Source organism: Alosa sapidissima, chromosome 16 (genome assembly GCF_018492685.1).
Source record: "Alosa sapidissima isolate fAloSap1 chromosome 16, fAloSap1.pri, whole genome shotgun sequence".
In the NCBI taxonomy this organism is placed as follows: domain Eukaryota; kingdom Metazoa; phylum Chordata; class Actinopteri; order Clupeiformes; family Clupeidae; genus Alosa; species Alosa sapidissima.
The window spans coordinates 13687171-13757728 of NC_055972.1; the positions used below are offsets into that span (position 1 = coordinate 13687171).

The following is a 70558-nucleotide window of genomic DNA, read 5'->3' on the forward strand; positions in this document are numbered from 1 at the left end:
CAGAAATGTAAGGAGCGGTGGAAATAGTGGCATATATGCAATCACTAGTCACCTTCACTAAATCAAATGCAAATGTCATCCAGCTGTTAGCCATAATGTTCCCAAAAGCAAAACTTACCTCGCCAGGTGATCTTTCAGAAATTGTACATGTCTAGTGGAACATTATTGAAATCATGAGAGATGCAGTCAGAGATGGTCATCGGTCCAGTCACAGTACAGTGCAGTGATTTGCCTCTAAAAACACTAGCACGGCGTGTGTGTGTTGTCTGTGCAGCCATAGGTGCATAGGATAGAGATCACAAGTGCGCCACAGTTTCTCATCAACCCTTTCTCATAGCATGCCAAAATGGTGAAGCCCAGAACTAAGCAATGATTGGGAGTTATTTCAGTTGTCAGTCGCCAGGTTATTTCAGCTTTCTGTTGTGGTTTTGAAAAGCACTAAACATGTCTGGTTTCTGGCCAGTGGCATGACAGGGACAGGCGTTGTGAGAGGACAGCCTATCCATCAGGACCCAGTGCAAATGTATGCCAGTTTTGTTCATGTACTGCCGTTCGGTTTGTCCCCCTCCACTCCAGCCACTATTAATCTTTATGGCTGCGTTGCCAATATGCACTGGGTAGCTAGTGTGGCATGCTAAGAGCCGATCACTTTCATCTCATGGGAACCACTGAGCACAATGGGAATGGTTATGGTAGCTTTAGGGACAGTTGTATAGATGACTGCTCAAGAGGGCAGTCCCTGATCAAGCAAACATTTCAAGGGACCAGTCCCCAGTCTATCAACTCAACTCGAATTATGGTGCAGCATATGATTTCAAAATGTGTTACTTTACAGTTGACAAAAACATTGTTTGTAATGTACTTAATGGACTTATTTCATGGTTTTTAATTCTGTCATCTCTTTCAGATTCCATACATGTAGCTTGGCTAACCCCTAAACAATAATATCTTTGCAGCAATTTCAGTTGAGACAACTGCTTTTTATGTTCAAACATATGCAATTTATTTTATTTTTTTATTAAAAGCCTCACGCGCAAAACTCAGAAACCTTCGTAGGTGGACCTGCTACAAAACACGCATTAATAATCAGTGTGTTACAAGCACAGGGAAAGACTCGAGTTACTGAGGAGTACACCTGGACCCTCTGCAGCGTATACACACACAGTGGGGAACGCATCACGGGGGTCAGTCACAGGGGCCTCAACAGAAACCACCTGTGGGCGATATGCAGAGTCAAGCCCAAGTGAATGGTGAGTTTCCAAGAGGATTTTTTATTTTTCATGAAAATAGGAGAGTGAAAGGGAGAGAGAGAGTTGACTGAAAGCCGAGTGGACAATACAATGGACACGTCCGAAACTAGGATTAATAATGAGTTTTTTTTTTTGTTTTTCTTTTTGTGAAGTTTGGATTTGGAGTGATTGTTTCTTATCATTTTAAGTTATTTATTCTTCCTTTTCCTGTGTAAATATATTTATTTTTGTTGATGTGAAGCTAACATCTGGATTGTAATGTGTACAGAATGTATGTACGGAATGTACTGTGCTTATAGGAATGTATCATGTATTAAATTGGGGTGGAAGCCATTATTTTATTTTGTTTTATTTTTGTTTTCTTGTTGTTTTGGTTTGTTTTGGAAAAAACAGCATCATCATTATTGTTTCATTTATTTCTGTATAGGTTTGTGCTCTGGGCATCTTGAGTCGCTCCTATTTAATTATGAGTATTTAAAAATGTTCTCAGTTTTATTCTTACTGAGTGGAAGGGAATGGTTTGTGCAGCAATACTTTACTCTCAAATTTCAGAGGCCCAGACTCCAAAACTGAACTACAGAAAAACATGTATATTGTCAAGTCACAATGCCAAAATGTGTTTGTAAAGAGGGTGAAGATCTGACTGCTTTCAATCACCAGTCTGTTCATTACAAAATGATGTCACACTTTCTCCAGACCATGGTTAAAGCCCTTACATTTGGTTTAATGAAGATGGTGGAGTGGTTTGGGAGAGTGACCACTGGAAAAGTGTTTGTTGTTTGTGTGTGTGTGTGTGTATGTGTGTGTGTGTGTCAGAGCAGTTGGGGTGGAAGAAAACTCCTGTTCTGTTAAAAAATGAGAGGCTGTATTTTTCACAGACCTTGGAGCTGTGCCTTTTTCTATGCAATATTACCAACATATTTGTCTGAGAAAGAAATAAAAAAACATCAAGTGATGATCACTGTATTTGCATCAAGGTGTGGACTGTAGAATATATATTAAATTTGACAGGTGTCTATGAATTTGAAACAGTCTTACTTTTGTAGTTTTATATTATACAATAAACTGTAAAATGAAACTCTTGCCTGCTTGTTCGTTTCATTGAGCTAAAGATCTTTGTTAGTCACACCAGTCAAAATGCCTTTCCTGCTGTCACAAATTGTTCCATTGACCTTTTGATTAAGGTCAAGTCACTACCAAGTCAGTGACCCTCTCTGTTCAGACACTCACACAAACTCTTCATATCTGCCATTCTATTTATTTCAATCTTTTCAGTCCTCCCTCCATCCACTGATCTTTCCCTTTTTTTCAGGTCTTATTCTCTCTCTCTCTCTCTCTCTCTCTCTCTCTTTCTCTCCTGCATCCACACAGACATTTGCCACACATGACTCATGGCTTGCCGGCTGGCGTCTATTTCCAGCATGGGGGCAGCCGCAGCTGTGCAGGCCAGGGCTGCATTTAGCCCCCCTGTGCCTGCATGCTGTCAGTCGGTAGTGCTCTGCGGATGGACGGATGGATGGGTGGTGGAGCAGGCTGGGGACAGTGGGCTGGGGCTGGGGTGGGGGGGGGGTGGGGGGGTTGGGTAAAATGAGGTAGGGGGCAGAGAAGGGGGCATAGTGCCCAGAGAGAGACTGCTCTTGGATCCAACTCAGAGGGGGAATGGCTTTCCGCTTACGTGAGGTGCCGAGTTTGTTTGCAAGGGGATGAGTCACACCTCCGGCGATGACTGCAACATGAACGTGTAGAGTGCAATCGCTCGCACTCGTTCTGTCAGTTTCTCTTTCTCCCTTTCTCTCTCTAGTACTCCCTTGCCCTGTCCTTTGCTAGCCCACTGCCTCACTATGTCTAAAGTGTGTTGGCAGTTGTGTTGTCTCATTATTTAAAAAGTGTTTCTAGTAATCTGTCATAGATATTTTACAACTCTGAACCCATTAAGAAGTCTTAAGTTTTAAGGGCTCATGAAGTTAACACCAGAATACTCCCCATTGCTCTATGAGGTCGTTTTCCAAAGCTGTCCTGGTGTGGCCTTAATGTCTTATCAAATAAGCAGTGCCTGGAAATAGCCATTGACATGAGCTGATGATGTCATTTGGTGTATTTGTCGTAAGGGTGTAATGCTAGTCCCTGTCCTTGTATTCTTCAGTTGTGCTCTAAACTGTAGAAAACAGAATAACATCCTTTGCAATGGATCATAGTTTTTTCCCCTTTAACTCTCTCGTTCCCCATTGTTTTCTTCTGTGTTCAGATGACTGTTTGCATCAGCTGGAAGTCAATGGGAAACCCCAATTCTGACCTTCTCTTTGAACTTACTACACAAGAACTGTTGCGGGGAAAAACACATTCATTTCTGTGCTTTCATTGGTGGACTACAGACACACCTGCCCTTTAGGGTAAAGAGGGTCATGTACTCTCCACTGTGTGTGTGTGTGTGCTTGCGTGCGTGCGTGTGTGTGTAAAGAAATAGTGCTGCTTAGTTGTCTTTATCTCTTAGTGTGAAAAAAGATGTTTCACCTAACACAAATCTAGGCAAGGCAGCGATCCAAAACCTTGCTCAGAAAGCGAAACAAGGCTGAGCAAGAAAGAGGGGAAGTGTTTCTCATGTACAGGATACCCTCCTACCTTAAACTGTGAACCCACCAGACTCTACAGCACTTCTGAGGGAGAGTAGCACAGAACTGCTGAGCAGCTGCATTCTTAATTGGATTCTATTCAGTCCACAGAAGGCATAAAAAAGGCAGTCTTCATCGTGTGCTCGTACAGGGCAAGAGGAGAGAGGCAGAGACCGAGAGAGGGAGAGAGAGAGAGAGAGGGAGAGAGACAGAGAGAGAGAGGGAGAGCGAGATTGCAGCAGGCTTGCACTCAGCCAATTCTCCCTCCCTCCCTCCCTCCCTCCCTCTCCTGTCATGATGGCTTTGTGCGGATATCTGAATGATCCCCCCCCCCCCATCCCATCCGCTAAGGGTGGAAAGCCACACCTACCCTCTGCCAATCAGAAGCCCAACACAGCAGACACACAGACACCCGCACTCACACACACACACACACACACACACACACATGCAGGAGAACATGTTTATGTAACACTCGTTTTGAAACACTTCTGCCCCCAGTGGCGGGAATGTGAACTGCATTAAGTGGAACTGGACAAACCTATCCACTTTCCTTCTCTATGCCACTTTTACTCCTCAGTACATTTTAAAGCACGTGCCCTTGCACATTCACATTCATGCTGGCCAAAGTCAGTAGAAATGTCTTGCAGAAATGTGTATCATGCACAAATCAATAAAAGTAAAGACTTGTATTGAGTTGTACTGTTGTGACTACACTGATGTCTACTGGAAATACTGCTTTTCAGCAACCCTAAGATTCTCTATCCATTAGTACGGTGTGTTTATGTAGGGAGATTGAGACACGGGTAATTACATGATTGTAATGAAGACAAGTATGATAGGACCAGTGTGTGTTTATGTTAAACTGCTGACACGTGTATCTTTAATTTCACAGTATGCATGTACTTGTAATACATTCAGAATCAGTTTCTCAATATTTGCATGCGTGCAAGTCTGTCTACTAGTTAAATAACTGAATGCATGTATGCATTTACTCATCTATTGTATACATAGTGCACTATACAGGTATATGTCCATGCGCTGTCTGTGTGTGCAGAAAAACGTGTGTGTTGTTTATGTGATGTGTGCATGGATACATAAATGTATGGACACATAAAGAACATTCCAGTGTTTGAGTCTGTATGAATGCCTGTGTGTTGTCTGCTGTTTGTATAGTCTGCTCTTTCTCTCTGTGTGTGTGTGTGTGTGTGTGTGCTAGTTAATGTTGAGGGGAAAGGCCCTGAGTGTGAGGCCAGAGCAGGAAGTCGGAGACAGACCACACACACACACACAGACACACACACACACACACACACAGCTGTGGCATGGAAGGAGTGGGTGTGAGGAAGTGTGTGGGAGCACAACATTCTCAGTTGAAAAACACATGCGCACAAACATACACACATACACACACACACACACACTCAAATTACTGACTACAGAGAGTGCAGGAGGAGAGGTAAACTGTTAAGAGAATGAGCTGTGCAAAGCACCACTGAGCTAAGAGTGGCTGGCCTCTCAGACTAAATGTGTCACTGAGGGAAGCGTGGCCTAATTTTTGGAGTTTGAGTCCATTCAAGTCCTGCTTACAGAGGAAATGACAAATGGATGGGAACCAGCAGATATGAAGTTGATGTAGCTGACTAAGAACCATCTCATTTCTCCAAAAGAAGTGTACACAGACGGGAGATCAAGCTTAAAGGAGAGATGGTGTTAGTTGGTGACAAGACACTATCACGTATCTATTCTCCCCATCAACCAATTTTTTACTTTATAAAAAAAGAGACCCCAAATCCACAGAAACAACAACATGATTCTTACTCACCCCACTCCCCTTCCACACATGGTCAACCTCATTGGCACTTTCTCTCGGAGAAACACAAGGGACCATATTGCCAGCTGACCGTTGGTGTCGGTTGGAGGGATTCGGACGTTGGCACCACACAGGCTGGCCCGAAGCGGGGCTGGGCGACAGGGACGGCTGGGTCTGTGGCGAGGGGAGTCCAGAAGACCCGGCGAGCGGAGCCCAGAGAGTGGCCGGTGGCGGCAGTTCCGTCTGTGCAGCTTTCCGCCTGAACAGGTGAGGAGAATAGAGCAGTAGGAGAGCCGCGCACTTCAGCTGCAGCATTAACCTAATTACACAAGACCTGCTAAATAAACACTTATTAAATTTGCATGCTCAAATACACTTATGACCAGAGCAGGTCACTCACACACACACACACACACACATACATACACACACACACATAAACACACACATACACACATACATACATATATACACATACACACACACACATACACATTCACATACACACACAGATCTGCACCAGAGACGGAAACTCAAATGGAGGGGAAATGATGGGGCGTTACAAACATCATAACTGGTCCTAAAAATGTTCCTGGTGTGAATGATTTATTGTCCAAACAAAAAAATATGTTGGAATTCTTAAAGAATATGATCTTAATTTTAAAGAAAATACCTATTTGGTGTGATGTTACATGTGAGATGTACTCTGTTGCTCGGACCTTATGTCAGCAGATGATGAGAGAGAGTACATGGTCTTATCAAATACAAATATATGGATCTAAGCGTTCTATTTTTGGGACAGTCTAAGCAAATTCTAAAAGCAAACCTAAATTATATTGTGACAAAGCAGTGTTGTGGAGACGTTCTGAAAACGAGATGATTTCATAACACGTTGCCAGAGTCTGTGTTTCAACCCTGACATACATTTTCCCCAGAGTTTTCCTGAACAAGACTGCCCCCTAGAGTAGTGCCGCTTTTACTGCCATACTACCACTCAACGTGAGGCCCATGAAGCAGCAATATACCTCTTATTCAGAAGTCTAGTTGTTGTTTTGTTTATTTCATTTTAATTTTAAAACAGTTAGGCTCATGCATTAATAAATAAAACACACTAAAAGAAAGAGGTGGAAAGAAACAGTGAGACCATGTAAGAGAGAGAGAGATGTTTAGTTGTTAAAGCTGCTTGGCTATGGTGGAGCCACAGGTTAGCTTTTAAAAACGGCCTGCTCTGTGTTCATGAATATTTGAGGAGGACAGGCAGGTGTTTTTACCTCTAGTTCTGCAGAGTCAGTCACATCTTAGACTGAGCAGAGACCTCCCTCTGCCTCACAGACCGCTTATAATTAAGACCTAATTGTATTTAAAGGTCCACTTACTAACTCGTTTAAAAGTCTTGCTTATTTGTTACAGATCCTTTTCGTTCAGTGAGATATTAACACATGTTTACAACAATGGTTGTACTACAATTGTTATAAACAATTTCTTAGTAGCCTATGCTATAGTTATGATAAACGATCCTAAGTTTTTTTTTAATCCAACAAAAAGTATAAGGGCATAGCATAGGCTACTAGCTACAACACAATGTTGGTGGTTCAACTGTGATAGAATTCTTCAGGCGGATCCATTTACAGTAGTGGTTGAACTCCAAATTGACACATGGGGGCGGTCTGGGGCAAGCATGGAGTTTGGACTGTGCCTAGAACGCTACAAAATTGTTGGGTACTGAATGTGCGGGCAGTTTCCGGGCTGTTTTACAATATTGTTAGTAAAGAGGAAAAATTCATGACGTAGCCTACTTTGTAAAAAAAAAAGAGGGGGGGGGGGGGGGGGGGTGCAAAACAGTTAGGCTAGTTAAGACTTATGAGTCTTGGGTAGGCTACACTATATTTCGCTCTTAAACAGTCATCATTATTATCTTCTTGTATATCCTAAGGGAAAATGTTTGCTCTTTAGCTGAGCCAAAGTAGGCCTTTCCTATGCCATTATTTGTGGACCTCCACAAAGACCATGCCATAGCACCATACCCTTAGATGACAAGTATTTCATACTATGTGAGTTTATAAAAATACACATTCTCACATTTACTTCTAGATTCGTTATAGATTCGTACTATTCCACTGAGAAACTATCGGCTTTGAACAAAATAACTCCTCCTCTAACAGCAGTAGCCTAATTAGGTGAAGGGGCGAAGAAAACCCTGCAGATTAGGTTTTTCAGTAGAGACTGGATGGATTAACCCCGTCTGTATGTAGCTGTAAACCACGTCAGCAGATTTATACCCACCCCAAAAGGAGCGGCTCTTGTGTAGAATGCCACTTGCTGCCATACTGTAGTTCTCTGTTGAACGTGGACACCTTGCGATAGCCTGACCGCGCGACGCCGACAGATTCCTAGGCTGGACTGCCTTTCTGTTGATAAGCATCCGATGGTATTCAGTACAAGATGGCGGTGTCTGGCATGGAAAAGGACGGAATAGTGAGTATCAAATAGTACCGTTACTGCAGTAATTCACGATATGATGTGTACTTTTGATGTTCAACTTATTGTGTTGTCTAGATTGCCTCTGCGGTCTGTTTTAAGGTTGAAGATGTTTGTCTTGCAATATATCCCAATTACAGGAAACCATCATCCATGTATTACGTGGGAATGGCTGTGACTCTTACTGCCTTTAGAATTATGAAGGGGGATTTGGGTTTGATTTTTGATTTGCGTCAAGCATGTAGCCCAGCGAGCGCAGATCAATAATGTGCTATTTGCATCCGATCACTATTTCAGGTTGTGTTTCACGCGATGCCCGGCTGTGGGTAGTAGACTCGTGCACTCTTAAGTCCCTTCTGAACACGGCAGATGTTATGACAGACTTGAGGTGTGCACATTTTAATGTCACACAAAGCCATGGTGGTCCTTTTTCGAAAATAGAATCCACATATCACAATATTAGCTAGAGTAGCCTACTGACCTATAGCAACTATTCCCCCTCAATCATTCATTAACAGCGTTTAAATCCGCACCCTCTTTTTTATATTTTGAAAATGAAGAATGCCGAAGATGATCATCTTGATGATTCGTTCGGAAACCCCGGGTTGATTTCTCCAGACAAGGAGGATATCTCACGCCTTCTGGTAGAGCAGATTTATTTTTTTAAATCATCTTTATTTCCCACAGCAGCTTGGTTTAAGATAAGGCCCTATCATGTTCTCTAACATGCTGTCTGTGTCCTAGACGGTTCCTTTCAATGGCCGTATCAAAGGTGGGATGAGACCGGGCAAGAAGATCATAGTGATGGGCATCGTAGATCCCGAACCTGACAGGTGAGTTCTGATTTATTCCACGAACCGGTTTGTGTCACCATTTGTGATGACAGTAAGTAGTCTAGTAGTCCACGCCCAATCGTACTTAACGGTTCTCTTGTTTGTTTCAGTATTGTAAATCTACTCGTGGATATACGGTTTACAGCACAGCTGATAATGACAAGAGCTTCTTAGGTACATTGGTAGATTGCTCACACCTTCTTGCCAAGAAGTATTATTAGCATCGCAGCATGGGCTGGTCGTTAGACCATGAGCTAAGATGAGCAGGGAGCGTGGGTGTTTAAAAAATGGCTTTTCCGTGCACTGGGCGTATGCGGACCATTTTAGAGCCTACCTAATCTGATGGTAATCACTGCAGCCTACTCCACTAGTGTATCATTGCCATATGGTTATGCGCCCACATGAACCATGGGATTATTTTATCCTAAGTAATCTTTATGTAATCTTAATGTTTGCATCCTATTATAAATATTTGGCTCTGAGTATAATTTATCCTCATCATCCGGTTGACTGTAGCCTAAACATTGGCCGTTTCAAACTGAATTCTCAACAGACCGGACTAGGGGACTTTCATCTTTGCATACATAAAATTCCATAGCGCTTACAGCACATCCTCACACTTATTTGTCCAGTGTCCACATTTGTACGGACGTGTTTGTGTAAATACAATCTGTCATCAAATATTAATTTGTCTGGCAAAATCCTAGTCCATACAAACCACTCCCTAACTGCAACTCCCTTTTGTGCTTCACCCTCCCTGGGCTTGTAACCTGTGATTTCTCCCAGTCACAGTTATGCTGTTACTTTGTTTGAGTGGTGAGCATATTGATTGGACAGTGTTGTGTTTGTCTGTCTGTCTCCTGTCCTAGCTTTGACGTGAGCCTGACCTGTGGCCCTGTGGGTGATAAGGGTGACCAGGACCCAAAGACGGACGTGGCCCTCAAGCTGAGTGCCCGATTTACTGACCGCCAGTTCCTCCGTAACGCTCGCGTTTCTGGGAAGTGGAGTGAGGAAGAGGTGTCCATCCCCTACTTTCCCTTCATCCAAGACCAGCCCTTCAGGGTAGGCCCCCAGCCTTCATGTCTCCCATACAATGGGCTTCACAAACATGCACACACATTCATGGATATTTGCACTGTTTTGCTTGCACACACACACACACACACACATACTCACACACTCACACACTCACACACTCATACACACACAACCACCCTCTCTTTATTCTGATCAACCACAACACCCTTTAAAAGCATATGTAGAGGTTGCCTCAGGATGTCATTTACAGTTCCCTATACATTCAATTGGAATGATCCAAAACTCACTGTTAAAATAGTTACTAGCACTTGTTAATGAGAGAATGCATTGATTGCATGCTGCAGGACATGGGTGTCCTTTCTTTTTTTATGTGGGGGGAAGGGACGTGCATCCTCACAATACTGCATTGCACTGAATGGAAACCCCTGCTGTTACACCTTACCACTAGAAAGGTACCAAATGAACCCGGTCCTAGCAGCAGTCCCCCGGGTCCAGCTTACTCATTTACATCACAAGTCAATCTTAAAAATGGATCCAGGCAGGTCTTTTCAGTCTGCAAGTCTTTTCAGTCGACTGCATCAGTTGAAGGTTTGTCCCCATTGCATGCTGTTTGGCTTTATGGGTTGTGACTTATTTTAGAAGCCACTGGCTGCTGCTAGCTGCTCACTGATAAAAGAAGCTCAAAGATAACGAGGGGACCATTGTTAGCGAGGGAGGCACACAGGATTGAGGAAAACAGGTCACTCCAGTTCTAGATGAGTCAGTGGCTGTTCCCGAATGAGCACTGAAGATAAGCAGCCGTACTAATTTACTAAATTAAAGAGAGACCTCCATCAGTTTTTGAAAGGAAGCTCATAAGTTGCTCAGTGATACTCTCAGACGTTATTATTAGGCTAGTTTACTGTATTTATTTTTCTCTGTGTGTTTGTTTCTCCATGGTCTTTATATTCCTCCTTTTCTTCTTCCCTCTGTAATTACTCTCTCTCTCTCTGTCGTCTCCAGATTGAGATCCACTGCGAGCACCAGCGGTTCCGGATATTTGTGGACGGCCACCAGCTCTTTGACTTTTATCACAAAGTGAAGTCCTTGCTATCCATCGACATGATCAGGATAGACGGCAGTCTACAGATCACCAAGCTGGGCTGAGGCCAGCCCTGCGGGTATGCACGCAGGCTGTGTCGGATAACCTCTGTCAGGTGACTGTGCCTCACCTGTTCCCCCACCTGATCTACACCCTGCACTGCTACAGGAGTTCGGGGTTCTTCCCTGCTCGATCTTGAGCTCACCAAGGCATCACCCTCCTCCACCCATGGCTTGTCTCATCTCTTGCTCTCCAGTTCTCTCTCTTTCTCTCTAGGGGCCCTTGGAGGGGCCCCATATGTCGGTGAATGGTTGCAATGCTCAGCTTAGTGTGTTGTTCCTGGAGCAACGCTTTACAGTTCTGCTCTCCATTTCTTCTGTTCTGATTTTTTGTTTGTTTGTTTGTTTGTTTTTGTCAGGGATGTCACAATAATACAGTATGCACTCTAGTTCAGCAGAGAAAAGCTATAGGATGGTCTGCTGCGTACTTGCTGCTTCAAGACTTAAGTGCAAAATTTTGAGTATTAGTGTCAGTCTCACAATGGGAAAGAAGTTCTAGTTAAAGCACTCAGGAAATAACTTTAGGTGTATTTATTCATTATAAAAGGCATATTTTGTAATCAGTTGAAGATTTATCGTACATAGCTATAAATTCAGTATCGTCAGCATTCTTGTTTATCAGCTTAGCACACAATATTAACATATATCTTCCAGTCAAATTGGGTACAGTGCTTTTCAACAGTATTTGTATTTCAAACCCAGTGAACAAAATACAAGGATATATTGCGGTCTCTCTCAATGTAGCAGCATTTTGACAGATGATCTTGATGTTACTGATGTTTCTTTCACACAGCTCTACTCCCAGGTTTCTGTTCATTGCAACCATTCATTAATGAGATTCAAATCATGCACTGACATACTGTAGAATGTAATAGACACAGGCGTGTTGAAGCCCTTAAAAGAAGTGATGATTAGAGAGGCTCAGAGCTGAATCCACTTCTGTTTTGCCAAATTTCCAAGCATATCGCAAGGTTTGATTTCAACACTCAAAATTATACAAAATTCTCAATTACATGGCTGTACTACCCTCTTCAAATGGATTGGGATTTGATTCAGGCTTTAACTAGATTTATGTAGTAGTTGTACAGTGATTAAAAAAAAAAGAGAAAATAAATATACACACAGCCATTGACCTATTTTACAGAAACTGTAGGGACCTCCTCTCAAAGTTTACAGTAGTGTTAGATTTCTGTGATTGTTGTGATGATGAAAAACAGGGCTGATTTAGTTTTTTCTTGAATGTACAGCACAGTACTTATGGTTCTCTTCATAGTATGAATATAAGGTGAGCATAAAACCGTTTATGAAATAGGCCTGTCGTCTCTTTGTTTCTTCGCTAAATGTAAAGATTTAACAGCTTATTTTATTTCATGTTGCAAGGCTTTGCTGCCATTTTTGGGCAATTCTTATCAAGTTTGCCATGGTTGTGCTTCCTTTGCACTGCATTTTTTCCCCACATGCTAGACATGACATTACTCTTTTTTGGTTTCTCTCCTTCTTCAGTCATCAAGGAAGTCCCCTCCGGGAGCTCTCCCGCTTTGAGGCTGTCGGCGTGCATGTCGGCTACCTTATCTTAACAACTTTCCTTACATAGTCTGATCTTGATTGTTTAATTTGCTGATTACCATTGCATTGTAGCTCGGGGTAGCACCGCTAGTTATCTCATAAAGATTGTTACTGCTTGTGTTATGCATCTCTACAGACGTCCGAGAGAGAGACAGTGTTCATAAGACCCATGGTACCTGAGTAATCGTCTCCATTTGTGTGGGGCTGAAACATGACACGCAGCCCTCATGCTAGCTCTGCACTCAACAGTATTTTCTGCTCCCTGCACTGCCACAGCACGTCTGTATCAAGTTTAAAATACCTCCTGAGAGCAGTATAAGGCTCGTGATAAAGCCATGTTACTGAGTTTGTATTGTTGTTCGTGTGGTGTGTACCCCTGTGTGGCTTGGCTGAGAGGTCCGCTGTTCTTCATGGAACTTCATGGAACTTCTCCTGAGCTTGTCTCTGACCTGGCGGCGTGCAGCTTGGGTGGAAGCACTGAGTTCATTGTGAGTCAGTCTCTCCGTCTGTCATGGGCCATAGCCGGACCCAGAGTCCGTATGCCTGCTCTGAGGCTTGGCTTCCCTCTGCAGTGGTCGCTGGATGAGAGAGGGATGTCCTGGAGAGAGAATATGGTACAGAGATGCTATTGTGCTCTGCTGAAGTTGTCCATTGTCCAGCTCACTGCTCCCATTGTCAGACGCTGCTTTGGTCCTGCTTCGCTCCTCCCACAGGCCGACTCTGCAGTTGAATTTGTTTACTATTGAAGTGTTTTGAGTCATAGATGAGCCATCAGAATTTTTTCCAGATGGGGGCTTTTGCTGGTTTCCATGGTTTCGTAGCAGATGTTTGATCACAAAGAGCACCACCCAGCAGTCTGCATGTGCAGACTCTCTTTACAGTGTGCTTAAAGTGTTATGAAGTCAGTTTGATTCCTAAACCTATGCTCTGAATTTCTTTTTACATTCACTAGAGTAATAAAAGCAATAAAAATGCACATCTCTCGGTAATACTCTTATTTACTGGAATAGATTATCTGACAGTCTTCCCAAGTTGGAGCAACTGGCACGGTCCATTTGCATAGGGAGTCATTGTTCCTTTTGGACAGCGACCCAGAAGCGAGTAGTGAAAATACAGTGCAAGAGGAAATCACATGCCCAGACTTGGCAGTGTGGTTCTGAAATACTATTTTCCCTGCTTGTTCTAGATATAATCTTGGCTATGTTACATTGGTGCTTTCATTGTTCTGTGAATAAGCTGAGCAGAGACGCCACTTCGGACCCATTTTGAACATGAATCGGTGCGCTCTCTACTTCACCCCACCCTTCCCCACTTCACCCACCCACCCAGTACAGTGCTGCTCACAGAAGAGTACAATGCACACTTGGGAGATGTTTGGCAGATCAAAGGAAAGGAAGGGAAGGCCAGGATTAAAGTCTTTTTCACAACTGGGTCAGACATGTTACTGTCAAGTTAAATGGATATAATTGGAGTTTTGAATCTTTTTGTTTTAATGTCATTTGAGCGTAAAGAAATCCAGAAGCTCATGTTGGGTGAATGAAGGATGTAATGCTGCCATTATCAGAGTTATCTGTTATGATTCCAATCTTTATTTTTTTTTTTCTATCTGATGCTCATAGTTGTTACCAGTGTATGCTCAATACAATTTGATCAGTGCAATGTTATTTACTTAATTATGAAATGAAGGAAGTATTGCTTCACATGGATGTCTTGGATGTTGTCCTTGGATTCTAACCAGCTTTGCTCACTGGGAGAAAGCTAAAAATAAAGCTTGTATTTACCCTCAAAACAAATTTCCCGTAGCTTCTCCATTTTCAAAATGTTGTCATAGACCAGTTTGAGCTGAATGTCTTTGCTCATGATTGTAACTAATTGTTACTATGCCTTTTGGACTTTGGATGTAAATATTTTGAATAGGGTGAACTAAGGTCTGTTTTTAATATTTTGAAACAACAGCATAAGTGAAGTGCTATAAGGGGTTGATTGATTGTGTAAGCGGTGTATCCAAGTACCGGTCTGTCCTCATGTACCTGCCATGCTGAAGTAGTTAGCTTATTTTCAGTAGTATCTCTTAGCATGTCTTTTTTACTTTCCATTGCTCTGTAGTACAGAAGTAAACAGCTGAAGTCTGGCCCTTATTTTGTACATCAGCATATTAAAAGCAATGTATTAATGCGGTAGCCTAATGCCTAGAGCTAGTTTGTGCTGTTGTGTAAATGTAATGTGTGGTTGTCCGATTATGTTTCATTTGAAAGCATTAAAGTAGAAAGGGCTGCAAAGTAAAAATGGATTCCCCAGCATTTTCATACCTCCATTACCATTCCGAAATGTGCCTGTTGAAATATGGCATACAGGATGAGTTTAGAATCCAAGAGAGTGTGCGAGTTGATTTGAATACTTGATTCTAACCAAATTTTTGTTTCACCAATTGACTTACGAATTCAAAGCACTTTTAAACCACACAGAGGCTTAGTACACAGAAGACAGAGCTGATGAATCATGTGTGATTTGAAAACATATTTTATAAATCTAGTGCAGAGACACAACGCAGCCAATGTAAATGACACAATAAAATGTTTCAACACTATGGGCTATTTGTAACTTGACTCCCTTCTTTCCATTCAGTGGAATAGTGCAAAAATACTTGATATCTGGAGGATTAAATGGTTTAATATACTTTCCTGAAAAGGTAGATATTGCAACACACAGCTTATACCATTTTCCAGAATTCAAACTATTCATTTTATGTACAGCACAGGCGAGAGTGGTATAGTTCAGTTGGTATTTTACAGATTATTTCACCAATTGTAACACTGCAAATGTTGTGTACTCTGATTTGATTTGCAGACTAATAAACAAATAATCAAGAAGTTCTACTTAATGCCTTTCACTTTCAGAATTATTAGTCCACCCTGGGACCAAAGCACCATCTATGGTGTGTCTATATCTAGTAGGACACATGTTCAGTGTCCATTGTTGATAATCTTCATTTATGAATGTTCCATTAATACGACACTTTATCATACCATACCAGGCCGACATGTTAAGTTGTCTCCGGCCGGAAATTAGCAGGAAGCAAGAAAGCATGTTATGTTTTTAGAGGGGTCCTGCAAAACGAGATCTTCTGGATGTTTAAACATTGTCTGTAGCTCCCTCTATGTCTCACTGATGAGTAATGCAAACATAGCTGAGGCCACTAAATCAGATGTTTTTTTTTTGAGGGTTCAGATGAGTTCAGACAGCAATGGATTAAACTAGCTAATGTTGGCCTGGATTTTACTGACAAATGTTTTTCATATTACAAGATTAAATGGAAAATGTATCTATTGCCCAAGTAAGCATTAGATCTTCATCAACTTAATTTAATTCAAAGTTCAATTGTATTTTATACGATTTCGTTTCTGTTCCTTGCTGGATTTTTCTGACAGTTTATTTATATTACAGTTACTCCACATGCTTGGGTTCAAAATGCATTTCTCCTAATATTTAGTGTATTTCTAAAAGTATGGTGTTCCACAAGGTTTCTCTTTACTGTATCATAATAGTGAGGTCCTCAGTTGTAGTCTGATACATGTTTTGAAGTAGCAAATGCTTTTCTCACATTACCCATGATGAACATTTTTGCATGTTCATAACAAATACACCCTTGTGTACACTCCATACACCCCTGTCAGCAGTAGCATCAAATGTCTACTTTCTGGAGCTTGTGGCATCTGCAATGATCTTCAATGAACTGTGAAAGAAATGTAAAAGCTATATGAACCTGCAGTAGAGTGTGAGACTACAGAACAAGACCCTTATTATACCAATGCCATGCCAATATTAGCAGTAGGACTGTGCAGGAATAAAGAGATAGGAAAGAGATAGGAGATAGGCCTAATAAATAATAAATTCCCTCATCTGAAATGACTGGCTTGTTCATGTAATGGGGATTAAAAACATTTCCTTTATTTTTGTGCAAGCTAGTTCCCAACAATCAAGCAAGTCTTTGACATGCTCTGAAACCATGTGTGGATTTTTATACACACATTAAAATCGCATGCATCTTCAAAGACATGAACTGATGTCCTTTAACATTAACAATCTAATTAAAAAGCTTCACTTTGGTAAAATGCTGGTAGAAGTCCAACCTTTGCAGCCTTATTTGCATCTGCTTTGCAGTGCAGTGCCTCACTACAAGAAAGGGAGTTTTGTCATGATGTCAAAGGGAGAGGGGAAAGCTGTGTGAAAATGAATGGTTGGAATTTTCTTCTTTGTTATCATGTTCCCTCAGCTGATCTCCTCAGTAGGTCAACTACTGCTTTGGAACAGTTTTACCCCCTCCTCCAAGACCATTCTCACTCAGACACATATATTTGACAATATCGGCCTGTAAAACAATAAAATAGTCTATATAATTCCATTTGAATTAATATCAGATCACAATATAGCTAAAATAGTAGGCCGTTATAATGTCAATAAGATTACATGTAGATCCCTATCCTACATTTTTATTTTTCTATGAAGAAACCAGAGAAGTTACCTATATTTCAGAATCAGATGGCAATGAACAGGCATATAACATTCCTATTTTTTATTGACCGGACTCATTTCGGAATGTAGTGGAGTCCCACTGCTAAATGTTGCTACAAAAGTAACAGGTGCCATACCGAGAAAGACTTTGTAACGCTTTAAGAACACTCCCATTTTGTAAACAAGACTCATTTCCGGATATGACGTTTTTGAGACGGCCCCCTTTCCACTCTTTCAGTTGACAAGAAACCTTGCATGCTGGGAAAGGAATAGTTGAGAGAGGTTGAGGTTGGAAAGGATCGTTGGAAGCGTCAGCTGGGCTATTTTAGCCTTCTTTGCAAAGGACAGTTGCCGAGGATTAGCGGAATTGCACTTGCCTGATTTTCTGCCATCGGTAAGAGGGATGCCGCTGGCTTTTGGGCCATGGACCACATCACTGGGTTAATAACGTTACAGGTAATTTTTTGCCAGCGAATTGCTAGCTAACGTCAGTGTTTCAACAACACAGATAGCATTAAAGGTCTTCCCTGGCAACAGCTCACCTAGAGGTGTGAAATAAATATTCCAGGTGTTATGTTGACTTGTATGGACAGTTTTGATCCTATTTAAAGATATGAAAGCTATCGGTGTTGGGCAGGGAAGATCATATTTGTCACATTGCTCTAGCCGGGTCAGTAATGCCCCAGGTTACGGAAGCCACTGTTTTTCAAGTCGGCGCTAGAATAGCATCAGAGTTTTGTTAGCGCACCTGAAGTCCAGCGCTTCGCTTATTCTTGCAAGCAACTCAGGCTAGGCAGAGAGTTGTTCACTTTCATGTTTGTTTAGGTGTTAATCTAAACTCATGTGACAGACCGATTATTCAGATATTCTGTGCCTATAAATAGTCGAAGGGTGGCCTTTCTTATCGTGTTACAAACATGAAGCCATCGGACGTGATCCTACCTAGCCTTATAATAATCTTCTTGATCATAATCTTAAGGTGCTTATCGTGGCTAATCATAACTTTGCCATATCTTGCAGCCTAAATATTTGTGAATTTGCGAATGTTGGAAACGAGTGGACTGACAAACCAGTTGCTTTTGAAGAAGATTCAGAAGAAGTGCAGATTTGTTCACAAAATGATGGATACAGCAGACATACAGCTGCCACTGTACCCCATTGCACATTTGTATATCATGTCAATGTGGGTATACCGGTAGCTAGAGAAAAACAGCAGCCTAGTTATTGTCTTTTTATATTTGTAAGTGTCAAAATCTTACTTGGAAATATGTCCATAATACCTGATGGGCAAGCTGGACCGTCACCATCCCTCCACATGGCCCCGCAGTAGCACAGACCCAATGCAATGATGTTTCTGCAGCCATCGTACAAAAACAGTCTCCGTTACTGATACTGATACTCCCTGGGTAGAGGTCAGATTACAACCGTCTCCGCTGCATGCTATTTATCGGTAGGACTTTATTGTGGCCATCTGATTACTCTTTGCCAGACAGTTTTTCAGAAGGTGGTATTTCACAATGATCTCGCTGTTGACTGTTTCAGTCTTAGTCTACCGCATAGTGGTAGCCCCAGCGTGTGTTTATTACAGTAACTTAGTTAGGGCTCTCAGAAGTGTGTGTGTGTGTGTGTGTGTGTGTGTGTGTGTGTGTGTGTGTGTGTGTGTGTGTGTGTGAGGTTTGACTCTGAACACAATGGTACCAGGATAGGATGCCCGGCTCAGTTTCACAGGTCCAAACACTGTCACGTCACAGGGTCTGCGGCTGGCCTCTCTTTCCATGACAGGAGCTGGAAACGCCTTGACAATATATGCGTGCGTTCCACTGTTTTTCACCATAGCTGGACATCAACGGCTAGAATGTCTTTATGATTGCTTTGTTGCTATTTCACAGTTCCTCCAGGAGTGAAGTTCCCCTAAGGTCAGCAGTTATTGAATCGCTTGGAGGGGAAGCCTCAGTTGTAACATTTCAGCACTGTTGTTTTTTTCATCACACACTTCCCTGTAGCTGAGTGCAGATAAAAAATTAAAAAAAACGTGGGAGGAAGAGTGATCGGTGGGAGAAATAAAAGCCAAAGAAGATGAGAGAGAAACCAGAGCAGCGAGGCTGTTACTGAGGGGTGAAAAAGAGAGGAATCAGTGAGATGGATGGAGGGGAGGTGACATTGTGGGAGTAAGAGAGTAAGTTCAGAGAAACAGAGATGAAATGAAAGAGGAGGACTGATTCCCCCATGCACCATGGGAAGGGAGATGTTGTGAAAGTGTGTGGGCAACACTGCATGAATACGTGCATGATTGTTGTCGTTTTTTTTCTCCCATGGCATGCTCACACTGAGAACAGGAGAGTCCAATGTAGAGAGTGCCCAAAAAGGGTTGAAGTGCTGGGTAGGCTTACTATTGATTACCCGTGACCTCATTCGGCTGGTAGCTTGTCCCCATTCTGCCCGAGAGGCTCCCCAGCTTAAGAGCCACCCCTCTTCCTCCTGACCACCTGAGCGAGTTCTTATCTCTCTATGATCTCTCCTCTCCTTAATGGAACGCCTGTCCTCCTCGTGCCCTTGAGCCGCTACCTACCACTCTTACCCAGCCATGTGCAAAGCCTTCTTGGCATAGTACACTCGACTGTTCTTTCGTTCAACTTGGAGGCATAATCGGCCGCGTGCAGTTTATTTATAGTACAAAGTGCCAAAATGGTGCGTTAAAATTGAATTTAGTGCACACCAATCTGTCTAGATACTCAAGGAATTGTGCCCAGGATTGTAAAAATGAAAGTGCAGCCCACACGTCTTGGTTGCTCTGCTTTATTTAATCTACACTCTGTGATTACATAGCTCTGCACCTTTGCTAGTGAAGCGCGTAGGACTAACTGAAAATAGGCTGAAATGTCCTTGGCTTTTATATCATGGCTAGGCCAGGCCTCATCAACAAATGCTTATCCATGGCGTCTATATGGATCCTCCAAATTCATTTCAGTTTAGTTATCTCATAAATTCAACACATTGGTTTGTGCAAATGTGTACAGACATGCTAAATTACTACAGTAGGGAAATGTTGCCATTGCACTTGCGGAAAGGTTTGGCCTGTGTCCCTCCCAGTGGACTTGGTCTTGGTTGCTGTTGAGCGTGTTATGGCCAGCACTCCGAGGATGCACTGAGGGAATGTTGTGGTTCTGATCCTGTCACTGTGGCTTTCTGAAGGGGTGTGTGTGTGTGAGGGGGATTGATGACCTTCTGGTTGTCCTCTGGCTCAGTGGCTTAGCCCAGCTGGAGAGAGGGGAAGGGGAAAGGGTTGGGTTGGGCCACGGTAGGATGGTGATGTGTTTACTGGCCTGGGTGTGGGGAGAGCAGCTGGATAGGTCAATGGATTTGAGCCATTGGTTAGAGACATATTCAGGCTCATACAGACACACACACATGTAGTATGTGTTGCCTAGTGCTTTTGCATAGTTATTGAGTACCTTTGCCACAGGTTTGGGGCGTATGTTTTTCCCAACTCGCATCCCCTATGACCCTTGTGACAAACTGGACTTTGAACCATCACAGTGTGCCTGTCGTGCGTCAGGAGTGTAGTCTGCTTATTGTCGGCAAAGCACATGGTGGGAGACGCTTTGTAATTACAGAATCTGTGACTTGGCTAGCTACCTTACAAAGTCAGTCAGATTTCCCCTGTGTGGTCACAATAGGAAAAAGTGAAGTGACTGTAATCTGATGGTGTTAACCAATCTCACCTATCAGTGTGTTTGTGGCAGTGCTTGATGTCTGCTTGTTAGACTTCCTGTTTTGCTGGAGTGCAGTGTCATGCTGATTGAACTCACTTCTGCTCGGGGTCATGTGACTTGTCATGCCACATTATGCATTCCTAATTCCATTAATGCATTCCTAATGCTAATATGACTGATGCTAATATGCTAAAAAGTGCAGACTAAAATGCAGTGATATTTCAGAATATCATAATGCATAAAAAGTCTTAAATGTTGTTATTGTCGTTTGAAAAGCTGAAGATTAGTTGAAGGGAATCCTTGAATCCGTTAGCCTGGGTGTTCCCATGCTGCCTTGCGCGCGATTTGATTCACGCTGCTAAGGCAGCCTGGAGACCATGGAGCAAATTTTCGCCTGAGATAGGGGACCAATCACAGAACAAGGGGGGAAAGCAAGACTATGATGAGCTATGCACAGACGCATTTGATAGACATCCGTGGCACCCAATAAACGGATCTGGGCATTTTTTTCAAATACGAGAAAATTAACGTTTGGTTCCCAGACCACGTCTCATTGAGAAGTGGTGGCGCTAGCCAGGCTATGAATCTGTGATAGATCACATGAAACTAGCTCTGGCAAATATTGATGGGTTTTTTTCCTTTTCCTCCAGGTGTCTGTGCATGAGGCCCCCAGGTGTGGCTAGGGGACCATGGAGCCCGACGTCATGCGCCTCTACTCCTCCTCCCCCCCTCCAATGGACGAGGGGATGGAGGAAGAGGATGATGAGTTCGGGGACTTTGGGGGCTTCGGCGGCGCCCTGGCCTCCAGCTTCAGCCTCTCAGAGCTGGACACGCCCCTCACGGTCTTCAACCAAACGCAAGCCTCCGACACGCCACCCCCTGAATTCCCCATTGGCTCGACGGCTCCTGGTCCCTGTAAGGTCCCTCTGGTGGGCTCCAATCCCCTCAAGCAGCCAGCAGACACGGCCCAGGATGAGCCGGACCGGGACTCCACAAGATTCGAGGCGAGTGGGCCAAGGACCGAGACTGGCAGTCTCTACGTGAATGGAAATGTGGCTGTCACGGAGCTTTTAGCAAACGGTTTCCCAGAGACAGATGCACAGGACCCCTCAGAAGACACCACCGCCTCTGCCTTGAGCTCCAGCTCTCCTTGTGTGCACCGTGGGTCAGAGGACATTGACCACAGAGACACTAGTCAGCACAAAGCATCCTCAGGAGAAGGGACCAGCTTACCCAATGGCTTCACCAAACTCCATACTCACACAAAGCAGGAACAAAGTAGTGATGCCCCAGCTACGGTGGCCCCAGAGGAACAAGAGACAATTTCCATGGAGGAAGACTCAAAACCCAGAGACCAGGGGACATCAGTAGAACCACAAGGCCCACCGGGCTCAGGACTTCACACACAGGCCCAGTCAGGGGCTACTGAAATGCCGCCCAGCCCCAGTTGCATTAGTCAGGATGGAGAGGTTCTACCAGAGGGACAGGACTCAGAGAGCAATGTCCATCCAGCAGACGAGGAACTCCTGACACCCTCGGGTCCAACGCGGACTTCAGTGAGCGACGACTTTGCCTCCTTCTGCGAGGTCGTGTCCCCTAGCGACCTGGAGGAGTTCGGGGACTTTGGCGACTTCAATAGCACGGCTCCAGCTTCCACCACCGAGGGGCCACCTCCGGCAAGCGTCCCCGAAGACGACGACTTTGCCGGCTTCGGGGAGGCAGGGGCGCACTCCACTCAGGGCTTCACCGACTTCAGTCAGACTGAGTCCGGCGCACAGGACGGAGGCTTCGCCAGATTTCCCGCCCATTTCCCTGCTCCCTCTGATGCTCCGCCAGAGGCCGGCGCAGGGCAGACACACCCCCAGGAAGCCCCAGAGGAGGACGCTGGGTCCGAGGAGGACGCGGCGGAAGGCCCTGCCCAGGGGGGACAGTTCGGGGACCTCCCTGTCAGTGACAGCTTTGCAGATTTCCAATCTGTGCCTGTGGGCGGTGGTGGTGGTGGTGGTGGTGGTGGGATGGATGCCGGGGAGGAGTGGGCTGCCTTCGGGGAGCCTCCGGTGGATGACCAGGCAGGTGCAGCTGGAGATGGGGATGGCTGGGCGGCGTTCGGGGAGGCCCAGACCGAGACCACCGACCCGTCTGAGATGGAGGAACCCCAGTGGCAGGACGGGGCAGCAGTCACAGTCCCCACCTTTGGCAGTCCACACACCAGCAGGAGGGAGAGTCTGACGGTAAGTGGGATTACCGTATGCATACTTCACAGGCATATCTAGAAAAATATAGGGCCGCAACTAATGATTTTTATCATAGTTGATTTAATCTGTCGATTAAATCTTGATTTGTTGACATCCTCAAATGCATTGTTTTGTCCACTTGCCAAAATTGATAAACTCTGCAGCTGTGTACTTTCATAATGTGTAAAGAAATGTGCAAGTAAAATAGTTTACATTTTTCCTGTTTAAGCTAACAGGATCCCTCATTTCCTGTTTAAGATAACAGGATCCCACATATCTTTGAAGTGTGTGTGTGTGTGTGAGTGAGTGTTCGTGTTCTTAGGAGAGGTGCTGTGTAAACAGGCCCTGTCTACCCATATCAAAGTGGTGGTAAACAGGACAAAGATATGCTATGACAGCAATGTCCTCTGCAAAGTTGCAACACACACACACACACACAAACTCTTAAGCACAAAGTGCCTACACACCCCTTTTCTCCCTTGAGCTCAATCACAAGCACACACCCGCACACTCTCTCTCAATCTCTCTCTCTCTCTCACACACACACACACGGACTTACTGTGGAGTACTTACTTCATTCATGCTCCTCCTCTGCTGTCTGTGTTCATTAGGTTCTGTGTGTGAGTGATAATGGCAGCAGCATCCCTACTCAGGCCTACAGCTGCGCTGCACAGTGCAGAGCAGAGGATTGCGACGGGGGGTTAGGTTATCAGCCCCAACAGCTGGCCAAATGAGCAGTGCATGTGTCAGTAGTTTCCCTCCTGGTGTGCTTTGGAAAATGGTTTCATTTCAAGTCAGATATCAAATATCTTGTTCTGTACTCTACACGTGTAAGACTGGCCCATTATTAAACAGTACTCAAGGAAGGAAACACAGGCATGGTTGATGAACATTCTATTATTAGTGTCCAGTGTTTCCCACAGAATTGAATTCCATTTGTGGTGGTTGGTTTGCAGAATTAACTTGAATACAACAGTTTTTAACAAATTAGCACAGCGTGGTTATGATGCTAACCAGATTTAAGCACAATTTAGTACAACCTTGAAAATCATTGTGTGGTGGTCAATGTTAATATTGTGGTGGGCCGCCACAAATAAGTCAATATATGGGAAACACTTGTGTCATTATTAGTGTTTAAACACATTTAGCGATCACAATAAGGATAGCTTCAGTCTGATTTAATGTCTTTGACTATTGGAACTTGAGTTTGACTAGCGTAGAAATCCCAACAGTGGAAAAAGGGAGAGTCTCTCACTCTTACTCAGTCAGTCACTCACTCCTACACATACTGGTATAAACCACAACTCCCCTACCATCATGTAAGCACTGCATCCAGCATCAATGCTCCTGTCTTGTTTAACTCTCTGTGTCTTGATATTGATATTGGGATCAGTGTATATAGCTCAGCAACAACTGCCTAATGTAAACAAAGACTTCCCAAAGTCTCCTACACTCCAGAGGACAGACGGATAGCAATGTCAGGCCACCAGCTTGCTTACCTCCCAGCTCTGGGTTTTCACTAGTTCCCTTTCTGAAAAAGTCCACTGTACTGCTTGATAGAGCACTCAATGGAGCATGCTAAAACTCCATTAAGATAATGGGAGGGGAAGGTGTGTGTGTGTGTGTGTGTGTGTTGAAGAGGTCCTATCCAAATCTGGTGTTAAGGAGGCTCCATTTCTCTTCATCAAAAAACGTTTATTCAACTTTAATTGCAGGCAACTTGTGCTGATTGAGTGCATGGCAATCATGCTAATGGTATGCCATGCTAAAGTTCAAGATCACTTCACAGTTGCAGCACCCCCTTGTGGCCAGACTCCGTTGATACGCAGAAAGCCAGCAGACCACTAAGCTAGAAGTGGGATGTGTGTTCAGGATCATCCATTTTTCAGTTAAAAGACACATATCCAGTATCAGTTCTTTCTCCTTGTCTTGAAGAATTTATAATACTCCTGCTCTGTTGTGCCAGTAAAAGAGACGTATAAAGAAGGGCAGCACCATTGAGCTCGGTAGGTTGGCCCATTTCCAGCGTTATGCTTTCACTGTCCAGTAGAGCATGTTCTGATCCAGATCTTCCCAGGGCTCATGTTAGGACAGGCAGGGGTCAAAGCAATGAGACTCTGTGTGTGTTTACTTTCAAAGCACCCTGTGTCAAAGATTATTAAGAACATGTTGATGAACCATTAACTGTCTATGACATGAACTGTTAATTGTATATTGCTATGCTTTGGTCTAGCTTGTTAGTTTGGTATGTTTGTTGTTGTTAAGAATAAGACCCTGATTCTGAAAGTATGAAAGTGCAGTTCTTAGCTTCCTTGAGCTCTTGCAGAGTTTATAGTGCCAGTTGTTTCCCTCTTAATGTGCTGTGGAAAATGGTTTCATTTCAAGTCAGATATCAAATATCTTGTTCTGTACTCTACAGGTTTTCTAAATAGCACCATCCCAGTTGTCAGGATGCCGTGTGTGTGTGTGTGTGTGTGTGTGTGCGTGTGTGTGTGTGCGCGCCTTCCACTCACATTCAGTCTGACTCACCATTAAAGTGCCTCCTCTCCACTCCCTCCATCTCTCTGTCTCAACCTCATCTCTTATCTGTCTCTCTCTTTCAGTTCAATTCAATTCAAGGTAGCTTTATTGGCATGACAAATATTCCTTTGCATTGCCAAAGCAGGACATCAAACAATACTATACAGAACATACAATAGATAAGACATTTATACATATAAACTGGTGTGTGTGTGTGTGTGTGTGTGTGTGTGTGTGTGTGTGTTTGTGTGTGTATCTCATGCGCTTGAGTATAGTGTTTTCTTTGTGTGGTCCTTGCAATGGTGAGGATGGGCGTATGTGTGTATAGTGGTGGTGTCTAATCATTGTCCCTCGCTCTATGACATTCTCTCTCTCTCTCTCTCCCTCTCTTCTATTCTCTCTCTCTCCCTCTCTTCTATTCTCTCTCTCTCTCTCTCTCCCTCTCCCTCTCCCTCTCCCTCTCCCTCTCCCTCTCCTCTCTCCTCTCTCTCTCTCTCTCTCTCTCTCTCTCTCTCTCTCTCTCTCTCTCTCTCTCTCTCTCTCTCTCTCTCTCTCTCTCTCTCTCTCTCTCTCTCTCAGGCATCTCTGAGCTCCAGAGTCCAGAGGCTGTTCCAGGCCAGTTTCCCCCACGTGGAGGCTCCTCAGGTCGGGGAGGAGATCCCATCACTCAAGGTCTTGCTGGTACCCCAGGAGCCTGAGCCCAGGCAGGAGCAGAAAAACCAGACCCCTTCCTTTTCTCATCGGTGAGCTGCATTCCCTGTTGCATGCCATTTCACTGGTTACCAAGCTATACCATGTGAAAGTTCTAATGAAGCTTTTTGACAATGGCTCATAAAAAACCTAAATAGATGGTGCACAAAATCGCAAAATTAAATTCAACGGAAAGCATGGGAACACAGATGGTGTTGAGCTTACAGAATAGCAATATGCTCGTTAGTGCACAGTGTTCTGAGCTTCATGTAAAATAGGAGATTGGATTGCACGGTGATTACTGTGTGACATTTTCAACTTGTCCGTCTCAGCCATAGCTCTGGTAGGGTACTGGTGTGTGCTAGAGCAGCCGAGGGTTTGGAGAGTGGGTGTAGGGGTCAGTGAGGACAGCCATAGCCTAGCTGGTCCAGCAGGGCTGAGCTCAGGGGGAGGCCACGGCTCACTGCCCTGATGAAGGCCTGATATTCTGGCTGCACTCCCCTCAGTCACGCAGGGCCGTGTGTGTGTGTGTGTGTGTGTGTGTGTGTGGTTTTAGAGGACATTCAGGGCTATAGCTCTGCAACTCTGGTCTGTAGACTGAAAGAACGGCATACTTACAAGCACGCAAATCCGAGGACCTCATCCATTTCTTCCAGCTGGTGCTTGCAAAACTTCTTTTCACTGAGGCAGCATTAAAGTTTTGCCAGTATGCAGAATTCGGTTGCTATATTTGTCTTTGCTCATGGAAGCCCTCAAGTGGGCTTAAAGTGCAGCGTCCCTCCCTGTCCTCATCCATAGCCCTTAACCTTAAGTCACCCCCCACCCCCAGCTCAGTGCACTCAGTCTGTCTCTCTGGTTTCCTAGGGAACCACAGGACATGTGGTGGCACCTGCAGGAGATCCACAGCGCCTTCAGCCTCAAGTTCTTATGGGGAGGTTCCCATAGCAACAAGCAGCTGCTCCGCTCCCTGGCCATGGACACCAGAAACATTGTGGGTCTGGCCGTCTCTCCTTGTCTGTTCGCGTGGCTGCGTCTGTGTCTGTGTCTGACTTTTTTTTACAAACAGTGTGTGTGTCTGTCTTGTCATCCTGTTTTCCGATCTTTTCCACATACAGTGTGTGTGTCTGTCTTGTCATCCTGTTGCTTTTGTATTTCACGTCTATTGGATATTAAGACCTAATGACATAGTATTGAGTTATTCATGTCAGTGTATTTCTCTGCATCCATTTAATCCATTTAAAATGGTCTCTAATAACTACTGACCACAGACTATGTTCCTGTCCTAGGTGTTTGCTGGCCAGAAGAAACAGCCAGTACTAGTGCCCACATATGCTGCCAGCTTGGTGAGTAGTTCTAGTCACCTGGTGCTATTGTAGCCAGAGAAAAGGAACCCCTCCTAGATCCTAGTCAGAGAAAGCGGTCTTTCAGTGTGTATGACCAGACAGACATATTTTGATTACCTTTCCATGAAACTTTGTCTTGGTCTATACATCTTTAATAGTATATCTAGGCATCTATCCACGCCATGTCTGGATGACATGTCATTTGTGTCTATCATCCATCTCTCTGTCTCTCTCTCTCTCTCTCTCTCTCTCTCTCTCTCTCTCTCTCTCTCTCTCTCTCTCTCTCTCTCTCTCTCTCTCTCTCTCTCTCTCTCTATCTATCTATCTCTCTATCTCTCTATCTCTATCTATCTCTCTCTGTATTTCTCTATCTTGATGACCCATTATTCCATTCTCTCTCCATCAGGGAATGCTAGAGCCCACCAAAGATCCAGTGAACACCTCCTCAGCTGCTGGGCCAGTGGCTGCCTCAGCACAAGCACCTCCTGGAGCTCCAGACAGAGACGCCCCGTCCAAACCCACGCAGGTAGGCCCAGCCCCAGGCTTGGGACGGCTCCCATCGTGCTTCACAGGTTAGAGTGACATGAACGTCAGTCTTTGAAGAGGCATTGAGGGATAGGTGTTATCCTATGAGGCTATAAATATGATTCTCTGTGAAAAAATGGGAAGCTGTCTTCTTATGGTACACGTTAGGTGCTAAAGAAGAACTCTTCAGTGTTGTTCCACCTTATATACAGTTCTGGTCAGAGTGTCACTGAGTTCGCCACACCAATTATGGGTTATGATAATTATTTCATCCTGATAATGAATGATGATGAAAATACATCTAACTAACTAACCCAGAGCAACTACGTAACCCATAATCCAAAGCAGAGAATCTATAGTGTGAACTCACAATATGAATACAAAATGAACTGAGTCCTTTTGTTTTGCTCCACTTTCTGGTCCCCTTTTAGTGGACTGAGTTTGGTCCTTTTAAAAGGGACTATATGTGAAAACCCCCTTAGTGTTTAGCTGTCTTGTGCCTTTTCTTCAGGACGAAGGCTTCCATGGACTTGGCTTTGATCTGTCTACCTTTGTGTCCTCAGTCCTTTGAGGCAGTAGTGGCTGCTTGCATAACCAGTTCACAATGAAAAACAGGATTTAGACATTTACAGTGGGGTGATTGTCCAAAGTGTGTAGCCATTGTACAACCCCAAATTATAAAAAGTTAGGATGTTGTGTAAAATGCAAATAAAAACAGGATGTGATAATATACAAATCTCGTAAACCCATATTTAGCTGCAAAAAGGAAATACAACATATGTAGACAACATATCAAATGTAAATTACAAATGTGTCTATTTCATAGAAAATATAAGTTAATTTTGAATTTGATACCAGCAACTTTTCAAAAAATGGGGCGACACAATCTTGGAAAGGTTGTGTAATGATAAAGATAACCGAAGGAGGAATATTTCACAGCTAATTAGGATAACATTAAAAATCGTGCTTCCTTGCGGTATGCATTCCCAGTTACAGAGATCATTATTCACTTCACATTACCGGGGATGATACAGTTGTTGCACATCCAGCTAAATTAGCTCCTCATTAAAATGCAATTAATGCCGGCTGATCAATTTTCACCTAATGAATTCAGTCTAAACAGCCCTCCTGTGCACAATCATTTTCTACTCGCCTGTCAATTTGATTACCATTCATATTTATCTATTTCACAAACCCTCCTGTCTTAATTACACCAGAGAACAGTATGTCATAATAAAGCTTTGCTGCCGTCACCTGCCTGATGTGGTGTTCTCCTCCGTGTCCACAGGAGGCGCTGGCGAGCGTGCAGCCTGACTGGAGCAGCAGTGGCCTTAAACCCCCTGTGGATGGTACGTCTCTGCGCCGAGGCTCCTCCTGTAGGGCAGGAGCTAAGACAACCCGCCACGCCCGACAGAGCTCCTACTCCTGATGCACTTTTCAGTTTTTCCTTTCCCTTCCTGACTCTTCTCTCTTCTCTCTGAGACGCTACCTCTCAAATGCTCCTTTTTCTTTCTCCCTGGCTATCTATATGTCTGTCCGTCTATCTATCTGTCTCCTTGCACTGTCTTTCTCTTGCTGACTTTTACCCTTTATCTCCTGCTCTTCTCTTCTGAATCCCCTCCTCAATGAAGAGCCTTCAGGTTGTCATGGTCTTTGATCTCCTCTGCCTCTATGCCGCCACTGTGAAAACTCCAGGCTCTCTCTCTCACCCCCCCATTCTTGCCTCCGTCAGTCCCATTTCTGCTGCCCTGTAATGATCTATTTTTAACCGGTGGTGGACTGCTCTCACAGCGGAGCCAAGCCCAGAGACATGCTACCTCACTGGGCATTTATGCAAGTCGCACAGAGCACTGAGGCGGACTCCTCCCAACACGCTGATGAGTTAATCATACGTCAGATCTGCAGATTGAATCTGAACAAAAATCCAAAATGTGCTGGATCTATTTTGTTCTCCATGTCCTACATTGCAGCCTGTTTTTTGTTACAATACCTATGCCATACTGTGTCAGTCAGTCAGTCAGTCAGTCTGGTCAACCAATGGTAGGCCTGAAAAGCCGGATATTGGCCACTGTGACCCCAGATCTTTAGCTACCCTGTCTGTTGAGCGTGTCTTGTGAGCGTAGTCTTTAAGACTACAGCAGAGCTGGCTAGCTGCGTTTGTTTACATGCTCTGTAATCAGTGCCCTAGCAAGGTCCGTGACTGGAGAAAGCCATATAAGGTGATTTTGGGGGTGGGTCTGAACTGTGAGTTTCTATCTTCTATTTCTCTTTCTCTTTCTTTCTCTCTTAATCTATCTCTCCTGTAGAATTTCTTCTATGCCCTCTATTTAAACTGCACTTTTGCTGTTTCATTGCACTTCTGTCTGTACCTTCCCTAATGATTTGTTTATTTATTGTTCTGATTAAACAAGAACAGTGTCTACCAAAACTGCCTAGAGCTGTCACTGTGTGAAGTAGCTGTGGGTTTTTTCTCTCATCCCAATCTCATCTATGAAATTAAAGAAATCATTCCTTCTACGCTCCTCCTAAATATCTCTAACTACTACTTTAACTCATACCATAATTTTTCTTAATGATTCTTTTTAGAGACACAGTAGTAAAGCAACCTCTCTCTGCACTTTGCTCATAGACACTTTGCCTATTTCTAAGGCTTTAGACATTTTGTTCTGCAATGCTTTTTCGTGTCTCTTTAAATACAGCGGCCCAGACTTCTCTGTCTGGTTCCCTCTTCCTCTCCTGTCGCCTCTGTCGGTGTCCCTGCGCCTGCATCGCTAGCAGTGTTGCTTCAGTGCCTCTTTTCCTGTGCTGCGCACTTCTCGTGATGGACACACGCTATGCTGACCCTGTATGCTAACCCCAGTGCCGTGTGTGTGTCTGTGTGTATGCGCTACACACAGCCTCCACTCCGCCTCGGCCTCTCCCTGTGCTTGAGCTCAACCTCGATTTCTTTGGGCCGGTGGAGGACAGTAGCTCAGGCAGCAGCACCCCTCCAGCAGGTCAGCTCGCGCACACACGCACGGACACACGCACACACACAAACAAACACACACGCACACCTTACCGCAGAAAATCCCGTTCTCTGACATCCCCCTCACTCTCACATTCTTAGACGGATACCTTAAGTCAGCTCTGTGCCAGAGTTTCCCCCAAGCTTTTGTTTTAGCCAGAAATCTCCCATAATCCCATTAGCATTCCTGAAATCAGGGAGGAAATAACCCTGGACTGCATGAATGAATGAATGAAGGAACATCACCTCCGTAAATTGACCAGATTACCTCGTCCCACCAGTAGCCTGAGGGTAATGTGTTGCAGCCTATTCTCTCCCCTCTGTCAGGCTAATGGCCAGTTGCCATGTCCAAGGCTCCACTCCCCTGTTGCTGTTCTGGGCAGAAAGCAGGCATCAGGCCTCCAGGCTTGGACTAAAACTCTACTAAAACTCAACAGGCTAGACCTAATCTCCACAATTATTCCCAAATCGCCATAAAATTCCAACAGGCTAAACCTGTTGTGAAACTGTGTTTAGACAACCCCTGTTGGCATTAGGCCTTAAAGGAAAACTCGGGTGTTTTTTCACCTAGATCTTCATTTCTCGAGGTCACCGAGTACTGTCGGTACGAAATAAAGCAAAAACATTTGGTGCTACCTAGCTCACGTTGCTGCAGCCAACAGCTACAGTGCTACACTCTGGGGGCATTTTTAAAATAATGTAACTCAGTGACCTTGAGAAACAGAGAGCTATGTGAAAACTTGCTGGAGTTCTCCTTTAAGAACACCAATATTACTCCCCTTTGCATGCCTTAGCCCATTATGATTTAACAATAAAGAATAATACCCAATGCAGAGAATGGATACTTTATTTCACACTAAAAAGGTATAACACGAAAATATTTCAGTAAAACCTCTTCAAATTCAAAACCTTATTCATGCAGTATGGGGACTTTTGCAAGGGTTGCAATGGAAAAATGTAGTTTTCAGAAGAATCTCTGGCTTTGCTACCTCACTACAACAAACATACTTCACACATCTGAGACGATCTGTATTTTTGACTGCGTGGATTGTGTTTGCCGTGCTGCACTGTTTCAAATATCTGGCAAATCTGAACTCTTCATCTCAAAGTCTGTGTGAAGTGTTCTCACTCAGAATCACGCAACTGAAAGACTGAATAAGTGATATTGTATACTACAATCACAACAACCCACACTTAGCCATATAGTTGTAAGAGGTTCTGAGCGGGGTCCAAACGAATCTTTCCTCCTTTGCGAGCGCTCTGGTTCTCTGGGTTGCTTTCTTGCCTTCCTCTCTGGACGCTTCTCATGTTTAGTAAGTATTGCTGCTTTTCTTTCCATCCTTCATTTAGAGCAAAAGAGGGCTTGTGTGTTTTTGGTTTGTTTGTTAGTTTGTTTGTTTTGCTGTTGTGTGTGGTTCATCTCTATCTTTTCAGTCAAAAAGCAAAAGGAAGCTTTTTGCAGTGAACGTGCATGCTAAGTTAAAGTGACACCTTCTGAAACTGTGTGTGTGTGTTTCTTTCTAACTTTGGATTTGTGTAAAGCAAAACAAAGTACATTTTAGTGTACTTTGCGATCATATCTGTGTTGATGTAAGTGTCTTCTCTCATCTATCTTTCTCTGTAAATTAAGGTGTGGATCCAGAGTTGTATGAACTGACCACAGCCACACTGGAGTCCAGCAACACCGGAAAAAATGTTGCTGACGCCTTCACACGCCTGATGTCAACTATAGATCAAAACAGCACATCCACCAGGTCAGAAAGCACTGCACCTGTTTAGATGTACAGGGGGGTATTCCAAGTACGTGGTTTAGTGACAAACATGGGTAAGTTAACTCAGAGTAAATGGTAAACCTCCTACAACAAGAGCCCTATGGCATTGTTTCGTTAGGAGAATTAAGCCATACAGCTCTTCTACTGAGTTAACTTACCCAGGTTTGTCACTAAACCACGTAATTGGAATACCCCCCAGGTGCATCTCATAGAATTAGAATGTCATGGAAGTGACTATTGCCCTATTGCATAGACTGAGAGATTAAAGGCTCAGGAAACCATTGCTGGTGTTTTGACTTAATTAGCTGATCAGAGCTCATCTCAGGTCGACATATCTGTATCGTAAATTCTTTATTCTAATATTTTGAAATTCTGGATTTTTGATTTCCATGAGATGTAAACAGTAATCATCAAATTAGAATAATCAATATTAAAACAAAAAGGCTTGAAATATTTTACCATATGTGTAATGAATCTAGATTATATGAAAGTTTCACTTTTTTAAATAAATTACGGGGGGAAAAATAAACTTTATCATGATATTCTTATTTTTTGGGATGCACCTATACATTGTCAACACAGGCACCTTTTAAAGTATGGATGTTAATCAGGCCACTAGATGGAGCTGGCGGTAATGTTGACATTTTCAGGCTATAGACTTACCATTAGTCATGGAAATATCCCAGAGATGGTCTGGTCTTTGACATTATTAAGAACTCCATTGTGTTGCTTTAAGTGAAAGATGTTTGGCACCTGTTGACTATAAGTATAAGTATATATACTCTTTTAGACTATTCAGGTTCATCCTTTACATGGTAAAACTGTGTGACACCAATGACTATGTAAGTTTTACTTGCAAAGCATTAGTTTCTCTCTCGCTCTGTGCCTCTCATACAAATAGCTGTGCTTCTCTGTCTCTCTCTCGTTCTTTTTCTGTCCCATACAGTGACTTATTTACAAAAGGGTCATTTTAAGAAGCAGTACTTGTCTGAGTTTGCCTGTTATGCTGGGATAGTTCTGTCAGTGTTTTTAACATTTTTGTCACATGATTGATGTGGCTTGAATGTGAGTAATGGGTTTGTGTCTAGGTCCGTTCTAGCAAAGACATTCATCCACATACAATATCCAAATGACTGATTGGATTTCTGTTTTTCTGCCGTGCGTGCGTGTTTGTGCGTGTTTGTGTGTGTGTGTGTGTGTGTGTGTGTGTGTGTGTGTGTGTGTGTGTGTGTGTTGAGCAGGAGGCCCGTGAGGGATGAGAACCTGAGCGAGGAGGCGGCGCGTGTTCTCAGCGGCCTCCCCAACCTGTCCTTCATGCGGGCCAAAGTGCTCATGTTCCCCAGCATCCTGGCTCCACAGCCTCCGGACTCGCCCTCATGACCGCCCAGTCTGCCTCACACACAGTGACCTTTTTAGGTCACATGCTGGTTATGTCACTCTGTCTATGTCTGTCTTCTTCTTCTTCTTCTTGTTTGTCTCCTTTCTCCTCTCTTTGTTTTGATTTTAGTATTGTATAATTGTTTCCCTTCTGTTCTTTTGACTTTGTCATTATAAAAGGTGTATTTATTATTAATATGTGCATTGGTTTCTCAACAGACATTAATGTAACAGATATCTAGTATAAAGCAATATCATAGCCAGTTTAGAAGGCCTTTTAAGCTGTCATTTATGTAACATGCACAAACATTCATTTACATAACTGACTGTACACAATGAATCCATAACTTTGTGTAATAAGGTTCACATGCCCCAGAGAGGTATCGGATATAATATAAGTATTTCAGGCAATGTTGTTGTTTTCATCCTCTCAGAGTTTCTATTTGTAGAAAGGCCATCATCTTTCCAAATCTGTTGCTTGGGGGAAAACATCAGAACTTAATCCAAAGCTTTTATTCATGTCATCAAAACAATTAAATATCAGCACGGAACATTTCCCATTATTTTTCACTGTTTTTCCTGTTGCATTCTCATTGATCTTTATTTTGGCATGCCTCTGGTTCTTCCTTTCGATAGAGCTACATGAATCCATCCATATATGTAACAAAAGGGAAAACAGACCAATATTCTCCTCTGGATTCTTTTTTGTACTTGTTTGTGATTTTTTTTTTTTTCCAATCTTTGTTTCCGATATTCTGTACGTTTGTTTCTCCCTAGTCGTATCACTGGATGTTTTAAGAGGGACTTATTGCACAATAATATAATGGATAAAATGGATGTAATCAGAGTTCATTGGTGCTTTAGAACCATGTGTTGTGAATTCAACTCCTTAGAAAAAAAAAAACATAAGAAAGAAAGGGGAGAGAGAAAATCTTGCTTCGAGGGTCCAATGGAAAATGGTCCTATACTTGAAGAACCTATGAGAGGGTTTCACAACCTGTCTGTGATCTTTTTCCAGACCCAGTGTGTGAGATTTTATTTTTAGTATTTAACACATTAAACAGAAGCCTTAAATGACATGATTGTTGTGGAATATTCTTAATGACTTTAATTGAATACGTACTGTAAGGACAGTGAATGTCTCTCCTAAAGAGAATTGCAGAACCCAAAGGCCAAGTAGCAGCCCTTGGTCCCGACAGTGATCTTGTCATGGCTGGGTATTTGTGTCCTCTTTGCTCTTATGTCAAAATACCGTGTGTAAATAGCAGCGGGGTTTCAGTTTCAGAACACAGTACTACTTTTTGTCACATCCATAACGCCAGTGAAATCCCTTGGCATTTGTATGATGTGAATGATAACATTCATTTTTTGTGCATTTTTTTCTGATGTACATTCTTCAGCCAAAAATAACAAATGCTCAAATTTCATGTAATCATTCACATCATACCATACCATCAAATTTGTATTGTTATGGATGTTACAAAAAACGTAATTTTCCATGGAATTGCCCTATTGGTTGATGGAGACCTTTTCCACTCTTCTACTTTCTCATGTAGTGCTATCCCTCTCTCTCGCTCTCTCTCTCCATTCGTATACATACCTTTCTTTAATGTACCCTTATAAGGCCCTGAAGCAGCCTGAGGTATGAATAAACTATTAGTGAGATGGCCTTTGTTGTGCAATCAACAAATGAAGTCTTGTGGGACAGCACAATTGGGAGTTGTGCAAGAGAAAGACAGTTATCACTTGTTTTACTTGTAGAACAGATTTCTAGTGGAAAAGTCTGGGAATTCCTTCATGAATATGTTATTTTAATGTTAGAAATGTGAACAATCAAATGATAGCGCTTTATGTCCCTACTCAAGTGGTTTAACAGAGCAGAATTGGAACAGATCAATCGACAGGTGGATGCAATGGGACTGGAATCAGGTCCTGCTGAAAATGCAAACCGTGTCAAAGCAAAATGAAAATGAGTTGCATTAACAATGGCAAAAACATGCTAAATGTTGAAAAACGACATCATTGAATTGACTGGTATATTGTTGTGGTTCATATTAAAAGGGGAGTCTCGGGTTGACTGGCACCGAATGTGTTAAAGACCGCGCATTTGCGTGAAGGATGCGGTTCCCACAGCCGCTCTCCCATCGATCCCCTGTTCAAGCACCATGGCCGGGGATGGCACTGATGAAGAGGCGCGAAATTCACCCCACGAAAGCACGGCGATGCAGGAAAGGGTAAAACAATATCCTGGTCTTATTGCATATTATTGCATTATTACCTGTCCCTGTAACGGAATGCTTTATTTTGAGCCGTTTCAATGTCGTGATTTGCTGAGAGCGTAGCTAGGGGAAAGCTCTTAGTATTGAGGTAATCTGCTGTACCTACGAGCCTATGTGATCGAAAGACTATTCCAGCTGTCATAATCCTCGATTTAAATCACATTCGTGTTTACTTGACGGGCTGGTAGAGATTAAACGCTGGGAAGGGATTGGGCAGATACCAATGACGCATTGCTTTTGAAAACGAGAAATGGTGTCGCTGAGAACTGGAGGCCGGCCCGGCATTCATAAGGGCTGCGCATCTCGCTGCAGCTTCTGTGCTTCAAGGCGTTCGCAGCAGCTGCGTCTGCTTTCTCCCAGAGAAAGCACTATTAGAGAGAGGATTTAGCGGTGGCTTGGACAGCTGGACTGTTCTAAAAGCCATTTTTAATCACCGTAACTTTGGTGAGGAGCGCCGAGTTCACCGGTAAGACAGAGCCATATTTTCCTTTTTCACTGAAATGCCAAGCAGATAAGCGAGCCATTTACTGTTAGGTATGTTTGGATAGACTACTATGTCCTTTTCATAACGTTACACTAAGATAAGGTATGAGGACGTGTTAAGACAACTGCTCTAGAAATATGTAGATCTGCACATCTTGCATGTTGTGTAGGCCTATTGCTATTATTGTCGGGTTGTAAACGAAATCCAAACCAGTTTCTAGAGACTGTTAGATGATCACTGGAATGTTTAGCGACCTAATAGTTCCTCTATTTCTTGTCGGCTAACAACACCATGAGATATCCGTCTATGAAATATGCAACAACAACAACAACAACAAAAACAGGTGAAATAAACCAACGCAAAAGGCAACTCTGTCCGTCTTTATCCCGTCTGGACAGAGGAGGGAAACTTTTCTTATAATCATATTTTCGACTATCGTAATTTCATCCTAAACTATGTTGCTTCTTACACGCAATGGAAGATTATTATGACAGAACTTTGACGGTTGTTATTATGTTATAATGTTAGGATGACATGGTTTCACAATTCACACTTGCCATACTTGTTTTGAGCGCCAACGCCTGGGTATGAATACGGCTACAACTCTCATGAAAGCCCTGAGGGTAGATAGGCAGCACAAGATCCCGTGGCCACACACTACAGTAACTTACCACATCATCTTAGCTTTAATCCTCTTCTTGAAATTAAAGATTCAAGATTAAGTAATGTACTTTCAAAGGAATCTGGGAAAGCCTGACAAGAGCAGGATAAAATATTATGGTCCATATGACCTAAATAAGCAACTGGCTGAAACTTATGGAACACCATACCAGATTCTTACAGGATCTGTAGCATGCGGATCATTATTTTATTTCCATGTGTTTCAATCAGTGAAATATCTAACAGGTATTGTGAGCTCTCCATCTAGACACAGGAGGTGCAGGTGACCTTGGTGCATTGACTGAGCACTTCTCTCTGTCTCTCTCGCTCTCTCCATTCCCTCCCCTTCTGTTTCTCTCTCTTTCTCTCCCCCTCTCTGCCCTTCCAGTGTACAGAAGGAAATATGAGGAGCGATCTGGAGGCCCCTGCATCCCCGGGAATAGAAGGTGCCGCCATCAGGTGTAGGGATGTGTGTCGCTCGTATGGCAAACTGAAAGTCCTGAACAGTCTCAACCTGACTGTGCCTCAAGGACAGATGTGAGTGCAACCGATGTGTTTGTGTTTGTAGATCAGGTCCAGCTGTGCCTCTCTGCAGTGTTGTGACATGTTTGCAGTGGTGGGTTCTTATGGGGTGAGAGCGAGAGAGTGGTAACGCACTTGTTACACAGTACAGTACAGTAGTTTATACAACTTGAAAGACAATTCTTGAAGAGCGTGCTTGACACATAGATCCGTTTGTCTGATATTCCACTGATAGCATCTTAAGCATGGTGTTAGCTGACAACTTGACACAGATTTCTATAGGTAAAGGAAGGCTTTGAATCACTTCATTGGCATCACTTCATTGGCTTTTTGGTATATGATTTATTTACAATGTAATATAAATCTGTGAAAAAAACAGGCAAATGTACTGGTAAATTGTGTATATATTTATAGGCAGTTTCTTCCTTCCATTAATGGGAAGTGCCTTAAACTAACATGAGATATTCTCCAATAATAGAAATATTTGAATATTTCAATTCCTGTTATTTCAAGGAACCAGGTGAATCTAAAATGAAGCAAAATGTACACAAATTGTACTGCCACTTTAGTTGTGATCAATACTGAAAGTGTTCCCTGTTTGTCTGTCTAGTCAGAGGAATGTTAGCCTTCACTGAGTAGCTTATCTGTCTGTCAATAACTTCTCCATCTGCTCCCAGACCTGTTGAGGCCCAAACACTCCTGTCATCTTTCTGACCTGTCATCTGTCTGACATCTCCCACAATTTAATGCACACTTGCCATTCCCTGCCCACCACATTCCAAACCCATTGCTTGGTTTGTGTGGCAGGTTTCTCTTGTGTGCTAACACTGAGTGTAACCTTACATCCCCCTCGGTTTTAGAGTGCTTCTCTGTTGACGTAAAGGCGTGGAATAGCCACTGTGGTATACTCACAGCAGGTGGATGTCTGAATGGCTCTTTTCACAAAAGTTCAGTCAAAAAATGTTGAAAAAGGTTTCTGATTTTATCTCAATGTAAATTTGTACAGAGGCATATTTGGGATATCTGTGTTTGCTTCAAGATTAATTCATTGTTGGTTCTAATGTAGAGGCATGGAACTTGAGTCTTGTATGTGTATGTTATCATTCTGCCTGTTAAGATGGCTTACCCAAATTTGACCATATCTTTAGTTCAGGTGATATCTCTATCTCGCCTAGTTATTTGCGCTTCAGTGAACATACAAGGCAAGTCAGTGTTATGAAAGTTATTTGTAAGTTACTGATTCGGATCACCAGATTATCTTGCTCAATATGTGTCTTCCATCATTTCCTATGGCATCAATTTTTCCATCGTCCAAACAGCTATGGCCTCCTGGGACCCAGTGGTTGTGGGAAGACCACCCTGTTGAAATGTATTGTGGGAACCCTCAAGATCTCCCGGGGCAACATCACGGTCCTGGGCAAGCCCCCGGCGTTCCCTGGCCACGACGTCCCTGGCAGGATGGTTGGCTACATGCCCCAGGTGAGTCCAATCCAGCTGCCTCGGAAGTGGCCGACATCCCCACTTTACAGTGTGACACCCGATCAGCTCTGCCCTGTACAGTAATCAGATGGGCGCAGAGTGACATTACTAATGTAATCTGATTACTCCCGAGCGCTGTTCAAAGAGGTAGCCCAAGCCCTGGTCACACAGGCGGAAGTTTGTTAAGTGATATGTTATCCCTCGGACCAATACGCTTGTCAGTATTGGTGCAGCTGAGGGAGAGGATAAGGACACCAGCACAGAGACATGAATAGAATCTGGCCACCCTGGCTGGTGCTAATACATGACATACAACTCAGAACACAAATAGATATTTGATTTCTTAATCATTTACAAGATAGTATTACAGTACAAGGTTATGTAGAGTAGAGTAAATGTGTTATTGTAGCTACCAGTATGTAAAGTGCTATTTGTCTTCTTGATCGGCTTCAGGATATTGCCTTGTACAGTGAATTCACCATCAGCGACACTCTATGGTTTTTCGGCCGGATACATGGGCTCACTTCCAAAGAGACACAGGCCAGAATGGACTTCCTCATCGATTTCCTGGATCTGCCACAAAAGAACAGCCTTGTCAGAAATCTCAGGTACTCGTGTTCCACCTGCCTCAGTGTATCTGTATAAAAGTTGTTTTTGAAAGCCTGCGAAGGACTCCACCCCCCCCTCCCCCACGTCTATACGTGTAGGTTGGTATTGTTACATACATATTAAATGCTATGTTCATCTGCTGGGTCTTTTGGACATAGTGTGTTGCTGTAGGTCATGTTGTGCAGAGGGTGTTTGTGGGAAAGGGAGGCTGAGATGTCCGTATTGTTTGTGCTCATTTGTTTGTTTGCTTTCCTCTATTATTCACTGGTATTTATGGAATTACCCACGTTCGGCTTCTTCTGTACGAGGGAATTCTCAAGGACAAAGTTTCTTTCATGCCTATGTTATGGTACAGTGTAAGAAGCGGTTATACCCCAAATAAAGCGTAGGAGAGCAGAAACTGTGAGTGTGACCCCTTTTGCTTGGTTAACTAATTGTGCTGTCACCACTTGCTTCATTAAAGCTAAAGCCAAAGCCTCAAAGGACATGGACATACTGGGCAACTGGGCACTTCTCCACAATTCCATCCCTCTCTTCTCTCTCTCTTTCATTATCTCTCTCTCTCTTTACCACCCTGGCACCTCTCCAGGCGTCCAGGCCTGGTCCGAGGGGCCTCCCCATTCGCACGGGCACATGACTTGCGGTAGAATGTTCCATTTCTGAGCCTCAGGCAAAGTCCAGCGTGTCCTGAGCCAGATTAGTCTCGGCCAGTAGTGCCCTCACTATCGCTCAGCAGGACCACAGGTGGACTTACCCAATGCAGGAAGCCAAGCACCTATTCAACGGTCTTGTGTCTGCCATTTGGGTTTTTTTTATAGCTCATGCAGTACCATTGAATAAAAGGGTTTTCAGATAAGAGGCATCTCTGGTTCAGTACATGACAAAACATGGCAAAATGTCCAATCACTCACTTCTGCTTAGCTATTTCCCCATTGTTTGAAGTAGAGGAGAAAAGGTTCCATGCCATTTGAAATGAAGAAGTGTGCTCGGCAGCTGTTGCTCTTTTTCATTCATGTTCAGTTAGGTCTGTGATGTCAGTCACATGAGAGCTTGTTGAGCAATAAGTTATGGTGCTTCCTCCCTGTTTTGCTTCCCAAACAGGTTCATTTGTGTCATGTGCTACTTTACACCTGACATTCTTCCAAGCCAAAAACATAAACACTCTCTTACACATGCAATGAGTACACACACATGTTTTCTACTAATATACACATACTGTGCATGCATACATACATATATTCATACATACATACATACATACATACATACATACATACATACACATACATAGCCGTTAGTGTATACAAGTAAATTTGTAGTTTAGTAGTAAGTTGACAGTCAAAATTGAATCATGTTCAATGTATTTTAGTGTCAGGGGGTGCACTTGCAAATGGGTAAAGAGTCTAGATCAGTGTCATTGTCTAGTTTTGATAGAAAACAAATCTGCCAATAGAAAAATATGTACGTTAAATGACTGAACTAATGCCCATTCACCTATAGTTGCTCTGTTGTTTCTCAAGGACACATTCATGTAATCATCATACAATGACTCAGGTTTCTGAGGCATTTGTTTCTCAAAGAGGGAAAAACATCCCAGGCATGAAAACCCAGGCCGACCGTGGTACTGCCTGTTGTTTTTGAAGCAAGTGGTCAGGCTGGTTCTTTGGGAATCGTCCTGTCTCAGTTGCTCTACCAGTCACCCAAAGCAATTGGGGCTCACCAATTTTCCTTAGAGAAGACAGATGTTTGCCTGTTTTTGAACCTGTGGCACTGCAGGACAAAAGTAGCATATTGGCAACTTAGCAGATGTGTTTTGTAAAGAACTGTGTTTTTGTTTTTGTTTATTTACATGTTTGTTTGTTTTGTGTGTGTCAGTGGTGGGCAAAGGAGAAGAGTGTCTCTCGGAGCGGCGCTGCTGCAGAACCCCCGTCTGTTGATTCTGGACGAGCCCACAGTCGGGGTTGACCCAGTCCTGAGGGCAAAGTGAGCACCGTCTGTCTATACAACACACAACACAGCACACACACACACATGCACACATACACACACATACTCACACACACACATGCACACACACACACACACACACACACATGCACACACACACACACACATGCACACACACACACACATGCACATACATACTTCAAATGAAGCATTGAAGTGACAAATAGAGAGTGAGTTAGAGAGATGACGAGAGAGCGAGTGACTTAGTGAGTGAGTGAGAGAGAGAGAAACAGAAAGAGGGAGAGAGAGACAGCCGTCATTGACAGCCCTTTTAATTCGCACCCGAAGTCGTTGTGTTTTTGGAAGTTGAGCGTGCCTGCTTCAACACTTACTGTAAGAGAGAGACAGCCAAACATGCACTCACTCACACATAAGCACACTTTGACATTTTCACCTGCACCTGTCTCTGGCTGTTCCTGAACTACCAGTCCCTTTCCTCTCCTCTACCCTCCTCTCCTCTACCTCCTCTCCTCCCTCCTCTCCTCCCTCCTCTTCTCCTCCACCCTCCTCTCCTCCTCTCCTCCACTCCTCTCTTCCTCTCCTCCTCTCCTCTCTTCCTCTCCTCCGCCCTCCTCTCTGCCCTCCTCTCCTCCTCTCCTCTGCCCTCCTCTCCTCCTCTCCTCCTCCCTCTTCTCCTCCTCTCCTCTCCTCCTCTCCTCTCCTCCGCCCTCCTCTCCTCTGCCCTCCTCTCCTCCTCTCCTCCTCCCTCTTCTCCTCCTCTCCTCTCCTCCTCCCTCTTCTCCTCCTCTCCTCTCCTCTCCTCCGCCCTCCTCTCCTCTGCCCTCCTCTCCTCTGACCTCAGCTCTTCACAGCTCTCTCCTCCTCCAGCCCTGCCCTGAACTCCGCTGGGTCTGTGTGCCTGCCTGGCTGCCTGCCTGTATTGACTCACACTCCACCCCAGCACACTCCACACTGCAACGCCTTCTTGATGAGCTTTTCTATTGGGACATTTTCACTTTTAGGAGCAACTATCCTGCCACAGGCTGACAGCTTGACATCTCCACCTGCTTTCATTGTTTAGCTTTTCCTGCAGAATTGGTGATTTGTTTTAGTAAATGCACATTTTTTTAATAAATGCACAAGACCCACATTCTGAGCTTACTTTGCAGTAATACTGACAAGAGTGTCTGAATCAGCAGGAACTCTTCTGTCAGATGGAAAGTTCACTGTCACTCCACTGTGGACCCCACCAAAGGTTAGGCCTATGGCAGTAAGCCAGCTGGCTTTCTTGACTCATCTTGTTACAAGAGACCGTCCAAAACAACAACTGTTCTGCCCAATTGCCCAATCCATGTTGGTTGGTTGGTCTAAATTGGTCTCTCTCTCTCTCTCTCTCTCTTTCTCTCTCTCTATCTCTCTCTCTGTCTCTCTCTATCTCTCTCTATCTCTCTCTCTCTTTCTCCAGGATTTGGCAGCATCTTGTAGACATCGTAAGGGGAGGGCAGGTGTCGGTCATTATAACCACGCATTACATTGAGGAGGCCAGACAAGCCACCACTGTAAGTCTCACGTTGCCTGTCAAATTATGTCCATTTCTCAGTGATTAGTCAAAGACAGCTTAACACAGGACTGGCCTGAGGACAGCTATCATCCCCTTTTTTGGTATAATGTGAGAAGTGGGGGAAGGGCCATGTGTTTTGCTTCTCAAAAACAGACCAGACATGACCGGGCAGGTTCCCCCCAGGTGCGTGACTATGAGTCACTAAGATGAATCGGTCAGGTGGATCTTTTAGCTTTGATAGAAAGTGAGCGAGGACAATGAGAATGAATTAATGAATCGCGTGTGTGTGTGTGAGTTTGTGTGTGTGTTTGAGTTAATGTGTTGAAGTTTAAAGTGGTGATGAGCAAGCTTTGAGTCTTAAAAAGCGCTATATAAATGCAATGTGTTGTTGTTTAAAGCAGTGTTCTCAAACTCCCAGCCCACCAGACAGTTTCTTGCGGCCCCTTGGTTGATTATAATTGTAAGGAGATTTGGCCCACATATGTCTATGAATTTTGCATTTTCATTGGCTGTGTTGACAGAAACATGGGCAGTTTCAAGTAAGTTTCAAAGTAGACAACGTGACTCATTCTTCTTCATTTAATAATGATGCAACAACCTCTCTGTTTTACGACAGAAGTCTAAAGCACCATACCATCAAACAATGCAAATGAGTAGTCTATGAGAAGGAGAGAAAAGCAGCATAACTTCAGAGACACATCTTTCAGTAGAACTAACAGCCAGACAAGACAGTGATGCAGTCGTAAAGCTAGTTACAAGCGAAGCAAGAAGCAAGGGAATTTAATGAAGAACCGTTTCTGAATGACTGAAAGTTAACTTATGCACTTGTGCCGCACTGTGCAGATATCGTATGCCCAGAGATGGGATGTTATTTAGAAAGTAAACGTCAGTCTCTCATAAAAAAAATTATGAGAAGGGGTTCCCAAACTTTTCAGCCCGCGACCCCCAAATTAACGGTGCCAGTGACTTGCAACCCCCACTATCCCCGGAGGTGGTAGTAATCTTTTGTTACAATTATGGCTAAAATATGCTATTTCTAATAGTTTAAAAAATATATATACAGTATTTCTGAAAATCATCTCGTGACCCCAACTTTGGGAACCACTGCCCTAAAGCAAGACTTGCTAGTATCAATTCACTTGATAAAAGCACGGACGTATGTTAAATAATGCACAACTAGCTGCTTTCGTGGGTTTTCTTAAAATGTTTGTAGGTCAAGCTCATTTTCAGCTTCCTAAAGCAGCATGCTGATAGCCACTACTCTGGTGGTTTGATTATTTCTTCTGATTAGTTTAAAGTCTAAACCCACTGTTACAGAGTCGGTATCCCCAGATTAGTACTAATCACTTTTACTGGGCGGCTGAGCCTGGTGCCAAATGAACTTGTGTTGGTTGTTTCATAACACGTGGCTAAAATACTCTTTTTACTGAATCACTGTACTGTGCTGAGACTGTGTCTGTAGTTGCTTTAGTCTGGTGCAGATGTAGACTGACAAGCTTCATAGCTTCAAGCTTCATACCCCATTTTTTTCTCATGGTGTCTCAGCAATAATTTCTGAGTCGGTACCTGCAGACTGGCGATCTTGTGACTCCTGTGACATTGCCTTGACTGAAACGGCCCAGGTCCTCAGAGTGTGTTTTCCCAGTGACTTGATGACAGTGTAATTTGTACAGTACAGTACAAATGTATATGTGTCTGGAAAAACGGTCTGCAACATCAGGTTGGAACACGCCAAGAAGCGAGATGTCTGTCAAAAGCATGCCCTGATCTGAAGTATTTACCCCCATGGATATTTCCACTTTCATAAATGGAATCTTGATTAATTTAATTTGGCCTTTTTTACAATCATTTACAAAAATCTTTCTTTAATATCAAACTAAAAGCACATTTCTTCAAAGTAATGTTAATTAATTAAAAATATATAATGCAAAATAAGCGATTGCATAAATATTAACCCCCAGCCTTTAGTAGATGCACCTTTGGTTGCAATTAAAGCATGGGGCCTGCTTGGATAGGTCTCCGTAAAGCTTGCACAGCTTGATACTGCAATTTCGCTCCATTTTTCTTTGCAAAACTGGTCAAGCTCTGTCAGGTTGGAAGCGGATCTGGTGTAAACATCCCTTTTCAAGTCCAACCACAGATCTTCTATAGGTTTGAGATCTGGGCTTTGACTTGGCCTCTCCAGAACATTCACCTTGTTGTCTTTAAACCTTTTCAGTATAGTTTTCACTGTATGCTTCAGCTCAAGTCGAAGTTCTCTTGCAGACTGAATCAGATTGTCCTCCAGGATTTCCATATATTTTGCTGAATTCATTTTACGTTTGACCTTTACATGCCTTCCAGGGCCTGATGTTAAGAAGTATCCCCACAGCATGATGCTACCACCACTATGCTTCAAATTAGGGATGGTGCGTTTTTGGTGATGTGGAGTGTTTGGTGTCCGCCAAAAATAGCATCTAGTCTGATAGCCAAAAAGCAGAACAGACACAACCATTTTGGTCTCATCAGATCAACAAACCTTCTTACATTTGACCTTGGAGTCTCCCACATGTCTTTGGGTGAACTTTTTCGAGCTTCGACGGGTGAAGAAAAGTCGACGGGCAAAAGCTGGGCAAAACTCCCACACCATTATTCTTCTTGAACGTTCACTCAGTTTGTGGTGACGGCCCATCTAAGCAAATTTGCACATTTGTCATATTCCTTACATTCCTTAATGATGTATTTCACTGAACTCCAGGGGATGTTCAGTGACTTGAAAATGTTTTGTATCCATCCCCTCACTTATGCTTGTCAATAACCTTTTGTTTGAGTTGTTTAAAGTGTTTCTATTGTCTTCATGGTGGAATTATAGCCAAGAATACTGATTGACCAGTGACTAGACCTTCCATGACTTGACATTTTCTTTCACTTTGAAATTAAAAAGGGGATTTTTGTAAATCATTGTAAAAAAGTCCAAATTAAATTACATTTATTAAAGCAATAAAAGGGGGAAATATTCAAGGGTGGTGAATACTTTTTATAGGCACTGTATCAAATGAAATGAAAATGAAATATGAAATGATTTGGCCTTAAAGTAAGCAGCGGAAAGTGAAAGGAAACATGTGTTCTGGCTGTATGTCTGGATTTCCGAGAATGTGAGGGTATAGAACACATGGAATTCTCACCGTTTAAGGGGGTGGACAGAATGTTTTTAATGTTTTAATGATGGACATTAGCTGCTGAGTCCATGTGTGAAAATATACTGTAAAATATTATGTGAAATGTATACTGTACATATATTTGTCTGTGTGTATGTTTGTATCTCTGATGGTGCTATTATTAAATGTGTTTTTTGTGTGAATATGAATTTGGGGCTGTAAGTTGACATGTTTCAGTTTGTATCAAGTGTGTTCATTTGTAATTTTTTGTATTTCATTGTGGTAGAATGGTTTGTGGCTTCTTTTGACCCTGGATCTTTTGGTGACTTTGGATGACCATCTCCATTATGCTCACTCTTTCTCTCTCTCTCTCTCTCTCTCTCTCTCTCTCTCTCTGTGCGCATGGTTGGTGTGAGTGGGCAGAGTCAGTGGTGAGTGGATGGTGGTTCGGTCGCTGTACCGCGAACGAGTGTTCTGTTTAAATCTCTATTTCTCACTTCTTCTCTAATCTCTCATTTCTTTTTCCTTTCTTTCTATCTATTACTTTCTGTTGGAGTACTAAAGATATTTGCTTGGTTTAGACTGCCTCCAGTCTTGTGCTGGAATCATGGCAGAGATTTTTGGTCAACTACGGTAACTCGGCGTCATGCTGTTAAAATAGCATCGGCAGCCAGTGTTGAGGATTGTAGTTTGGCTGCCGGAGAAATTGTTGGTCATGAGAATATCGTATCAGCATCTCGCATGAACAACGCGATTGTGCTTTTCTTAAAATCAATTGAGTTTGCCAATCAGCTGACGGAGAATGGTGTGGCGATAGATGGCGTTTTTACCTCTGTTGCGCCTCTTACTACGCCTTCCAAGAAAGTAATTTTGTCTAATGTCCCCCCATTCATTTCTGATGAGATTTGAGGACAAACACTGTCGCGCTATGGCAAAGTGATATCAACAATTAAGAAAATTCCGATTGCGAGTAGGCTAAATCACCGTTGTTGAAACATTTCAGGTCTGTGTCATTCAGGTCATTTGTGTCTTTCAGGCGTTTCCTGTACATGATCTTAAGAATAACATTGATGAATTGGACTTGACAGTGAACGTGACTGTGGATAACTTTAATTATGTGATTTATGGAACAACTAGCGTTATGAAATGTTTTGGTTGCGGACAATCGGGGCATCTTGTGCGCGCGTGTCCTGATAAAAAGGATGACACGAATAATAGTGGAAACAGTGAAAATAGCAACGAATCTAGGGGTGATGTGGCAGAGGGAGCGTCTAAAGAGACCAACGAGCCCAATGTTAACATTGGTGCAACTACTGAGGAGGAGGCTGCTGCTTCTGCTAGTGGGCCGGAGAGCCAAACTCCTGATATAACGTTAAATTCATTCCAAGTGCATGGGGAAAATCACGATGTTAGATCGGCTGATGGGGAGGATCTTTCCACACTTTTGGGGTAGACTATCACTGATTCTCAGAACTGTCAGGTGAGCAGTGATGATGATGCCATTAATGGGGAGGAGGTTTCCGCTGCTATAGAAGACATGGAAACCTCCGTGTTGGAGGAAGACGATAATGTGTTTAAAAAACCGTCAAATAAAGGAAAAAGAAAGCGCGTTAAAAAGAACAATGGGAGACGCGCTCATATAGAATTGACTGATAATGAGAGTGAAAGTGATCTTTCTGACTGTAGTGTAACCTGCAGCTTGCGGCTATCGCACTCGCAATTATAGAGTGGAGGATATAAAGAAATTCCTTAAGGATACAAAACATTCTAGGAAGGTCCAGGTAGACGATTTTTTTCCTGACATTGAACAGTTTATGAGCAAATCACAAGCATTTATGCGTGATGGTAGCATCACTGATCAAGAGGGATTTTGTCTAAAAAAGATTCTCACAAAACTCAATGTTCTACCGAATGCCAAAGATGACAAATGTTAAAAACCCTTTCCACTTGTGTCCTAGGATGGCTGATTGCATAGGTCCATATTTATTTTTTTATTTTTTCTTTATAATGATGGGTGAAATTCGTGTTGCTTCTTTAAATGTAAATGGCGTAAGAGAAAAAATTAAGAGGCTCTCTGTTTTTGAAACAATCAGACAGAATAAGTTTGATGTTCTCTTTATGCAAGAAACGCAAAGTGATGCGTCTAATGCAGCTGCTTGGGCTCAGGAGTTTGATGGTCTGTCCATACTTAGTCATGGTACTTCTAATAGTGGTGGGGTTGCAGTTCTGTTTTCTAAGTCCTTTATTCCCATCACTTTTGATGTTGATGAAGTTATAGAGGGAAGACATTTAAAGGTCAGAGCCCAGTTTGAAAATCGTTTTTTTGTGTTTATTTGCATTTATGCTCCTACACTGGCAACAGACAGAATGCTGTTTTTAAATACTTTTGGAAATGTTATAAAAAATTGCTGATCCTCCTTATCCTTGGAGGAGATTTCAATTGTACTGCACAAAATATTGACAGAAATCATGTTGAGCCGCACATGCCCTCTCGTAGACGGCTTGTAGAGATTATGAAGTCCAACGATCTTAGTGATATTTGGAGGAACTTTCATGGTGGACAGAAGCAATATACTTGGGCACACTCATATAATAATTGTTTGTCTCTGGCAAGACTTGACAGGTTTTATGGTTTCAAACATCAGCGTAGTCTTTTCAGGAAATGTTCAATAATTCCAGTTGGCTTTTCTGACCATAGTTTGGTTTTCTGTTCTTTATTTCTAGAATTTGTAAAACCAAAATGTGCCTACTGGCACTTGAATACCAATTTGTTGGCTGATGGCCATTTTAGAGAAGTCTTCCTTTTTTTTTGGAAGGAATTTAGAACCACGAAATCCTGTTATAAGTCTTTGCAGCAATGGTGGGATTGTGCCAAGGTACAAATAAAACAACTCTGCCAGAAGTATACAGCCAATGTCACAAGGAGCATAACACTCTCAATGAAAAAATAGAGGAGGAAATAATCAAACTTCAAAATCTGGCAGAACAAACGGGTGATCAGGCACCCACTGAAATTCTTAACTCAAAAAAGAAAACATTGGCTGACTTTTTAGGTTTGAGGGCACAGGGAGCTCTGGTCAGGTCCCGCTTCCAGAGTGTAGAGCTGATGAATGTACCATAAAAATTATTTTTTAACTTGGAGGTAAAGAATGGCCAGAGGAAGTTCATTCATGCTTTGAGGTCTGAAGATGTGAGAATCCTTTCTAATTCTCCAGAAATACGCAATAGAGCAGTACATTTTTATAAGGAGCTTTATAAGAGCGAAAATCCACAAGATCAGGCGACTGACAAGGCTTTTCTTGGTGACCTACCTAAGGTATCTGAAGAGGCAAACACAGCCCTTGGAAGGGTGTTGACCCTAGAGGAGCTGGAGAGAGCCCTCCACAGTATGGAGAGTGGCAAAGCGCCTGGGGTGGATGGCCTGCCAGTAGACTTTTATAAGTCCTTTTGGCCAGAGTTGGGCACAGATGTGCTTGCTGTTCTGAGAGAAGGGGTGCTGCCACCAGAGGGGTGCTGCCACTGAGCTGCCGTAGAGCAGTGCTCACTTTATTGCATCTGTCAGGGAGACCTGACAGATATAAGGTCCTGGAGGCCGGTGTCAGTCCTCTGCTCTGAATACAAACTGCTGTCTAAATTTTTAGCAAATAGACTTGGGGAGGTTTTGGAGCAGGTAATCCACCCTGACCAGACCTACTGTGTGCCAGGCAGATTGATTCATAACAATGTTTCCTTCATTAGAGATGTTTTTTATATTGGCAAATACTTCAATCTGGATTTTGGTGTGGTTTCAATTGACCAAGAAAAGGCATTTGATAGGGTTGAGCATAATTGTTTGTGAAATACTTTGTCAGCCTTTGGTTTCAGCCCCAATTTTATTCGAATGATTAAAGCATTGTATTGTGACATTGAAAGTATTCTCAAAGTTAATGGTGACTTGTGCGCTCCTTTTAAGGTATACAGAGGTGTCCATCAAGGATGCCCCTTGTCGGGCATGCTGTATAGTCTGGCTATTGAACCTTTCCTTGTAAGGTTGAGGAAGGAGATTGTTGGAGTGAAAATCCCTAACTGTGATGATGTTTTTAAATTGTCAGCTTATGCTGACGATGTGGCTGTCCTTGTTAATGGCCAGAGAGATGTTGACACGCTTTTAAATTTTTTAATGAATTTAAGGTTGTTTCTTCAGCAAAGGTAAATTGGTCAAAAAGCATAGCCTTGCTGGTTGTGAGTTGGGTGATTGGCGAACCTGGTCTGCCTGATGGCTTAGTTTGGAATAGGGGTGGGTTTAAATACCTGGGGGTTTTCTTAGGTGATGATGTTTTTATTCAAAAGAATTTTGAGGGGGTAATTGAAAAAGTTAAAGGTCGTCTAGAGAAATGAACATTTCTTTTCAGTATTACTTCATACAGGGGGCGTGTTCTTATTATTAACAACCTGGTTGCATCCTGTCTTTAGCATCGGCTGGCTTGTGTGGACCCTCCTTCAAACCTGCTACCGAAGATTCAGTCAGTCCTGGTTGATTTTTTCTGGGACAATTTACACTGGGTACCTCAGAGTGTTTTATATCTGCCTAAGGAGGATGGTGGACATGGACTTATTAATCTACAGAGTCGAACTGCTGCCTTCCGTCTGCAGTTTGTACAGCGTCTTCTCACAGGATCAGTGGACTCAAGCTGGAAAGCTGCAGCCTGTTGTATTTTACAACTTTTTGAAGGGTTGGGCTTAGATAGGTCTTTGTTCTGGTTCATAAATAGAATGAATCTTAATTTGCTTCCTGCATTTTATAAGAATATGTTTAAAGTCTGGTCTCTATTTATAATACAACGCCCACGACAGACAAGCTCATTATTCTGGTTGTTGAAGGAGCCTCTGATTCATGGTTCGGTTCTTGATGTGAGTCAGGATTTGTCCCTGGTACCTACTTCTAAGTGTATCAGCTCTGGAGTTACAACCCTTGGGGATCTAGTAGAGTTTGCTGGTCCTGATTTCAGTAATAGCCATACTTTAGCTCAACACTTAGGTGTGAAGTCCATTAGGATAGTTGATCAGCTACTTGGGAAATGGCGGTCTCTCCTAACTGGGGAGGAGATGCAATTGCTTGGAGATTATTTTGGGGGGGAGTGTAGCCCTGACTGCCATGACCCCTTTCCCAGACTTACTCTACTTCCAGATTTAACAGGTTGCACTGGTTGCTACTTACTCCCAGATAGTTTAGTTTTCCTGGGTCCTACAGCTGCAACTAGTAAATCATTGTATAAACTGTGTGTTCTCTCCCTAAATAAAAGGTCTCTGGACAAGAGGGTGGATACACCCTGGCGTGAAGTTTTGCAGGTTGAAAATGATGTCAAACCACAATGGCGAGCGTTGTACAAGTCACCTAAAACTAAAACTACAAAAAAACTAAAAAAGCTGGTGATCTACAATGGCGTATTCTGCATGGTGCAATAGCAGTGAATGCTTTTATTTCTGTTTTAAATCCAATGGTTGATCAAGGGTGCCCTTTTTGTTCTGTAAGGGAGACTGTATTCCATGCCTTTATGCACTGCCAGAGACTCAGATCTCTTTTTGCTGTATTGATGACACTTTTCTTTAAGTTTGATGAAAGTTTCTCTTCGGAGATTTTCATTTTTGGTTTTAAATATTTACAAAAGCATCGCTTCAAGTGTCAGCTCCTAAACTTTCTGCTTGGGCAAGCAAAGATGGCGATATATGTTAGTCGTAAAAGGAAAGTTGAGCAGGATGTAGATGTTGATATTCTAATGGTGTTTTCTATTCTTGTAAGGTGTCGTATGTTGATTGATTTTCATTTTTATAAATCTATGAAGATTCTTGATGTTTTTGAGGAAAAATGGTGCTACAACAGCGTGATGTGTGTTGTTGAGAATGACAAGCTGCAGATTGCACATTACTTTAATTAACTTTCCTAACTTTCACTTTTTGAGTACAGTGTCAAGTTGATCTTGATGTATTTTTAAGATTGTAATAAAGAGTTTTTGAAAATTCAAATTCTCTCTCTCTACCCCATATGTAGGTGGGTCTGATGCGAGGTGGGCAACTACTTGCTGAGGCTCCACCTGAGACCCTCATGGAGCAGCGCAACTCACTGGTGCGTTCAGCACACTAAAGGCTACGCCTTTCTGCTCTCACAATGGCTTACATAAGCAAAGAAGTGTTTTATACTGTGTCACTGCAGTGTGTGTGTGTGTGTGTGTGTCTGTGTTTAAATGGTCTTGAACCTTGCAGTTGTTCAAATGCTATGGTTTTCAGCTCTCAACAATATATATTTGCAAAACGTGATTGGTGATCCATTGCCCTTTTGACATGTTCATGGACTTGGATGCTATACTGTATATGAATGCTGTACTTGGCTTTGACTATGCTGACCATTATAAAGTCATAGTTGTAATCTTGGCCATGTGTGTGTGTGGGTGTGCGTGTGTCTCTCTCTCTCTCTATGTGTGTGTGTGTGTGTGTCTCTCTCTCTCTTTCTGTGTGTGTGTGTGTGTGTCTGTCTGTGTGTGTGTTTTTGTGTTTGTGCCTGTGTGTGTGTGTGTGTGTATCACACAGACGCTGGAGTGTGCCTTCCTGCAGCTGTGTGAGGATTCAGACCAAATGGTGTCTAAGCAGGAGAGCAGCTCTGAGGGGAAGCTCATGGTGGACAGCCAGACTCCAGAGGCTTACAAGGACGAGAGCCGCCCCATCCTCAGCTCAGGGAAGAGCCCCTCACCGGCAGATGAAGTGCCCAGATTTACAGGTACTTCTGATAAAAAGGACGACAATGGAGAGATGCCTCAAAATCCTATTATAGGATTAAATACAGCATTAGTGTAATAACACATCAATAAGGAACTATAATGTATTTGTTTTGCTCTCTCTCTCTCTCTCTCTCTCTCTCTCTCTCTCTCTCTCTCTCTCTCTCTCTCTCTCTCTCTCTCTCTCTCTCTCTGTGTGTGTGTGTGTGTGGGTGTCTGTCTGTGTGTATGTGTGTGTAAATCAGCGGACTGGAAGGTGAGGGTTTGGCACGTGGTGCCAAAGTGGCGGAACGTTGCTGCTTTGGTGATTAAGACACTGGTGCGGATGAAGAGGATGCCAGGGTAGGCTCCTGATGATGAGAGTGGTGGTGCTGATGCTGCTACTGAGGATGATGATGATAAGGGTGGTGATGGTGGTGGTGGTGGTGGTGGTGATGATGATGGTGATGATGATGATGATAATGGCAGTGATGGTATTTTTGCTGGCAGATAACAAAGACTGAGCTTTTCAAGCATTACCAATTGCTGCTTTGTGTTTTATGGTGAACACACCAACGTAACAGCAATGATGTTGATAATCAAAATAACAATACAAATATTTACAAATAATGCAAAAATAACAGGGTTTTTTTCATCATTAAGATGTCTCCCTGTAAATGTAGGTGTTTTATGTTTGAGTGAGGCGATGACTGGAGTGTGTTGTGCCCTGGCCTGTGTCTCCTCAGGTCCCTGTGTTTCCAGTTCCTTTTGCCCGTCATCCAGATCTCTCTCATGTGCTTGTGCATCGGCGGGGATCCCAAAGGCATTCAGGTGGCCGTGGTGAACAACGAAACCAGCACACACTCATTCAGCCGATCCCTCCTCTCCTTCCTGGACAACTCCAGCATCATCCAGGTGTCGTCCTTTTTCAGGGTTCCCACGGGTCACGGAATTTCTGGAATATCATGGAGTTTTGATAAAGTCTATTCCAGACATGGAAAGTCAAGGAATTTTTAACAAATTTGTGACAAAGTCATGGAATATTAGGGAATTTTGTTGTAGCAGTTTAGAATATACTTGCCAAAACACATTAATACAAATATATTTCCACGCAGAATTGGTATATATCTGGTTATTAGCTTTACTGCTTTTTTGAGTGGTTATGGTTAGCCATTGGATAGCCATTTATTCAATGCCCTTTTATTCATATTCCGCTCTAAAAAAGTCAAAGATTCTTGAACGCTACGTGGCTGTAGGTCATGGAAATTCAGGGTTTTTGTCAGGGAAAGTCAGGGAAAAGTCATAGAATTTTATACTTGACGTAGATTGTGAACCCTGTTCCCTCTTACTCTGCTCCCGTGCTCTGTTGCCACTGCTTGGATTTTGCGGTATATCTCGGAACAAGTAGCATCCAGCATCCCCCTCAGTAGAGACCAGTTTTTCTTTACATGTACCAATGACATCTAATTGCCACAATATACATGAGTTGGTTACTAAATTATTTATTATAAAGCAACCTGCTTGTAATTAAGTGTGATCAACTTCTTTTAAAACCCTGGTTAATATGATTTGATGGGAGGTGTTGTCAGTGTTGTCTGCGAGTTCAGATGTTTAGTGAGACTCTGTGTGAGAGAGAGAGAGAGAGAGAGTGGACGTGATCAGGTTCGCTTCCTGTTTGGGTCAGCAAACGCAGCTGGAGAGCTGCACATTTCACCACCAGGTTTCCTTTCTGCCCCATGAAAGTTGTTTTAGATTTGTGTTTCTGAACAGACATTTATTTTAAAGAGGACAGGATGTATAATTAAACAAAACGTTTATTCAGAAATGATCGCAGGTCTGTGAATTTTATTTTCCCCAGATTACTGTAATATGTATTATCTGTATGCATTCATCAGGGAAATTTTATTAGATAAGTAAGCAAATTAGGTATTTGTTGAAGTTTTATATTAGTGTGATATGTATTTGTTGTACTATATTTGCTATATTTACTATATTTATGTAAGACTGAAAAAGTGTTATCTCCTTCTCAGGTCAACCTGTCCCATGCTGAAGCTTTTGCTGGCATCCATAATGGAGAATATTGGGGAGTCATAGAGTTTAGCAAAAACTTCACTAGTTACTTGACCAAGAGGTGAGCAGCACACTTGTTCCTTATGGGCTGTCTCAGAACTGATGCAGAAGAGTCCTCTACCAGTGTGAAAACTCACACAGGAGATGTCTTGGACACACCAGCCAGTTTAGTTAGAGCTTAACCAGTCAGTGCTCACACCCAGCCAGTCCAGTCAAGCACACCAAGTAAACACCTTTCTGAACTTTCCTCATCCCATATATCTTCTGTAAAGTTGCCAACCTATCAGGGTTTACAAAGATCTCTGGGGTAACTGGTGTGTTTTGTAACAACTTACACTATGATATATGAATTAGTTACAGAGTTGTTCAAAGTTACTCGTTGGTTTGTTCACAGTTGGTGGGTTCAGAGTCTACGCAAACCACAAGTCTTGACCCATAACTCAACTTCTCTCTTTTGCCTTCCCCATTCTTCGTAGTCACAAGATAAAGCACGTAACTACAAGTGGTGGTTATTTTTCTGTGTGCTCCTGCCTTGTTTGAATTTCTATTGGCTGCAACAAGTCCTGTTTATAACTGAAGAGTTCTTTATGTGAGTTATTCCAAAGTCCTTTTAGGCAAACCCCCACTTGATCTTGCAACAAACTTTGGGCCGTTATCAGGTAGCTATTTTCCTATTCAAGTGAATGCGGAGGCACACAGGAAGGGGCGGAGCATGTGTAGACTACTGCCATATTGGTGTTACAAACTAACCTCATGCATTTCTATGGAGGATTCTTTTGACTTTCATTATAAAGTCTCTGGTCAATCCCAAGTCTTGAAGACCAGAGAAAGCTAAATTCCCCTCTGAAAGCAAAAGCACTACAAGGCAGTAGACCCATCAGCCATGAAACCGCAACAAGCCTGCTGTGTCAAAGCAGGTCAAGATTTCACCCTTAAGCAGATTCCACCCTCTGGCAAGTTCTGTAATAGCAAAACAGTGAAGGGTCAGTTGTGACAGTTGAGGGATGAATCTGACTCAGCTGGAATTTTTGGAGTTCTCGGTTGGATTTAGCAAGCCAATGCTGCTGTAAACAAACTGGCATCGTGTAGTTGTAGGCAGAGTAGTCTGGTGGAGGCTTAGGGAAGGCAGGAAAGGTAGAATCGCATAGCTGAAGGTTAGATTCACCTTGCCACGACAGTGGAAAGTCTGGTCTGGCCTGTCGGTCAAATCGGTCAAGGTGCACTCCAGTCATCTTAAGCATGCAAATGTACAACGTATATAATGCTTTTAATCAGTCAACAATGCATGAAGTGTTTACAGAAAAAAGGTTGTTGTTTTTTCTATGACTGAAAATGAAAAAGAAGACATGTGTATGCCAGCATAGATGGTCAGTAAAGTGTTTTTATGTTGTTTTCCTGTTCCTCCATTGTTTCTGTAGAATGCTGAACCCCCGGAGTTCAAGAGATGTGGTGGATGGTGGTTCTGTGCATGTCTGGTTGGACCTAACCAGTGAGTGGTTCATTTTAGATAGTCATGTTGCCAGTTATTGATGTAGTTGCATTTATCACCACTAGGTGGTGGTGTGGGATCGCTCCAAAAAGCCTTACCGTTTGATTATCTGCACAGTTCAAGAGACTGATTGCAAAAAAAAATGTCAAACATTTTTTTTTCTTTTCAGATCGTCAAATTGCGATAATGCTGCAGAAGAAGCTTCATGACGCCTTTGAGGTTAGTGCCATATTTCTACTAATTTTCTTTGTGGTAGAAACCAGCAGGTCGACTGTACAAATAGCCTACCTCTGTGAATGCAAACATAGGTGTGTCCCCAAAGAGTTTGTGACTTATTTTAGCAACATTTAATTCAGAGATAATAGGCGCATTCGGACACAGCGGTTCTAAGAACACAGTTCTACTAAGTACTAACTGGAGAGGCTACTACTACAACTTCAGTACACAGTTCATAGGGCTTTTTCTCTGTTTGCATTCGCACACTGTAGGAACTCTGAGATGATAGGAACTGCAAAAAGTTCTTACAGTGCAGAAGGGCCTAATGTGGGAACTTCGCTGTTAATTTTCATGGGAAACTTGATCCTTAATCTGACTGCATCCCTATGCTGTGTTACAGGGATTTGTCCAGTCAAAACTGGGTAGTATGGCTTATATGGTAGCTCCTCCTATTAAGGTAAGAACCTGATTGTGACATTTTAACTTTTCATTTAATTTCATTTACAAATGAACCCTAAACACCCCTCTCACAGTGCAGACACAGATATATAAGCATACACACACACACACAAACACAATTTTGTCAGTGAATATATGATAAATTTCAGTGCCTGTGTTTGTAGTTTGAGGAGCCCATTTATGGCAGCAAGAATACAGACTTCACCACCTTCGTAACTCCTGGAGCTATTTTGAGGTAGGACATTTTCAACAGAGCATGTATTACACTAGCTCATGTTATAGCATGGTTGGCGTAGCCAAGCATATGATCTCTGATAGATTCAACCACTTTCAACCTTTTGACTGTACTGTGATTTATTTTGCACCAGTTTATGTATTTACCTGTACATATGGGCAAATAGAAAATGAATGCAAGAAAAAAAATAATTCAAAATGACTGCAATGCCCTGAGCTGACAGTAGATATGTGTCACAGAGAGATATCTTTTATTTTTGTGTTGAGTAAGCACTATCATGTGATGTAATTTTGGTAGGAAGCATGCAGTGCTGTGGTGTAATTTTGTGAGTAGCTTTCTGTGAGAACTTCACAGTGAAAAACAACTTGTGCAATTTGTGTTAATTCTGCTGTTTCGATTTCGTTTTGTTCTGGAAACCACTCTTGATTTCTTCTTCTTCCGGTCTCTCCCCACCACACCCCCTCTGGCGACAGTATTACTTTCTATCTGGCTGTAGGCCTGACTGCTTTGTCGTTTGTGCTGGAGAGGAAGGAAGGCCTGCTGGACAGGTGTTGGGTTGCAGGTATCACATATATATGATCATTATTTGAATTATGGACATTTTAGTCTTCCATTGTACCACACCAGGCTTGATTGGTGCTCTAAATGCAGCATGTTCTTCCCATTTTATGTATTTTGCTATTTCAAAAGTACAGCTGGAAATGAACTATAGTCTGTATAGCTCAAAATAGGTCATTTTTGTCTACTGGATTCTTAAAGACACTGTTGAATATGCATACTATTCTTAGTTTTAGCACCTAAAGAGTGTCTGCATAAACCCTAAAACACCTCCCCAGCCTGTAATCTCACACTCTATTTTAAGAGCTGGTTTGTAATTAGAAAACCCAACAGGCTGGGTCTCTTGAGTATGTGAGACTAGAAGGAATGTTAATGTTAGATGATAGATAGATAGATAGATAGATAGATAGATAGATAGATACATGGAAGATAGAAAGATAGAAAATGTATATAAGTAAGAAAGAAAGTAAGAGTGAGATTGATAGAGATAGAATGAGACAGAGAGTCTGAGGAGGGTTGTGTTCAGTGAGGCTGATCTCCTGTGTGTGTGTGTGTGTGTGTGTGTGTGTGTGTGGTGTGTGTGTGTGTGTGTGTAGGTGTAAGCTCCCTAGAGACCATGCTTGCGCACCTGTTCTCTCAGCTCCTGGTCATCAGCGTCCAGATCATCCTGATGCTCCTCTTCATCCTCCTCGTCTTCAAAGTAAGATATATACACACACACACACACACACACACACACGCACACACACACACACACACACACTATTTCCCCAATAAAGACATTCACTCAAACCACACAATACACATGGGCATATGAGTAACACAGACCAAAGAAGAAAATCATGAGACACAGCGGGAGAGAAAGAGCAAGGAAGAAAGACAAAGAACCACACAATAGGAAGGGGAGTGAGAGAGAGAGAGAGAGAGATAGAGAGATCAGGGGGGAAGAGGGAGAGAAAGGACAACAGAGCTGCTTTGTTTTAAATGGGTAGTGTGATGTGTGTGTGGGTGGCCCTCTGTCTCTCGACTGCATTGTAATGAGGCAGTGCTGAGGCGGCCATTGTGTCCTGTGCATCTCGGGCCCTCCGCGGCTGCCCAGGCACTAGTACCAGAGCCCAGCGCTCATGAATCATGCAGTGTCCACGGCTCATGTTCCGGCCTGCCCTTTCAGCTGGGCCCCGTCTGTGTGTGTCTGTCTGGGGTGTGTGTGTGTGTGTGTGCGTGTGTTTGTCTGTCTGTCTGTCTGTTCGGTATTTGAAGGTGTGTTTATTTAGACAGAAATGTATGTGTGTGTGCGCGCGTGTCTGTTTGTCTGTCTGTTTGTCTGTTTGGTGTTTGAAGGTGTGTTTATTTAGACAGAAGTGTGTGAGTGTGTGTATGTGTGTGTGTGTGTGTGTGTGTGCGCGTGTGCGCGCATGCTGTGGGAGTGTGTTCTGTTTTTTTGTGTGTATGTGTAATTTCGGTCATCTCAAACTCCCCTCTTACTGTCTCTGCCTCCCTCTCTGTCTCTGTCTCTCCCTCTCTCTCTCTCAGTCATCCTGTGTCTCTCTCTCCTAATCACACTAGCTTGGCCATATGTGGTTTTGCCGCAGGTGTTTATTTTAGAGGCTGTGAGGCCCCGGCTGGATAATGTGATGATTTTGCACCCAGACAGAGTGTCCCCCACCGGAGGGGTCAGCACGAGGACAGACAGACAAACGAATGGAAATTCGGGGAGCCGACGGCATTGATTCTCAATAAGCACGTGGCAGGGTCCCTAACGGTACTGACATTTGCCTTGTAACTGAGGTGCTGTGGAGGGAGTGGAGTGGGGGTGGGAAATATCACTTGGGCAGAATCCACAAAGACAAGTGAGGTCGGGGCATTAAATCTGCCTCATCGCTTGCGTACAGAGTCTATGGCAACCGGGGCTCAGAATGCAATCGCCACGACGACAGTGCTATTGCTGTGGTAACCACTGAGCACACACAGGGGCTGGTCCAGGGCTATTTTTGGGGTGGTGTGTGTGTGAGTGGCAGTTGTGAGTCCACAGGCCTGCCTGCCTCTGGAATAGCACCAGCCCGAGAGGAACTGTCACTGGGACACTAAACATCAGCATGCACACCTCCTGCAGGCACGCGTGCACACACACACACACACACACGCACACACAAACATGCACATACACACACATCTACACACACACACACACACACCATATGCAGTCTTCTTACTACCACACAAGATATGTTTCAGCACTATATATGCCCTGGAGATATGAAGATACACCTGGAATTTAGCTGCCTAAATATATTATGTTCTTTATGACCTCTCAGTATGTGGCTTTCAAGTGTGAGAGAGATTTATACTGTCCCAAATTAAGAGGGAGCACTATTAAAGTCACTGGTGATCTCACTGAACTCAACTTCATTCAGTCCATGTCAGCAACCATATCTTCCTTTCTTTCTCTCTCTCTCTCTCTCTCTCTCTCTCTCTCTCTCTCTCTTTCTACCCCTCTCTTCTCTATCCCTTTCTTTTCTCTCTCCATCTCCCAGATTCCTAATGAGGGATCTCTGGCCCTGGTCGTCTCTTTAATTATTCTGCAAGGGGTGACAGGAATCTCCTTCGGATTGGTCATCTCATCTGCCATCGATGACGAGCAGTCTGCCAACCAGGCTGCCCTCGGTGTCTTTTACCCCAATCTCATCATCAGTGGTGAGTATCACCACAGCATTTTGAGTTAGGGCTACAACTAACGATTATTTTCATAGTTATCAATTATTTTCTCCATTAATTGATTAGTTGTTTAATTGATTAAATGTCAGAAAATTAAGTAAACATTTCAATCAAGCCAAATATTTTGACTTCAGATACCTTGTTTTGTCTACACACCAAACATATTTAGTTTACTGTCATAGAGATCTAAAGTAAAGTAAAGCAGGAAACGATTACCAAAGTAGTTGGCAATTACTTTATTGTATTAGTTGACAGCTAATCGATGTACTGATTAATTTTTTTTTTAAGTATATATTTTTGGGCTTTTTATGCCTTTAATTAGATAGGATAGTGGATATTGACAGGAAGTGAGTGGGAGAGAGAGTCGGGGTGGGATCCGGAAAGGACCACGGGGCGGAATTCGAACCCGGGTCGCTGGCGTACGGTGCAGGTGCCCCAGCCAGTCGCGCCACTGCTGGGGCCATGAACTGATTAATTGTCGCTAAATTTATTCATGAATGGTTATTTTGGGCAGTGAAATAGTACATTAAACCACTTAAAGTCAGGGATTTTATGTGATTTCAAGCCCATAACATTTTTGTCACATTCAGCAATCATCCCCTCACACCCGCTAGCTGCCCATTCAGTGATTACACTGTAAAAAAAAAAAAAAACGGTCTCTGTAGGCAGCCCAGGCTCCAAAAACTGGAAACAAACAAAGTGGGGGCAGACACCAAAAAAAAATAAACTCATGGATGCATGGATATTTTCTGGGAATGTAGGGGTGAGCTACCTCTCTGGTGTATTTCGTTTGGTCCTAGGTTAAAATATAATGTAGGCTATGTTTTTTTTGCACAAAAGCATTTGCTAATAAATTAAAGCATTTAAATATAAACATAAACACAGACAATTGCGGCTTCCTGTGCAATCCCTGACTGCACCTTTAATGAGTCTGCTGGTGTGAGATAACTTGCCTGGGGTGAAATCACCCAGGAAGTGGCTCCATGCTGGGAAAAGGTTGTGGGCATGACTTCACTGTCATATGAGCCAGCTCAGTGCTCAGCTCTGACAGAGGGAGAGGAAGGCATGGAAGAGTGGGGCTACCTAGAGACTGAGGCCAAGGAGGAATGTGCTCTGGACAGGGTAGGTCATTCGGCCAGGCGGAAAAAGGAAGCCATCGGCCTTTAATGAGATCATGACCCCACTCTCCCCTGATTAATCCAAAGACCCAACGCAGCCCAATGAAACCTAGAATCACATGCGCTGAAAGCCATGCAAACACACACGTAAATGTGTGATGTAAATGATGTAAATTGCCTTAATACACACACACACACACACACACACACACACACACACACACACACACACACACACACACACACACACACACACACACACACATACGTACATTCCCATTGTCCTAATGTAACTCATTGATTTATATCTCTCCACTATAGTTGCTAAATGCAAACACATACACACTCACTCTCTCTCTCTCTCTCTCTACATCTATCTCTATCTCTCTTTCTCTCTCACACACACAGACACGGTACTCTTAGAAACGTCTATCGATTGATTGTCTCTTTAGGGTATGTTGTTGATGTGGACGTGGTTCTCCTGTGTGTGCTGTGCTCCCTCAGGAGTGATCTGGCCGGTGGAGTGCATCCCCTACCCCCTGCGCTACCTCAGCCTGGCCCTGCCTCAGACCTACGCCTCCGAAGCCCTGCGCTGCATCATGTACAGAGGTGAACACATACACAAGCACACATGCATACGCACTATACACCCATGGACACACAGACTTATACAGTTTACCCTCATGTGTTCTATTGGACTGAATCTTGAATGTTGTACAGATAAAATATCAGGTACATTAATAGTGTAAATGCATAACATGCAAAAAGCACAAGAACACACATGTACACACACGCAGTACAATTACTTCACACTCACACATAAACACATACCTGAGGACAACCAGGGACACATGCCTACACATGTGCACACATGCAAATACTGTTATTGATACATAGTTAGAGACATAGTTAAATGCACAAATTTGCAACACATGCCCAGGTAATGCATGATTTTGTTCATAGTAGCACAAACATACTGCAGTAAGTATCTACATATAACCGTAATATTATAATACTATTGAAGGAAGGCACAGTATACTGAGATACCCCCACAAGCACGAGCTCTGTTTCATGTAGTGAAATAGCATACCAGCGTACACACACGCACACACACACACACTCATACGTGGAAGCAGAAGCACGTGTAAATGTCCCTGCAGGTCCTAATGAGTGCTGACACTCCAGCGTGCCGCACCCACTTCCTCCCTTATGTAACTCATCGCACAGCTCATGTAACACAGGTGGTCATAGTAGCTGTAGCTGTTGTCATTGTATATCACCCATGCTTTACACGAGACATACATTACCCATAGTCATCGCTTTCTCTACTCACACCAGCAGCAGTTGCCAGTGTGTGCAAAGTCACACATGGCGCGTTTAGTCTGCAAAGCAGAAGGAAAGCTTACGAGCAGAATTTAATGTGTGGATATCAACACATGTGAAGACTGATTAAGACATGATGGATACATAAGACCAAAATAATTGATGATTACTGATTAGTGAGGTTTTGTTGTTGTTGTTAGTGTTAGTGTTTTTCTTGTTGATTAGTACGTCTACACTGTGGCACTTGAGCTGAGCTCATTTTCATCCCTCCTGAATGTTTCACACTGTGGCCACCACTCTTGTCCCCTCTTAAGATTCTCGTCCCAGAGTCGGCCCAGTGGTCAGGTGCTGCTGCTGCCCTCTGAATTATTCAGCATCCGTCTGTGTGCTCCCTGGGATCATATTCAAACAGCTCTCGACGTTTCGCTCCTTCTTATCTCTCTCAGGCTGGACACCGGCTATCGACAGTGGTACAAGGGTTGCGTGTTGCTCCTGGTCCATTGGGTGATGAGAAGGGGTCGATACGGGCCAGACAGGAAGTCTTTGTTTATGTACACTTTGATACGAGTAGTCATCCAGGAAAGTATGAGAGATTGACGGAGAGAACCTGAGCCTTGGCTAAACAAAAGGCTCAGATCCTTTTCCTCCTTGGTGCTGCCTTTCACATTAATTACTTTTCTTGGGACCGTGGGTTGTTTACTATGAAAAATACTTAAGTCACCTGTTCCACCTGCCTCAGGCATCTGGTTACCCTGCTCCATTAAATGGCTAGAGGGTGATGGTAATTTTGATACCATAGATTTAATAGAGACCCATAGAGACCAATAGTATGAAAAATCAGGAACAGAGTTTATTTACAATGATGCGCATCAAGGGAGAGACAGCATGACTTCACCTAAAGATCCATCAGCTGCTCTAACTAGACAAGGAAATAGTTAGGGTTTAAGTATCCTTCCAGGCTGACGGGAAATGGCGTTGGTCATCCCATAGTTGCAATACACATAACATGTAGCCTATAGTTTTAGACACATTCTTTCTCCTAATTATTTTGTGGCATATTTGATTGTCTGACACACAATGTTAGCAGCACTGGGATGTTTTGAATAGGCGTCCCCACCTTTATCTTAGTTTGGCCCAACTAATGCTGCTGACCATGTGTGGCTGCCACAGGCAGACAAAGCTGCCAAGTAAGTTAACTTTTCCTCAACAACGCAGATGAGGCGGATGTTTTGTTAGATTCAAATAGCTTTGCAGCTCCGAACAAACTATGCCAAATTAGTAGTTCAAGTAGGGACAGGTTGACACTCGACATGTTAGTATCAGAGAGAACCTTTAGCAGACAATTGCAAAGCAACACATACACATAACCCATAGGTCAGAAACATACATAGACATACATGTTGAGACATAAACTCATAGACTCATGTTCCTGATTGGTTACCGTAAAGTGACTGGTCTCAAAATTTGACAGATTGTCCAATTTAGCAACCCAGTAATGGTGATCCCCCACCCAGACCTGGCATCAATCATCTGTAACTCTCAGGAGATTCGTTGACTTAGACCGGTTTTGTGTGCGCACACAATCTGTTCCTTGTTTCGGGGGCAAAATGCCCAATTCTGGCAAGGGCCTAGATAGCTTACAGCTGACCAACCAGGGTTACTGTAGCGTATCACCCAACATCGACAGTAATCTTGCTCAACTGGATCTCCCTTGTTTCCAGCTAAGGACTATAGCACTTTAAAGGAACAAAACATACTACTTACCGAGAGCGCGTCTTACCAGCGGGCTGAGGGATCACACACAGTAAGTTTGGTAAAAAGAACAATCCTTAATTCAATAGATCTATATAATCCTTATCAATCTCGGTAGAACCTCCATAAACTGATGGTAATTTTGATACCATAGATTTAATAGAGACCCAGTCAGACCAATAGTATGAAAAATCAGGAACAGGGTTTATTTACAATGATGCGCATCAAGGGAGAGACAGCATGACTTCACCTAAAGATCCATCAGCTGCTCTAACTAGAGAAGGAAATAGTTAGGGTTTAAGTATCCTTCCAGGCTGACGGGAAATGGCTTTGGTCATCCCATCTCACGTGGACTACACTGAATCAGACTCTGATTAGTGGCAACCTGGCAATCCGGAGCAGATAGACTGACGCAGCCATGCAGAACAGTGAAACACTGCAAAGTCATAATATTCCCGCTTATCTCTAAATACAGTCACACACAGATATACACAGGGACAGTACAGATATCATACAGTCATTACATAGAATCATACTTTTAGTATCAAAGTGACCCACTAATGAGAAATGCAGAAAATTAAACCACATATTGGAATATTGGACATAATGTTCTATTCCACTTTCTCTCAGTGAACATTAAACCACATATTGGAATATTGGACATAATGTTCTATTCCACTTTCTCTCAGTGAACATTAAACCACATATTGGAATATTGGACATAATGTTCTATTCCACTTTCTCTCAAGGGAAAAAGTCTACATACTGTATAGCCTACTGTATGTAGTACATACGTATGTTTAAGTGATGGGGATTTCACCTCTGTTCATTTCATCTTTCCATAGGATGGGGTCTCACACGACTAATGGTATGGAGAGGTTTCGCCGTCACTCTGGGCTGGAACACCTTCTTCCTCATCCTCGCCACAGTCATCCTCAAGCTGAGGTCGTGAAGTCACCTCCCCAAGAGAGACGTGTTAGGGGACGGGGGAGAGCCCCGTCAGAAAGAGACCCTGACTCCGCAGCCTGCCGTTAGGCCTCTCTCTCGTGCTCCCTCCGCATGAGGTCTAACCGACAATAACACTCTGGGCCTCCAGAAATGAAAACAAGGGTGGATGCCTGGACTTGTCAGTCAGAGCCTCAGTCTCTTCGTCCTCCCTGTCTTTATCACTGGCAGCTGCAGAGCGAAACATACCTGTTGACTTTTCATTGTTTTTACCTGAGACATGCTAATATATGCTTCTAGGCATGTGACGTAAAATGACCAACTATAAGACAATTCGTTTTTTATATCAGTGCAAAACATATTGATATGGCAATACCTATAGCTGAACCAGCAAACTAGTATTGTGACGGAAATAGCTGAGCGGACAAAAGGATATCTACCCTTGTTGTACCACTGTTTTGTTTGCCTACAGCTCCGACCTGATTCTCTCATCCAGTTGCTTAGCAGAATTGGTGGCTGTATCCAATCAGGTCATCTGGTGCTCTCCACTCTCCACACAAGTTTTGCAGATTGTCTGTGCCTGTGCTCCCTATAATGAAGGGGACTGAGTAGTTACACATTAATCACTGGAGGGGAAATCTGTTGATCTGCCACAACATTTCCCCACCATGCAGGACAGAGGGGGACTTATTTTAACCAAGCATCGTATATATGTATATCAATGCAAGCAGACAAGTATCAATGTCTAAAACCTTGCATTTATGATGATGCACACAATGCTTTACATATTGTGTCTATAGCTTCTGTGGCATGTGAAACAGTTCAACAATGTATGCCAGTGTCGGGTGGAAACTGAAAGAACTGATAAGAATCATTGTTTACATTCAGGTAAAGCTGGGTGCCTGGACCACGCAACATTTGAAGTGAAAATTGCACGTCTTTTTGTGTTTCCTTGTATTGATTTTGTATGATTGTATGCTAGAGCGTTTTAAGGTTTTAAATCCCAAAGCCATGTGGTATATCTCACAGCATGTGACAGTATAGTACAGCATAATGAAGTATTAAAGTTGCTGTCTTTTGACGACAGTGTTAGTTGCCTGGAAGTGCACATATTCTTATACACAGGAAAAGGATTAAAAATAGAATGAAGAGTAGGAGAGTGAAAAATAGATTGTACCAATATTGCTTATGTATGTGACGTGCTTGGGCTCTGGGCTCTGGGACAAGACAGTGAACTGTATGTTATATGAGTTCTGCTTAATTGCCAATTCATACAGAAAGTTAATTTCGCTTGGTACAATCCTTATAGTATGAAGTGTTCTATTCAATTCCATCTATCCCCTCCATAGCCATACAGCTGTTTTTGGTCATCTGTTTATTTGCATTAAGGGACAAATACATACTCTTTGCCTTCTGTTTATCTCATCATTCACAGTTCATGCTCATCTTTCTGTTATTATTGTGTTTTCATTTTTGTTTTGTTTTTTGACTGTTTAGTGTTGGGACCACCCCATGTGCCTCCACCATTCCAGCAGGACTCCATGGCTGTTGTGTGCAATTTTAAAACACTTATGGACAGAGATGAATATAGCACAATAAGCCTTACAGAGGGCGTCGTGTTCTGCCTGGAATTGTTGAGAATTCTGGCATTCTACCTCTCCCGGATCCTGTAATTATGATGTCTTGACTCTATCTATCTGCTATATGTCAAAAGAAATATATAAAGAGATGTTTAACTTTTGTCTTTTTAAAGAGTAAATTTGTTCAAAGATGTGTTTGTGTCTGGAGCTGTATTTTGTTTTACAAAAATATTCCATCTTTAGCAGCGAGAGTGAACATATATTTCTTCAAGTGTGCCATTTCAGGTCCTCGTCAGTGCCCATCTGTCATGTCCTGTTCAGTGAGCATGTGACTGACTTAGAGATGGCAGATTATTCACCACAACAGATAACCCCCCTCCCTCACAACCAAACGCTCTTAAGTATGCACTATATGTTTTGAAACCTAACTTTAGTGCAACATGCTTAGCACATCCAACCATTTAGGTACTCCTCTGATTGCTTGAGATTCTCTCTGTCCCCAATCCATTTCATTTGTCTGACCCACAACAAGCCCAGAGGGGGTGCACGTGGCTGGGGTGCCAGTTGAGCCCATCTCCCCACTCTCTTATCAGCTTCAGTGCCCTCATCTTCCCCCCACTAGAACACCTATTTGCACTTCAAATGTGGGGATCAGACGGAGAGACTGCAAAGAGAGCGGAAAAGAAAGAGAGCAATGTATAATTTGCACACATCACCTCAGCTGAACACAAACTGCATCCAAACTAATGTATGCTAGCATCAATGCTCATTTGTAGTCTGAACCATATACTGGATACATTCGTTGGTCTGAATGAACTTTGGCTAACAGTTTGAATAGCAAACAACTAACATGCTTATTAGCTTGATCTGCTGGTAGATTATGTACTATAAAATGTTGATGTTTCGGGTCCATTGGAGCTGCCACTAGTCCTCCTGGTGCTGGAACAGGGAGAGGCCACAAAGGGAACATGCCCTCTACAGGGGAATGTGGCACTCCTATCTCAGGGTTTCTATCAGTGTATGAGGAGGATACCATTTTAGTTGGTGCCACCTATGTGATACAGTAATGGCATTAGTGATATCTCCATGCTGCCGAAAAACTTTTGACCCCCACATTCTGTTCGCACCTCTGCCAGAGAGTTTCGGGAAGTGAGTCATGGGAGGATGTTGCCCTCGCTGGCCAAGAGTCGTATCTCTAAACATTTCAGCTATTTGTCATCCCAGTCAGCTTTCTCTTGACCTCCATGGTCAAGCAAACAACTCTAGCACTACTTTCATTCCAGGTTACAATAACTTGTTTCTTGTATACCTCTTAGTCTTTAGTGTGAAAGGTACCCAGTGCCCGGTTCATGTGTTGGAAACAGCAGACAGTGGTGGTGGAGTAGCTACACAGGTTCGGCATCTCTGTGCAGATCAAGAAGCGGGTATGGAAAACCTCTGCCTGCTCACAACGCACCGCAGTTCTAATTGCAAGGATGTGGCGAGGTAACTGATGACAGCTCCAGATTACAGCTCTCACCTCTGCAATTAAAAACAGCAAGCCTATAAATACCTCCCTCTCGCTTCACACGTTTATGAAGGCACCCCTTCAAAGACTGGACAGACTGCTGAAGGGAACATTGAGTTACACTGGCAGAGAAAAAAAGATAGAGATAGCATATCCCACATGTTGGTCTGTATTTGCCACCTTTTCCACTGTATCAGAGAATCCACCAAGGTGTGGAAATGAAAACAGAGGGGCATTTGTAGGCTACTTGTGAAACGTTGGGTTGTAAAGCATGGACCGCTGAAGATAAAGTCTATTCAGGATTTATAAGTCAGTTTAAGAGTTCTACAGTGATGATGAGATCTAATCAGTTATACAGACCACAGAAATAAAAACACAGAAGGTTTTCATAGCAGGCTTACTATTTTCCATCTTACTCTCACACACACAAATGAAAAATCCATGCAATCTTGCATGCTTGCAGCAGGTTTGTGATATTCTAAACATTCTGTAAACATCTGTGTACATGGTAACTGTTTCCATGGTAGCATGACAACAGTAACAACGTGCAGTTCGACCTCTAAATACAGAACAGTTGGAAAATGTAGCAAATATTTTGTTTAAGTATCACAGTTGGAGGGTGATATTTTATCCCGCAATCCTTGTCTCATCATTTCACATATAGCCTCTGTTTGTGCGACACCTACATCAACAAACTTTTGTCAGCAGCAACATCAGCAGAATGGCTCTGGACTGAAAAAGTTGTTGCTATGTTTTGAGGGTTTA

The 70558-nt window shown here is 43.1% G+C and overlaps 4 protein-coding genes and 1 long non-coding RNA gene across 11 annotated transcripts in view; 4 read left to right on the forward strand and 1 right to left on the reverse strand.

Moving 5' to 3' along the window:
* The window catches only part of sertad2b (SERTA domain containing 2b), a 36973-nt gene extending 34645 nt beyond the window's left edge, over positions 1-2328 (forward strand). For all 5 annotated transcript variants that reach the window (XM_042065890.1, XM_042065891.1, XM_042065889.1 and 2 more), the window contains one exon: positions 1-2328. This exon is cut by the window's left edge and continues 2353 nt beyond it. The gene's annotated coding sequence lies outside the window, so the exon portion shown is untranslated.
* Positions 2329-7718: 5390 nt separating this feature from the next.
* lgalslb (lectin, galactoside-binding-like b) lies at positions 7719-15314 on the forward strand. Its single transcript, XM_042065948.1, has 5 exons — positions 7719-8147; positions 8711-8794; positions 8895-8983; positions 9853-10045; positions 11024-15314. The coding sequence occupies exons 1-5, from the start codon at positions 8115-8117 to the stop codon at positions 11165-11167; spliced, it is 543 nt and encodes a 180-aa protein (XP_041921882.1). The 5' UTR covers positions 7719-8114; the 3' UTR covers positions 11168-15314.
* Positions 15315-16225: 911 nt separating this feature from the next.
* On the reverse strand, positions 16226-17399 carry LOC121685288. Its single transcript, XR_006023322.1, has 3 exons — positions 17250-17399; positions 16858-17096; positions 16226-16460 (listed from the first exon to the last, which is right to left on the reverse strand). It is a non-coding gene; the product is annotated as an uncharacterized LOC121685288 (long non-coding RNA).
* A 91-nt stretch (positions 17400-17490) lies between these two features.
* Positions 17491-35497, forward strand: aftphb (aftiphilin b). 2 transcript variants are annotated; one of them, XM_042065725.1, is made up of 9 exons: positions 17491-17695; positions 21603-23183; positions 26286-26449; positions 27261-27387; positions 27683-27739; positions 28146-28265; positions 29553-29613; positions 32902-33025; positions 34285-35497. In XM_042065725.1, the coding sequence occupies exons 2-9, from the start codon at positions 21642-21644 to the stop codon at positions 34421-34423; spliced, it is 2334 nt and encodes a 777-aa protein (XP_041921659.1). In that variant the 5' UTR covers positions 17491-17695; positions 21603-21641; the 3' UTR covers positions 34424-35497. The 2 variants fall into 2 exon arrangements, with proteins under 2 accessions (XP_041921659.1, XP_041921660.1); XM_042065726.1 differs by having other exon boundaries at positions 17492-17633.
* Positions 35498-36546: 1049 nt separating this feature from the next.
* Positions 36547-68479, forward strand: abch1 (ATP-binding cassette, sub-family H, member 1). Of its 2 annotated transcripts, none has more exons than XM_042065883.1 (20): positions 36547-36654; positions 38232-38380; positions 39685-39844; positions 40298-40452; positions 42329-42436; positions 43866-43959; positions 53127-53201; positions 53663-53849; positions 54093-54189; positions 54573-54741; positions 55857-55957; positions 57315-57385; positions 57555-57604; positions 58002-58058; positions 58225-58295; positions 58769-58857; positions 59450-59553; positions 61388-61547; positions 63191-63295; positions 66607-68479. In XM_042065883.1, exons 1-20 carry the CDS (start codon positions 36586-36588, stop codon positions 66711-66713), a joined length of 2178 nt encoding a protein of 725 aa, XP_041921817.1. In that variant the 5' UTR covers positions 36547-36585; the 3' UTR covers positions 66714-68479. The 2 variants fall into 2 exon arrangements, with proteins under 2 accessions (XP_041921817.1, XP_041921818.1); XM_042065884.1 differs by lacking the exons at positions 36547-36654; positions 66607-68479 and adding exons at positions 37026-37165; positions 65731-65959.
* The last annotated feature ends 2079 nt before the right edge of the window (positions 68480-70558 follow it).

What these genes read in the sequence shown, in the direction of transcription:
- lgalslb (XM_042065948.1), top strand. Translation starts at nt 8,115, where the DNA reads ATGGCGGTGTCTGGCATGGAAAAGGACGGAATA. An exon ending in GCATGGAAAAGGACGGAATA is followed by an intron (nt 8,148 to 8,710) that starts GTGAGTATCAAA and finishes TTGAAAATGAAG; the next exon opens with AATGCCGAAGATGATCATCT. An exon ending in GTAGATCCCGAACCTGACAG is followed by an intron (nt 8,984 to 9,852) that starts GTGAGTTCTGAT and finishes CTCCTGTCCTAG; the next exon opens with CTTTGACGTGAGCCTGACCT.
- aftphb (XM_042065725.1), top strand. Translation starts at nt 21,642, where the DNA reads ATGGAGCCCGACGTCATGCGCCTCTACTCCTCCTCCCCCCCTCCAATG. An exon ending in CCTTAAACCCCCTGTGGATG is followed by an intron (nt 29,614 to 32,901) that starts GTACGTCTCTGC and finishes CTGTAAATTAAG; the next exon opens with GTGTGGATCCAGAGTTGTAT. An exon ending in CAAAACAGCACATCCACCAG is followed by an intron (nt 33,026 to 34,284) that starts GTCAGAAAGCAC and finishes TGTGTTGAGCAG; the next exon opens with GAGGCCCGTGAGGGATGAGA.
- abch1 (XM_042065883.1), top strand. Translation starts at nt 36,586, where the DNA reads ATGGCCGGGGATGGCACTGATGAAGAGGCGCGAAATTCACCCCACGAA. An exon ending in CGGATGAAGAGGATGCCAGG is followed by an intron (nt 54,190 to 54,572) that starts GTAGGCTCCTGA and finishes GTGTCTCCTCAG; the next exon opens with GTCCCTGTGTTTCCAGTTCC. An exon ending in TCATCCTCCTCGTCTTCAAA is followed by an intron (nt 59,554 to 61,387) that starts GTAAGATATATA and finishes TCCATCTCCCAG; the next exon opens with ATTCCTAATGAGGGATCTCT.